General features: G+C 43.1%; 1 protein-coding gene across 1 annotated transcript; it reads right to left on the bottom strand.

Annotated features, from left to right (window-relative positions):
• Positions 1 to 13,857: 13,857 nt before the first annotated feature.
• On the bottom strand, positions 13,858 to 64,863 carry CACUL1 (CDK2 associated cullin domain 1). The gene is made up of 9 exons (XM_054382345.1): positions 64,560 to 64,863; positions 57,908 to 58,034; positions 53,388 to 53,490; positions 42,033 to 42,128; positions 36,041 to 36,143; positions 22,764 to 22,853; positions 20,415 to 20,553; positions 16,412 to 16,455; positions 13,858 to 14,347 (listed from the first exon to the last, which is right to left on the bottom strand). Exons 1-9 carry the CDS (start codon positions 64,861 to 64,863, stop codon positions 14,307 to 14,309), a joined length of 1,047 nt encoding a protein of 348 aa, XP_054238320.1. The 3' UTR covers positions 13,858 to 14,306.
• Between the last annotated feature and the right edge of the window lie 7,226 nt (positions 64,864 to 72,089).

The following is a 72,089-nucleotide window of genomic DNA, read 5'->3' as shown; positions in this document are numbered from 1 at the left end:
AAACCCCACCTGGATGAATTCCTGTGCAGACTACCCTACGTGATCCTGCTCTGGCAGGGGGGTTAAGACTTGATCGCTGGAGGTCCCTTCCAACCTCTAATCTACTGTGATACTGTGACTGCTCCTCTGAAGGGAACCTACACCTCAGCACCAAAAGCCCCATTTCTAGAGACCAAGCAGCACCAGCCACAATTGTACCTGCTGCAGTATTCAGAAAGCATCATCTCCATCCAAATCCTGCTGTTCTCTGGGGAATGCACAGACTGAATCAGACAGTGAGATGGATGGGCATCAAAATCTGAGAGAGACTTCCTCAAGCTTCTAAATTATTTAATGAAGCAAGAAGAAGCTGCATTGGTAGTCTGTGCAGAGTCATCTATGGGGAAGCAGTGCTGGTAGGAAGAGGGACAGCTACTCTGCTCCACGAATGATCCAAAGCCAAGATGAGGAAGAGCAATTATGTCTTCCCCTTGGGTGAGGAACAGAGGCTTAGCATGACTAAAAGGCATCTTGTAAAAAAGTTAAGTACCCCTGGATATCTGAAAAAGCATCTAGAGTACAAGGTATGAGACAGGGTATAAGACATAAGTGGGCTAAAAACTGTCTGACACTGAGCTCTCCTGATTTCAGCAGCATTTCCATAGCAGCTGAAGTGGACAGTGAAGTGACTAGGTATGGCTGAGGTGCAGCAAGAAGGGAAATGCAAGTTTTCAAAGTTCCTGTCATCCCCCCTATCACCCTGCCTTACCCTGCTGACATTTCTCTCCACAGACTGTGCAGATTCCACAGTGTGGGGCATGGGGAGCTCTCATACCCTGAGGCTCCCCCCAGCAGCCAAAGAGATGGAGAAGGGGCAGCAGAGAAAGAGCAAGTCAAGAGACTGCAAAGCATAACTACCACTGAACTACAACTACCTGAAGGGAGGTTGCAGCCAGGTGGGGGTTGGTCTCTTCTCTCAGGCAGCCGGAGGAGGGGACACAGTCTCAAGCTGTGCCAGGGGAGGTATAGGCTGGAGATTAGGAGGAAGTTCTTCACAGAGAGATTTGCCATTGGGTTGGGCTGCCCAGGGAGGTGCTGGAGTCGCTGTCCCTGGAGATGTTCAGGAGAAGCCTGGCTGAGGCACTTAGTGCCATGGTCTGGTTGATTGGATAGGGCTGGGTGATAGGTTGGACTGGAGGATCTTGGAGGTCTCTTCCAACCTGGTTGATTCTATGATTCTATAAAGCAGTGTCCAGATAACAAGGATGGCCCAAAGCAAAGCCACCCAGCAGATGACAGTGGGGGCTGCAAAAAGCAGCACTGGGGTTTACAGCCTCCCTGGGTTCAGCTCTCAGAAGCAGTCCAGACTTTCACTCAGGAAACACAGGGCAGACAAATGCCAGTGCACAGCAGCTGGGAAGTGAGCAGAGCCTGAGCCTCCTCCTGATCCAAGTACTCCTCCTATGCTTTGAGTAGTCCTGGTCACTTCCCAGCACTTAAGCTAACCAGGCAGAACCAGGACTTTCCTCTTTACCTTATTTCATGAGGTTTTGTGTAATTGACCAAGGAACATAAAGTGAGGGAAAGCAGAGTTAGATTTTTTTTTTTTTTTTTTTTTTTTTTTTTTTGTTTAACTAATAAATTCAGTCCTAAATATCAGTGCTGGTATGTCCATGTTAAGGGCAAGAGTAAGAAGCCTTAAGTAAAACTCAATGTTGCCATCACTCTACAAAGCTTTTCCAAATAGCACTGAGCTCTCTTCTCCAGGCCCACATCATCTCCTTTCCCATTTCTGGGGAAAGGGAATGATCTGCCATGAACTCTCCAAGGTCAGAGGCCCCAGCAGATTCTAACACCTTGCCTAATTCATTGCTCCTGTATGTCTGGACCTCTCATTTCAGCCTCAGCTAACACAGCATCCCTCTTTGGTTTGTGCATAATTCAAATTGTGCAGAATAAAAGGAAGAGCTGAATGCAGTTTCCCTCCTTGCCCAAGAGTGAATGAAGCCACACAACTGAGCACTGCTGCACAGACATCCCAGGCCACAGCCTCAGCATCTAGCACCCTGCAGGGAAACCCCTGCTGAGTTCAGCAGAACACAGCTTCAATCTGTGTGACACCACCATCTCATTTCAGTTTTCCTTACCACCACTGCTTCATTTTGTGGCCCAAGTTTTGGGTTGTTTGGTTTGGGTGTTTTTGCTTTGGGTGTTTTTGCTTTGGTGTTTTTTTGGTGTGGTTTTTTTTTTTTTTCCAAACTCTATGATTTAAAGAAAGTTAAAGTATATGTTCTTATTAAAACATGGAGAAGAAAACTGCTACTCTGTGGTGAGACAAACCTCTGATATACTGAATTAACAGCCAGCACTGCTTGATATCTAGACACATTTAACACTTCTCTGAGCATGCAGATGTCCCCAAGGAGTCATAGAATCATAGAATCAGTCAGGGTTGTAAGGGACCACAAGGATCAGCCAGTTCCAACCCCCCTGCCATGGGCAGGGACACCTCACACTACAGCAGGCTGGCCAGAGCCTCATCCAGCCTGGCTGCAAACACCTCCAGGGCTGGAGCCTCAACCACCTCCCTGGACAACCCATTCCAGGCTCTCACCACTCTCATGGGGAAGAACTTCTTCCTCACATCAGGCCTGAATCTCCCCACTTCCAGCTTTATTCCATTCCCCCTAGTCCTGTCACTACCTGATAGCCTAAAAAGTCCCTCCCCAGCTTTCTTGTAGCCCCCTTCAGATCCTGGAAGGCCACAAGAAGGTCACCTCGGAGCCTTCTCTTCTCCAGACTGAACAGCCCCAACTCTTTCAGTCTGTCCTCATAGGAGAGGAGCTCCAGCCCTCTGATCATCCTGGTGGCCCTTCTCTGGACACCTTCCAGCATGTCCAGAGCCCTCTTGTAATAGAGGCTCCAGAACTGGATGCAGTACTCCAGGTGGGGTCTCAGCAGAGCTGAGCAGAGGGGGAGAATCACCTCCCTTGCCCTGCTGGTCACACTTCTCCTGATGCAGCCCAGGCTCTGGTTGGCTTTCAGGGCTGCAAGTGCACATTGACAGCTCCTGTTGAGCTTCTCATCCACCAGCACCCCCAAGTCCCTCTCCTCAGGGCTGCTTTCCTGCCAGTCCCTGCCCAGCCTGGATTTGTGCTTGGGATTGCCTCCACCCAGCTGCAGGACCCTGCACTTGGTCTTGTTGAACCTCCTGAGGTTGGCTTGTGCCCACCTCTGCAGCCTGTCCAGGTCCCTCTGGATGGATCCCTTCCCTCCAGCCTGTCTGCTGCACCACACAGCTTGGTGTCATCAGCAAACCTGCTGAGGGTGCACTCAATGCCTCTGTCCATGGCACCAACAAAGATGTTGAACAAGACTGGTCCCAGGACTGAGCCCTGAGGGACTCCACTTGTCCCTGGCCTCCACTGGGACATGGAGCCATTGACAGCCACTCTTTGGGTGCTGCCATCAAGCCAGTTCTTTATCCATTAGTGGTCACCCATCAAACCCATGTGTCACCAGGTTGGAGAGCAGGAGGTGGTGTGGGACAGTGTGGAAGGCTTTGCTCAGGTCCAGGTCAATGACATCAGTTGCTCACCCCTCATCTATTGATGTTGTGACCTGTTCATAGAAGGCCACCAGGTTTGTCTGGCAGGATTTGCCCTCGGTGAATACCTCTTTGTATCCTTCAGTAATCAGGCAGATTACTGTAACCTGAGGGGTTTTCATTTCTTCACCTTCCAGGAATTTTCCACCAAGTAAGAACGAGCCTCTCTGACAGCTCTGACTCAGTGAGAGGCAGAGTTAGTGACAGGTCTGGATGGCTGGAGAATAAAACCAGAGAGAACACACCTGCACATGACAGATATCAACTGCATACATATTGAGCTGACTACCAAAAAAAAAAAGTGACAGCAGACAAATAAAAAGAAACCATACAACACAGGAACCCACACAGCAGGAGCATCTGAGTGACAGCACAGCAACACCTAGAGAATAACAGCCTCAAATTGCTGGTAGAATACTTCAAGGTATTTAAATTAATTCCCCCATTCCCAAGAAAGTAATTATGTTGGTGCTGGAAGCACCCAAGATGTGTTTTGAAACATCAAGCTGCCAATATTGTATTTTTCTTCTGTACCAGAAGCATTAAGGAGAATTAAACTGTAACAGCACTGAATGATTGCCAGTACATCAGCCACACCAGAGAGGGACCAAAGCTGCTGTGAGAACTGCAGCCTCACCCAGCTCCAGCAGAACACTGCTTCTGATAGAAAGGCAGCACTCAAGGAGAGCAGCTCAGAAGAGAAAGGTTATGGACAGCTCAACACAGTCTAAAGGCTCTTCAGAGTGCACCTGGACAGCCAGAAGCAGGGATTGATGAGTGCTTAAGATGAGGTTACTACACCCAGGGGAATTCAGGTCAGGCTATGTGTCTTTAGGAAGTGACAAGGATCTCCTACCTGCATTGTCACCCTTCCTTAACTGACTAGGCTTGTCCTAGCCCTTCTCCTCACAGCATCTGCTCATAGAGATGCACAGAGCAGCCTAAAAACCATGCCCTAGAGCTGGGAGGGAAGAAGTTTAGCATCTCCATGTCAGAATCATAGAATCATTTGGCTGGAAAAGACCTTCAAGATCATCCAGTCCAACCATTCTCCAGCTCCACCAAGGCCACTGCTAAACCATGTCCCTCAGCACCACTTCTGTGCCTCTTTGAAACCCCTCCAGGGATGAGGATTCAACCACCTCCCTGGGCAGCCTCTGCCAGTGTCTGAGAACCCTTTCAGTGAAGAAGTTTCTTCTAATGTCCAACCCAAACCTCCCCAAACCACTGCTCCATGACACTGGATAGCCAAAATAGAGACAATGTTTGACAACCACACAGAAAAACTCCAGATTTCAGGCAAAATTCAGGCAGTGCATTGGAGGCACACCCAAGTTTTGCACAGTCTTGGTATGTGATCACAGACAAGCACTTCCAAGGGGTGAAGTGCTCCCTCCCCTCTCCCCCTGGGAGTTTTTAGCTCTTCCTGGTTCTGAACATTCTGAGATTCTCAGAGATTATTGCCTAGGGCTGAGCCAGTTGTGTTCTGAAATTTATCTAACCAAAAGAGGTATTTCTTTAATACAAATATCACTCTTTTGCTTTAAATTCAGTTTCTCAGCTGTAATTTGATGGATATAAAAGTGAAGTCACAATGGCTCAGTTAAAAGCAGACAGATATATTGGTGGTTTGGTTTTTTTTTTCTGTGCATATGCAGCCCATGGAAGAAATAATGAGAATAATTTAATAATGGTCAAAGCATTTGTTTGTATTCAACACAAGAGGAATTCCTCAGACTAAAGTAAGCTTGAACTAAATCACTCTCAGGATGCAGACCAAAGGAAAGCTAAATCAGCTCCACTGGGAAATAACTTCACATGCAGGACACTCTTAAAAAGCCAATAAAGCTCTTGAAGTGCTTTAAATAGAACCACAGAACAGCTGCAAAGTAGCTAAATCAGTTTAAGAAGGGAGGTTTGCTCTGCCCTGGGAATTGCTAAATGGTAAGACAAGTAGCATTCCGTGGTACAAACTGCAACACCCTCCCCAGCCCAGCACACTCCCAAGCCAGGCAGGGTGGCTTAGCAGCCCTCCCACCACAGTGCCTGCCTGTACTGACACCTGGAGTGTTGTGTCCAGTTCTGGGCACCTCAAACCAAGAGAGATGTGGAGGTGCTGGAGCCAGGGCAGAGGAGGGCAAGGAAGCTGTGAAGGGCCTGGAGAATAAATCTGATGAGGAGAGACTGAAGGAGCTGGGGGTGGTTAGTTTGGAAAAGAGGAGGCTGAGGGGAGACCTCATTGCTGTTTACAACTACCTGAAAGGAGGTTGTGGAGAGGTTGGTGCTGGTCTCTTCTCACAGGTAATTAGTGATAGAACAAGAGGGAATGGTCTCAAGCTGCCACTGGGTAGGTTTAGACTGGACATTAGGAAGAAATTTTTCCCAGCAGGGAGTGGTCAGGGATTGGAATGTGCTGCCCAGGGAGGTGGTGGAGTCCCCAAGCCTGGCTGTGTTTAAAGGTGGTTTGGATGTGGTGCTTGGGGCTGTGGTTTAGGGGTGAGCCTTGTAGGGTAGGGTTCTGGGTTGGACTTGGTGATCCTGAGGGTCTTCTCCAACCTGAACTGGGATTCTAACAGATAGCCCTAAGAAGTGTTGGCAGTATTAAGGAAAGGCAAACTCAAGCAGATGAGAATGAGCCAGCAGTGTGCCCAGGTGGCCAAGAGGGCAAACAGCATCCTGGCCTGTATCAGAAATAGTGTGGCCAGCAGGAGCAGGGAGGTGATCATCCCTCTGTACTCAGCATCAGGGAGCCTGCACCTTGAGTAATTTCAACTCACCACAGAAGGACATGAGGACAGTGGAGGAGGGTCAGAGAAGGATGAGTGAGCTGGTGAGGGGCTTGGAGAACAAGGCTGTGAGGAAAGGCTGAGGGAGCTGGGGCTGTTTAGTCTACAGAGGAGGAGACTGAGGGGACAGAGATCTTATTGCCCTCTACAATTACCTGAAAGGAGTTGTAGAGAGGTAGGCATTGGTCTCTTCTCACAGGTGACTAATGATAGAATGAGAGGGAATGGCCTCAAGCTGTGCCAGGAGAGGTTTAGGCTGCACAGCAGGAAAAATGTTTTCATGGAAAGAATTGTCAGGAACTAGAATGGGCTGCCCAGGGAGGGGGTTGAGTTGCCATCCCTGAAGATGTTTAAAAGCCATCTAGATCTGGTGCTTGGGGACATGGTGGAATGAGAGGCTTGGAGGAGTGGCAAAATGGCTGGGCTGGATGATCCAGGAGGTCCTCTCTGGCCTGGATGACTCTTTGATTCAGTGCTGGAAATTACTAGAAAGAACAAAATGTTACTATGGCAAACCAGGAATGAGGTGAAGGAGTGTGTGTGCAGTCCAATTCAGAACACATCCCTGCAGGGACACATGAAATGGGAACAGGCATGGAGGACTCCATTTCACTCCAGGGGTCTCTCTCTCCTGTGTATCTGTGCTCAGTACCTCTGACATTCTCTCAAGTAGAAGATTGGAGCCCTAACTGGAGAGCAGATTATCACCTGAGTATGCTTTCAGAAGCTGCAACTGAGGGACCAAAGAGGCTAATGAGATCACTTAGATCACAAGTAGATAATCACCAGGTATGATGCACCTCTGTAATTCAAGAGAAAAGCTCAGATGAAATTCTGCCTCAGCTTCATCCCAACAAGCTGAAACTCTGAGCAGCTCAGGCTATCCAGGCAACTGGGAGCAGCAGGTGCTTGCTCAATAAAGACATGATACAAAAAGTCTATCACAAAACTGAACACAGCCCTCTGTTCCCCCTGCTCTTGTCCAGGTCCTGGCTGCCTAGCTCTGCTTCCAGCTCCTTTGATGAGATGGCTTCAAGTACCAGCAGGCCATGGCTACTAACAGAGACCCAATGCAGTATATCCATTTAGTGTTTTCTCTGACCTGCTGGGAAGATCTTTTGCTTCAGATTGAGCACACAGGGACTTGCAGTTAGGCACCTTCACAAAAAGGTGATTTGAAGATTCCACTGCAAATGTGAGTTGTATAGAATCATAGAATCATAGAATCAAGAAGGTTGGAAGAGACCTCAAAGATCATCGAGTCCAACCTGTCACCCTAAACCTCATGATTAGTCACTGCTCAGCAACTCCTGCCATGGGAACAGGTTCCTGTTGCATGAATCTGCAATCCATCACGTGGCAAGAGACTGCAGAGCCCTTTGGGATGTGTGCTCACAGCACCATTCACTTCCTGATCACTCTGTGCCCCCACAGGACAGCAGCAGGACCGTAACCAGATGGACCACCCCAGCTCTTCAGCAGCACTTTCAGACCTCTGCCCATCTCACCCTCTGACCAAGCTGCTCTGACAACACACCTCATGCACATGGCAACATCTCCTGACCGTCCTGGGACAGCCATTTATGAACTCCTCCCTGCTCAAATCATTCCCTTTGCTGACAGGTGCCAAATGGTGCTAGCAATAAATGCCCTCTAACAGAAACCAGTGGAGACCCAGGTCCTCTCAGAAACTGCAGCAGGATTTCTTACAGGAACCATTAATTGGAAAGCAATAACAAAGGCAATGAGGGGTATTATCAAATTCATCCTGTTGTCATCATTAGGGGAGTCAACTTTCCTGTTCGGTGCTAATTACATTAATTAGAGGCTCAGAAAAAGGAACATTAACCAAAGTGTATCAGGAGCATCCAAGGGACAGATGGAGACAGTCAGAATTATTGAGGCTGGAGGAGACTTCTGAGATCATCAAGTCCAGCCTATGACCTAACACCACCACATCCACCAGACCATGGCACCAAGTGCCACATCCAGCCTTTCCTTAAACACCTCCAGGGATGGGACTCTACCACCTCCCTGGGCAGTCCATCCCAGTGCCTAATTCCCCTTTCCATGAGGAAGTGCTTCCTAACATCCAACCTAAAACCTCCCCTGGCAGAGTTTCAGGCCATGACCTCTCCTCTTGTCACAAGTTGCCTTGGGAACAGAGCCTGACCCCCACTTTACACAAATTCCCTGTAGGTAATTGTAGAGAGTGCTAAGGTCCCCCCTGAGTCTCCTCCAGGCTGAACACCCCCAGCTCCCTCAGCCTCTCCTCATCAGACTTTCCCTCCAGTCCCTTCCCCAGTCTGGTTGCTCTCCTCTGGACCTGCTCCAGCACCTCAAGATCTTTCTTGCAGTGAGGGTCCCAGACCTGCACACAGTGCTCAAGGTGAAGCCTCACCAGTGGTACAGGGCAGAATTCCATCCCTAGTCCTGCTGGCCACACCATTCCTGATATAAGCCAAGATGCCCCCGGTCTTCTGTGCCCCCTGGGCACGCTGCTGTCTGACTTTCAGCTGATATTTTGGAATCCCTTTAAAGCAGTCCTTCAAGTTAGGCCAAGACAAACAGGTTGAATCCTTTTGCTCCCTCTAGCAAGGCACAAAGCACTTTGTCCAGGAGCTTGCCACTGAGGCCAAACCAGCAAATTTGTCCTGTTCTGCTACTGCAGCAATGCTGATCTTTTGCAGCTCCTGGCAGAAGGCAAGGCTCACATTGTTCTGCTGCCCATCCAAAGCCAGGATACTCAGTGCTGGTGAAGATGAAATATAGATTCTCTGACCTTGTTTTGTTAGCAGGTGCTATAGGTATAAATACATCTTGTTAAGTCAGGATCATACCAATTCATGCTACAATAAGCAATGTCCTCTGGCACAAAATAGCTTCCCCTGGCCTGTAATTACTAGAATGACACCTGCCAGAGTAAGTCCTGCCCTGGCTGATGCCTTCCATGATTACCAACACCAGATATTTGCAAGCCTACCAAAAAGGTCTTTGTTTTTCCTGGAGTAAAATCCAGAATTCAAGGCTTGCAGTGCTGCAAGCACAGTGCACTCAATATGATTGACTGCCTTGCACCACGTTGCCTTGGAGACCAGCAGACAGAAAAATGAAAGACAAATGACCCACAGTCCTTTTCCTTGGAGGAAAGATCCCCCTCCTCTACCAGCCAGAATATTTTCCAAGCAAGCTCCAGAAGGAAAGATCAGACTCTACCTGCAAATCTTGCTCTGTCTTACCTAGAAATAAAAGATTGATAGGACTGAGACCTCCATTTCCTTTCACAAGCGTCACAACAGCTATGGACTGAGACCAGACTGCACCCAGAAGGTGCATGATGGGACACCCTTACATGCTGCAGTGCTGACATGCACCATCCACCCAGCAAACCAACTGCACCACAGGGCTCTAACTCTCCCCTGCTCCCACTGAGCCAAAAGAACAGCACAGAGAAGGCTGCACCCTGCACCAGCAAGGCATATGTGTGACCACAGACCCCCAGCTCAGAGAAAGGGGGACACCAAGCCTGACCATATCTATTTTTCCTGCTATGGCACAATACTGGGAGCACAGCTTGAAGCTCAGTATTACACCACAAACACCACAAAGATGCAGCAATCTTTAACATGCATTTAAAGGCTTCTAGTAGAGGTGCTCTAGGAGGGTTCTATTCCATAGTTCTACAGAGGGTTGTCACAATACACATGGAAAGAAAATCTGGTCATTCAGGACATGGCCTTCGTGGTTGGGTTCAATGTTTTGCTTTTTTCTTTTAAACCCAGAGAAAGCAACAATACCATGAGGAAAAAAATAAAAAGGGATGAACCTGGCTGATCATATTTCTACCAATCAGGAATCAGAAGCTTTTGCTTCAAAGCATTCAGCCACAAACACTTTGTCAACAACTGCAGAAAGGCATCAAGGAGATCCAGCTGTCAAAGAACACTTACCTGGCTAGACTCCTTCCTTCACCACTCATCAGGACCACACATCAATTACCTGCTGTTACAGTAGCCAGCAGGATGTTACCAAGCCAGTCAGCTTCCCAAGTCAAGAAATGAAATTGATCTAAAAATATTTTAATGTAGCAAGTTTGGCTGCAGAACCAGTGCAACATTAAGAGGACACCCACCGGATAACCAATTTTACTGCTTGATCTTAACAGAGTCGAGCTACAGAGGCAACAGATCTACCACGAGGTCGTTGGGTTAAGTTGAATACTGCAGTTAGGATGATCATGCTGTCGGCAGTCGTGGCTTTTACAGTACCAATGTCCAAGTTGGCTGAGTTAGTTTTGCTGTCAAAAGTAGAATGCAAGTTTACGGAGGAACAAAATCATTTAGCATAGGATGCTGTATTCTGCTTCATGCTCAGGCGCAACGCTAACGTCTTCAGCAGAGGAACAATAGTTCAGCATTATGTCCATGATGCCTGAACAGAATAATAATGCCTAAACAGAACAGGAATTTTAATGCCAGGTTTACAAGGTAACACAGTGCTCAACAAACAGATTTCTCTGCTATGGTGGCAGAGTGAGAATGCTACACAGGACCCAGAAGCATCCCAAGCACTGCTCAGTGCGCACCAAGCAAACCACGCCGACAGGAATGTTTTACCTGCTGATGGAATTATTGTCCTAAGAAGTTTGTGTCCCAAATATAGTGCAATGTAAAGAAGGAGGTTGGATCCTTGCCTCAAATGTGAAGCAAAAGCCCTGCATGTTATTTACAAACTTGAACCAGCAAAACCACTTTAAGAACAGAAGACAAATCGTGGCTTGACAACTTGTGAGCCGACAAAGACGACACAGCTTGGTTCCTGTATTCATGTGAACCAGGGTAGTAAGGAAGTTGTAAACAAACTTGAACCAAATTAGGTTAATGCATCTATTCTTCACTCAAGAATATTTCAGCAAACAGTGATTTTTAAAGCTAAGGACACTATCAGAGGTTTTATTTTTGTTTAAAGCCAAACCTGATAAAAATACAGAAGCCAGCAAATCGTCTCTGTTCCTTAATAGCTTTCATGAACTTCGCTGCACACTTCAGCAACACCTCCACAACCTCTGGTTTGATCTAATTCTGCTGCAACTTAAGCAGCTGGTGACAAAGTTGAAGCAAATGCCACCTGAAAAATCCCTACTTGGAGTGGTTTGATTTTCCACTGCTGGGGATGTGCTAGACTGCTGGCTACACAGAAAATACCACACTAAAGCATTCATCCTTAATTTCACGAGAAGAACTTCCTCAAAATTAAAGAGGCTTCGCAAATAGGAAAAGAAATACATCCAGGCAAATCAGATTCCAATCTGTCAATCACAGCAGTGTCCTTCTCCTTTTCCCTCCCTCCAATACTCCAAACTGACAGCATTGCCATAGTGGCTGATGTGAAACTGGTAACACTGAATTAACTTACAGAGTCTGGCTCTAAAAACAACAACAACAAAGAAGCTTTGTCCCTGCCACATCCTTTTTTCTTTATTTTTCCCCCCCCTCTATTTTTTAACCTTTCTCCTGCATTTTGTGACAAACTCATACAAACATCAAGGGGGCTGTGCTGGTTTCTTCTGCTTTTTTTGTTTTTTGTTTTTTTTTAAACAGGCTAAGAGTTGTGCAAGACAAAACTGAACAAACCTTTGTTTCACTTCAGGAAGATTTTATGTTACCAAATCATTTCATTAACTAAAAGGTGATAAAAAATAAATTCAGAGCAACACAAAAAAAACAAAGCCTCAACCCTGTAGTTAAACTGCTTTTTCAAGTATGTTTCTCCCCTCATGAAAGAGCTGCATTAGCCATAGCACTGATTAAAGCCCATCTCACAATCACTAGTATTTAGACCAGAGGTCCAGGGTTCCTGGAGTTGGCCTCAGCTGGATCTCCAGCTGAGCTGACACCAGGCTGGAAGCAGGAAGCTGAAGTGTCCACAGGTACAGTGCATTACACTCCTCAACTCCTTGATTCTGACTACAGCCTGCTGCCAGGCTTCCACCACATCCTCAGAACAGGAGAAATGGTACAGGAGCCACAAAGTGACCTTGGACAAGTACTATTGTTCACTGATGGCCCAACCAGGTGCAAACCTGGTTTGTGCTGACAGAGATGCACTTTGCAGATCACCTAGACAGGAGAATCTTGCCAACAATGTTTCTATGCTGTGCACAGCATAAAATCCACCTCAGTATTTCAATCAGTCTGGAATTCACATCTTGATCTATTGCAGTTATGGAAGCCAATTAAAAGTCAATGAGAGGTGTTCCACAAGAGTTGGTCCCAGCATTAAACACTAATACATATGAAAAATAAAAGGGGACAGACTTCCAAGTCACTATTAGCGAAGGTGAAAGGATAAACTTTTCTTCCTTCCTCCCTCCTTAAATTCACCTCCCATTAACGCAAGAGAAAAGTGCAGCTTTGCAGCATGGTTTGTTCACATCAAGTTTCTCCTCAAGAACACGTTTTGCAGTTAACCAAACATGGTCTGTAAAGTTGCAAAGTGCACAAGCTGAAGGCACAGAGTACAAAACATGTAGGAAAACAGATTTCAAAAGACCAAGTAATAAAAAAAAGAAAAAGGGAAGGAAAAGAGGGAAGGAAGGAGAAAAAGAGGGAAGGAAGGAGAAAAAGAGGGAAGGAAGGAGAAAAAGAGGGAAGGAAGGAGAAAAAGAGGGAAGGAAGGAGAAAAAGAGGGAAGGAAGGAGAAAAAGAGGGAAGGAAGGAGAAAAAGAGGGAAGGAAGGAGAAAAAGAGGGAAGGAAGGAGAAAAAGAGGGAAGGAAGGAGAAAAAGAGGGAAGGAAGGAGAAAAAGAGGGAAGGAAGGAGAAAAAGAGGGAAGGAAGGAGAAAAAGAGGGAAGGAAGGAGAAAAAGAGGGAAGGAAGGAGAAAAAGAGGGAAGGAAGGAGAAAAAGAGGGAAGGAAGGAGAAAAAGAGGGAAGGAAGGAGAAAAAGAGGGAAGGAAGGAGAAAAAGAGGGAAGGAAGGAGAAAAAGAGGGAAGGAAGGAGAAAAAGAGGGAAGGAAGGAGAAAAAGAGGGAAGGAAGGAGAAAAAGAGGGAAGGAAGGAGAAAAAGAGGGAAGGAAGGAGAAAAAGAGGGAAGGAAGGAGAAAAAGAGGGAAGGAAGGAGAAAAAGAGGGAAGGAAGGAGAAAAAGAGGGAAGGAAGGAGAAAAAGAGGGAAGGAAGGAGAAAAAGAGGGAAGGAAGGAGAAAAAGAGGGAAGGAAGGAGAAAAAGAGGGAAGGAAGGAGAAAAAGAGGGAAGGAAGGAGAAAAAGAGCAAGAGGAAGAGGAAGAGGAAAAAATAGAAAAGAGAAAAAAGAAGCAAACCCCAAAAAAAGAAGAAAGAAAAAAACCTCAACAACCGGAATTGAAAACTCCCTGACAGAAGATACATTTCTATGGGACCAACTCTTAAGAGGTGACCATTTTTCAACTAACAAAGAAAATACTGCAAAATAATGAGAAACTTTATTCTTTTAAAGTAAAGGCTCCAGAAAATACCTCGAAGTTTCAAAACTAATACACCGCCGTGTTAACTAGTTTTAAGAATGTCCTTAATTTTAAGAAAAAAAGAGTGCAAAAAGGATTCTTCCATTCTAATGCTTTTGGAAGCTGCTGATTTGGGCTGCCCTGTTCTTCCCACTTTGAAAGGATTTGTTTGTTTGCTTTTCAAGGTGCATTCCTCACACACACAAATAAAATAAAACAAATCAAAGAGCGTTTAACTTGATAGGTTAGACCAAGGAATCATTGTCTTTCAAAGTCACCCCAACTGTAGCAGCAACTGACATTATAGAAAAGAAGAAAAGTCCAAAACTCTTCTTTGAGGCAGAGTTCGTGTCAGAGCTTCAGTATCAGCTGTTGCCAAAGGAGGCTCCGGATACTGCCTGTGCTCCTCCAGTGTCTGTTCTGGCTAGAAATAGAAGCTGATGCAGTGTGTTCACTATCTGTAACCCCTGGAGCTTGCACAAGCTGATGAGCCATCTGAAATCACAGAAAAAAAAACTTCACCAAAATTCTCTCACATTAAACTTCCACCTTTGCCCCCCCACCCCCCTTCTCCCAAGCACCCTGTGGTAGTTTTAGGCTGTGCCTAGAAAAATTTTTCCCAGATCTTGAACAGAAAGTGGTAGAATGCAAATAAATCACTATTGGATGTAAAAGGGAAAATAAAGATAAGGTCTAAATAATCCCTTTGGCCTGGGATCTTACATGGAGTTAGCTGTGTGCACTAACTTTCTCTCTTTTCAGCTCCTTCACTCTGACAGATACTAGCTGGCTTTTGCATAGCTGTTGCTGACCTTGCTTTGGATAAGTACTAACAAACCACTCTCTGCTCTTTCTCTTGTCCTGTGTGCAGGGGGAAGGAAGTGAACAGGGAGAGGGAAGCTGTTGGTAGTCCCCTGGTTTAGTGCAGGGGGTGGTCTTGTGTTTATAAATTGTACATATATGTAAATATTGTGTGTTTTGTACATATTCATTGCATTTCATGTTTTAGATTGTAGTTTTGCTTGTAAATAGAGCTTCATTTGCTTTCCAACTGGGGGGGCAATTTTTTGTTGGGGGGAATTTGAACCAACCCACCACACACCCAAACCCCAGCACTGCCCGCAGGAGCTGATACACCATGGAAGTGTCCATCCCTTCACCTCAAGGTGTTCACCATAAAACAGGAGGACAGTTTATGGCAGCAAATAAAGCAGGCAAGCTTTAAAGTGGAAAGAAGAGGAGGGAATTTGGTGGAAAGAATGCAATAGGATGAACTGAAGTTAATAACAGAACCAGGACAGATACTATTCCCCAGTCACTGAAGCTATTTGATGGCAATCAGGACCTTGCACCTCTATCCTAACCTAGAACGCATAGAACTAGATTATCTCCCAGCCAAGTAACCATTCAGCACAGAAGATGGGACCTTGGAGTGAGTGCACCTGAAGCAGAGCAACCAACTGAGAACAGAGATATCATTCCTCCAGCTTTCCCTATTAGATACTGGGGGAAATGATGGGAGTAAAGAATCTCACACTTCAACATGCAGCAAAAGACTTCATCCCTAAATGAAGAGAACTCCCCTGCTGCATGACTCACAGTTGTAGACAAGTACTGCCTTTAGTATCTCCACACAGGTGGATCCCAGGTTCTACTAGGGAGGTAACTGCAGGTTCCAAGCTGAAAAGCAAGTCCCCTTCAAACTCTCCATTCTGTCAACAGACAGAAACATGCATCACCAGCAGGTGATTTGTATCAGAGGTGGACTGGGTCATCATTTCACTGCCTCTTACAGGCAGTAAGAAAGATCTGGACATGCTGGAATGTGTCCAAAGAAGGGCCATGAGGACGGTCAGAGGGCTGGAGCTGGAAACACACTGAGAGAGTTAGGGTTGTTCAGTCTGGAGAGGAGAAGGCTCCAAGGAAACCTTCTTGTGGCATTCCAGTATCTGAAGTGGGGGCTACAAGAAAGCTGGGGAGGGACTTTTTAGGGTGTCAGGGAGTGACAGGACTGGGAGAAATGGAGCAAAACTAGAAATGGGTAGATTCAGATTGGATGTTAGGAAGAAATTCTTCATCATGAGGGTGGTGAGACACTGGAACAGGTTGCCCAGGAAGGCGGTGGAAGCCTCATCCCTGGATGTTTTTAAGGCCAGGTTGGATGTGGCTCTGAGCAACCTGATGTAGTGTGAGGTGTCCCTGCCCATGGCAGGGGGAGTTGGAACTGGCTGATCCTTGAGGTCCCTTCCAGCCCTAACAATTCTATGATTCTGTAATATTGACCAAGCAGCAACTTGGGACAACTACATTCTTTTTTCTGAAGACCTTAGCTTCCACTTAGATGAAGGGAAAGTATCCTGCCCTCAGTAGCTGGGATATGTTACTGTCTTACAGTTAGCCAGGCTCTAGATGCAGTTCACTATTTCTTTGAATGGTAAAGGCTACACTGGCAGACAGCTAGCTATGTGTGGAGATGCAGCCTCTGACACCTCAGCATCCCTGAGAAGCCAGAAGCCCACCTAACTCCCCAAGGATGGGATGGGTTAGATGCATACTTACTGTATGTTAACTCTTCTCCAGCTCTCTTGCGTGACTGGTCACCTCTAGAGGAGAAAAAGAAAAAAGGAGAAAGAAAGATATTTTATGATTCTCTGAACTAATTTAAGATGCTCCTGCTCATTGTAGGAGGGTTGGACTGGATGAGTTTTAAAGATCCCTTCCAACCCAAAACATTCTATGACTTTTTTTCTGTAAATGAAAAGCAATAGTGAAATATCATAGCACAGGCATCAACTTTCACAGAGTTCAGAAACCAAATGCAAGCATGCTAGCAAGAACATGATTGCAGGATTCTTCATTTAATAAAGTAGAGATGGAAGCTGTATTATATAGATTGAATTAGCTCATCCTTTTGTCAAACACACCAGCTTTTATCTTACAGGATCCTTTTTACACAAAATTAAGATGAGAAAAACTCTTCATGTGCAGTGTGGTCTTCAGTCATGCATAAAATTGTTTGCTTTAATCCAAGCTCCTCAATCAAAGTTTAGATCAATAGATGCAGTTCCATAACAAGGTATTTCTCATTACATGGTAAAACAGGCTCCAAGCAAGTTTGAGCTGACAGAACTCCCTCCAGATTTAAATAGCTGAAGTTCTATGAACACTAGTTGGCATCACTGATCCTGAAAACTCAAATTCCCATCTATTTGCATCCTTCCCCCCCCAGCTCCCTTTTATTCCTGTGCACACAAACCCTTAAATCTGGAGAATGTGGCTGCTTCACACGTTTCTGGTGATGACAGGTGTCCTGGGTAGAGGTAGAACAGAACTAATCCTGTTCAGTGATTGTAAGTTTTCAGCTCAGTCTCTGCTGTGTGACAGCATTTTCTGAAGTCAACAGGATGCTCTCACTGGCAGCATCTGCTTCCAGCAGCACCAATGCTGCTGTGCATGGTTACTGCAAAGGGCTGGGCTGCAGAAAGGCTCCTGCTTGTATCTGCTGCTATGGAGACCTAGGTCACTGCTAAATCTTGTGTGTCACCTCTGGGTTGCAGAAAGTAAAAGGCCACACCTGGAGGGAGAAGGGGACAGGAAAAGGGACACTAAACTGGCCAACAAGGGATTCCATCTCCTGGACATCATATTCAGTATGAAGCTGAGGGATTGTGAGGGTCAAGCCTCTGTTTCATTGGCCAGTGTCTGAGGAAGACTGTCAATTCTGCCTTCAATCCCAATCCATCCATTCCTGAAGAATCCAGTTCCAGAATCCAGCTCTTGAATCTACTTCCCACCTGCTGCAGAGTTCAGTCTGGGACTGCCCCAGTGCCTGTCCACAGCAACAGTGGTGAGAGGGACATCACTGCCATGAGGGGGGTTGGGTTGGAGGTTGGTTTTGTATCTGTTTGTCTGTATTGCATTGTATTAGTAATCTCATTAGAAGTGTTCTAGCTTTCTTTTCCAGCACAGGTCTCTTGCTTCCTCCCTTGCTCTTCCCCTGTGTGAAGGGAGAGGGGTTAATGGAGAGCAGCTGTCATTTGTCTAGTGGCCAGCCCAGCCCTGACCCTTGATGCTATGCTATTCATGCTGTTAGATAAGGAAGAGAGATTGCAATATGTTGTCAGCACAGTAGGTGTAATTTCACATTTATCTGCTGGAAGGTGGTAGAAATTGAAGGGTTTTTTCCTATTCATATGAAGTGTTCCTCCCTGAAACCACTCTTCAGGTGATGGACCTGCTGTGTATGCCTTGATTAAGGTCTTTCACAAGTGAAATAGTGCCAGGCAACTGGCTTGTGTTCCCATTTTCTGCAACAACCGTATTTAAGAGTGCTGATAAGCTGACTATTTTCAACTAGAATCTGTCATGTCATTAATGCACCTCACTGTGCTATGTTCCTCATGGCTGCTGTTGTAGGAAATGCAGCAGCTGAGCCCTCACCATTTTCTGGCACAATTAGAGAACTTCATACTAACCCAGAAGAGAACAGAACACTGCTTGGTAAAAGAGAAAAACAACCCTCTTGTACATATAAATATACACATCTGTGTGCAGGAATATACCTCAGAACAATCCTGAACACTTACCAATAAATATAAGCTATGCTCATGGCACAGGAAGAAGCATATTAGATCTTGAAATACATTTCCAGGCAGCATGCATTGCAAGTACCCACTGTGAAATGCCACACAGCAAATACATTACCTACACTTCAGTCTTCTTTTACCTGTGTCCTTTTAAACAGTGACAGACTTCACACTTTATATAACCTCCATGCTTACCAGCCTGCACTCACCCCCCAACAGCACAGCCATATAAAATATACTGTGCAAAACACATTCATCAGACACTAAATGACAACAATCAGTTGCTCCACTGCAAAGTTTTGCTCAGTGTTTTTATTTAGGGAATTGAAGGAAAGCTAAACAAGAAACAGCAGCTGCACAAAAGCACAGGCTAAGGTGGACCTGTTTTCCAAAGCCACAAGGCATACAAACATTCCTCAGATGTCCAGAGGATCCCATCCTATAGAAAGCCAAAAGGAAGAGGAACTCGTAGAAATTAGACTCCGCAAACAGTACATGACACTGAAACCTTTTACTTGGGTCTTCCTTGTAGGACTCTCCTCAACCTCTACATCTTTTGTCTTCACACAGAACAGAAAATTTCCCATGGATTTGCATTTTTCCAGTGCTAGAGAATTTCTTTTCTGCATAAGACAGGAGTTTGAGCATCTCACCAAGTGCTGCTAACAAGAGAGCACCACAGAACCATCCAGCCTCAGCATGAGTCAGTATCCTTCCTACTACCCTTCCTAGCCTTCTACACAGTTTCCTTCTCAGAGTACCAGCCAAACCCTTTCTTATTTTCAGGTACTTAAGGGAAAACCTTTTTGAAACCAATTGTGTTTGTGGATATGGTCTGTTACTACTTGGAGCTTCATGTTTAATTCTCTATGAAGTGTAAAGCTAGTGAAATGCAGCTGTAAGCAGACCTATTATAAGCCCCCCACAGAACTGGTAGGATTGGAAGTTAGGCAAAATTAAAATGTTCCTTTTTTGTTGTTGTTGTTGATTTTTTCTGTGCCCTTGACAGCATTATAGACCTACTCAGTTTGAAAGTGAACTGAAAAGAAAAATATCTATTATGGCTTTGTTTTTATTCTCTTCAAACTCATGCAAAATCCTTTTCCTCACAGAAATCCTTACGAGGACTTGTGTGCATTTGGGTCAGTAGTAGAGTTCCACAGCTTGCTAGCTTACCAGGCTTTGAAGAGAGATTACCTTCAAGGAAAACTACTTGAAGAAATCCAGGAACACATCTAACACTGAACATAACACACATCTAGTGAGTGTTCAATCTACAGGACCAGATTCTCATTGTTGCACAGGTAACAAGAAAGTTGAAGACCTAGTCTCTTTCTGTAGAAAGAAATTTCCCAAGATCAGAGCTCAATGGCTTCCCCAGTCTGATCCTGGTTTGTCAGAGTACTGCAAAAGCAGTAGTGCAAGCACCATGCTTCTGTCTAGGTAGTTAAAGAGAAGGGCACAGCCCAGCTTGAGCATTACAAGTTGAGCATTTTCCACTGCCTCTTTTGCTTCTTGTTCCTCCTGCCCCAAACACTCAAAAGGGAAATGCCTATTTTAAAATAAATATCTTGACTGTGTCTGAAAGTGGAATAAGGGGAAGCTCTCAAGTGACACTTTCAAAAGCTTCATGAGAAAGGATCAGCTTATAGACAATAAATGGCCAAACTAAAGGCTGAAAGGCTAAATAAAAGCATGACCCTGCCTTTGAAGTACTATCAAAATAGAGGGAGGCATGTGCCATAATGCAGTTCTGTCATGAAAATATACCAAGATTCTGATCATTGACTTCTTGGTACCATCTGCAGGGCTGGTGATGTGCAAAATGTGCAGAAAATAAGTCCATGTTTCAAGGTACTGAGTTGTGAAGGTGCTTTATTAACTCTCAAATGCTTTCTCCAATATTTTTCAGGTGTATCCATTTTTACCATTTCAGCACTGTCCAGCACAATTACAGCTGAAGACTAAATTATTACCTAGTAAATCCATTCTGCATAAGCTCTCTTTGAAGCTTCTGATCTTGAGCAGCATATTCCTGAAGCTCAGATTCCACAGCAGGGGGTAGAATATTTGGGATGAATTTAGAAAATAAAGCTGGTGCCATCTGTACCCATTCTGTAGGAAAAGGGAAATCAATAATGAAGCACATGGAAGAGATGTTTTGTGAACATTCTACTCCTAGACAAAGGTAACTTTTCTCTATTTTAAATACAATTTAGGATCTTGATTATTTTCCTATTTTTATTTTAAACAATCACCCAAAATAAAATCCCCACAAAACAATCCCCCAAACTCCACAGAAACCAAGTAGGACAAATAATCAAGACTGTTAAAATCAGATGTTTGCAATGTTGATAATGGAATTACTATTTTATTTTGGTCATCAACCTCAACACTGAATTGAAATTCAGTTCTTGCTGCATCTCACAGGGCCTGCTGAGTCTCTGGACACTCTCAGGGACAGGCACTGATGATCAGTAAATTCACCTTGATAATCAGATCGTTCGTAACACTTCAGGAAGCACATTCACAAAAATCTCCACTCCCCTTCCTTCTAGAAAGCCCAGCAGCATCACACCACACAGCCCTGCTTCTCCAGCCCCCATTGTCAAATGAACTGATCCAGTTCTTCCCCTGACCTTCTCAAGCTCTCAGGAACACTCTTTAATGTTCATTATACCATTTTAAGCAGTACTAGTTCAGCTTCAGGATAGAAATGTGATTTAATTTCACTACACAGAACATTGCCTTGCAATGCAATACAGTTTACCTTAAAGCTGCTTTGAGGCTGATTGTAAGAAACAGAAGGCTGAGCAAAGAATGAAAACTGGGTTTATAGCAACTGTGGAAAAAGTTCTGAGAAAAAGAACTACTCCTCAAGCATTTCTGAAGCCAGACTTTCCAAAGGTTGCAGCAGTTACCTTAAACTTCATCTCTGCAGTTGGAAGGAAGGGATGCTTTCAAGTGTATTCAGCACAGCACATCATGAGCTTTGGTCCAGTCCAGACCTGTGGTTGCTTGGCCCATGCTAAGCTCTGACAGTCTTGAATCAGCAAACTCACTACAGAGTCATTACTAGTGGGGAGGTAGTTTAAACAAGTACTTTACTTGTCATAGTCACAGAACCATTTAGGTTGGAAAAGACCTTTAAGATCAGCTCTAACCATAAACCCAACACTGCCTAGTCCATCACTAAAATCATGTCCACATCTACATGTCTTAAATAACTCCAGAGATGGTGGTGACTCCACCACCTCCTTTGGCAGCCTGTTCAAAAGCTTGACAACCCTTTCAGTGAAGAAATTCTTTCCCAGTGTCTACCTCTGGCATGATTCGAGGCCATGTCCTCTTGCCTTTTACCTGGGAGAAGAGACTGACACCTCCCTACAGCCTCCCTTCAGGAGGAATAGTTTAGTGTGGTGGGTTGAAAATTCCCCCCCAACATTAACTTTGCCAGACCAGCTCAACCGGAAGCAAATGGAAGCTCTATTTACAAGCAAAACTACCACATTCAGCTAAGCTCCTCCTTCTGCCTCCAGAGTAGAGGGTAGGGTTGGATTGATTTTTGGAGGTGTTCTTTGGTTGGATTGATTTTTGGATGTGGGTAGGTGGGTTTTTTTGGTTGGTTTCCTTTCTGTTTAGTTTGGGGATTTTTTTCTTTTTTGATTGGTTGGGTTGTGGGTTTTTTTTTTGGAGGGGGAGAGGTGAGGGTTTTTTGGTTGGTTGATTGGGCAGTTTGTTTGGTTTGGGTTTTTGGGGGGTCGGGGGTTTTTTTGTTGTTCGGTTTGTTGAGGGTTTTTTGCTGGGGCTTTTTTTGGGAGGGGGAAAATAAAGAGGTGAGGGATTTTTGGTTGGTGGGGGTTCTGTTTGGCTTGGATTTTTTGGCGGACTGGGGTTTTTTTGGTTTGTTGAGGGGTTTTATTTGGTTGGTGCTTTTTTTTGGGGGGGAAGGTATAGAGGTGAGGGATTTGGGGTTGTTTGGGGGGGTTGTTTGGTTTGAGTTTTTTGGGGGTTGGGGGTTTTGTGTTGTTTGGTTTGTTGAGGTTTTCTTTTTTTTGGTTGGGTTTGAGTTTTGGTTTGGTTTTATGTTTTTGTGGGTTTTTTTTTTTTTTTGCTTGTTTTACTGAATTCGGCATTCAAGTGGTACCTTGTGGAGGCCAGAGAAATGAGCAACAAGAAGAACGAGAACTTCTGCACTGCAGAACTAAACTTTAAGATTTGTTTGCCAAATATGTATTAGAGAGCAAGTGCAGAGGCATTGAGGAGAACTTAATCCCAAGCAGAGCACGAGAGAGCCCTAGAAAGCCTTTTTTTTTCCCCTTTACCTGGTCGTAGTGTATAGAGGCCTTTCACAATATTTGCCATGGTCGAAGGAGTAATTTGAAACGGTGTTGACTGAGCTTCCAAAAGTAAAGCTGGAACAAAATTCAGAGAGTTAGACATTTCTCCAAGAAAGAAATACAGGCTCTGCCACATCTATTTTTGCATCAAGGAAATACAGTAGTTGTGCTTTTTTTCTTGTTGTTATTGGTTATTTGAAGTCCTCATAAAGGAAACAGCCAGTTATTGGATTGCAACTTAATTCACAAGAAGAATAAAACTTCACCTTTAAATAGAAGTATTCTGCTCAAATTATGAATAATGAAAAGGTGAAATAACTTGCTTTTCAGGCATTTTCAGAGTGGTACAGGAGCTCTAAGGAAAAGAAAAATAATCAAGCAAGCAATGGCTCTATGGACTCAGATGCAGAGCTGAAGAAAATTTATTTCTAGAACCACTCTCACACTATGCACAACATCTGGAGATGGAATCACAGAATGGTCTGGGTTGGAACGGACCTCCAAAGCTCACCTAGTCCAACCTCCTCTGCAGCCAGCAGGGACATCCTCAACTAGATCAGGTTGCCCAGAGCCCTGTTGAGCCTCACCTTGAATATTTCCAGGGAAGGGGCCTCAACCCTGGGCAACCTGTTCCAGTGGTCCACTACCCTCATGGTGCAGATCTTGTTCATGATATCCAATCCAAAGCTACCCTTCTCTAATTTGAAGCCACTGCCCCTTGTCCTGTCACTACAGGTCTTTGCAAACAGTCTTCTCTGCAGCCTTCTTGTAGCCCCCTTCAGGTACTGGCAGGCTGCTGTTAGGTCTCCCTGGAGCCTCCTCTTCTCAAGGCTGAACACCCTCAGCTCCCTCAGCCTGTCCTTGTAGCAGAAGCGCTCCAACCCCCTGATCATTTTCATGGCCTCCTCTGGCAATGCTCCATCAGGTCCTGTAGCATGCTGCCCATAAAACTAACACCAGTTCTAAAGTCTATGGATTAAGTACAAGTAGTGTAAAAAAAAAAAAAAAAAACCAAACAAATAAAGTAAACATCAAATAAAAGTTGTTTGTTCTTTTAAACACAAGTGAGTAGCTCTATGTCATTTTTGGTCTCTCCCATGATAAACATTGCAATGACTGCATCTTCCTCTTGTGGAAAAACCTGGCAACAGCAGATTTACTGCTGATATTACAACAGCCAGGCCCTTAGCCTGCCTTGCACTTACCTGGGGTTTGTACAGCCACCTGAACAACAGAAACAAGCAAACAGAAAACATCAGGAAGCTTTAAACCAACTGCTGCTTTTCAGTTTTTATGCCTCTACAAAGGAGTTGAGCAATACACACACACACACTCTCCTTTCTGCACCCACTATGTAGAGGAGACAAGCCTACCTACAGGGTGTATCTCCTGTGCTTGCATTTTAGAGGCTCTGGGTTTTAAACTTCCAAGCTTCTCCAGTTCTGCCTTCTGCATCTGCCACTTTAGGACTGACCATAGGATGAAAACATCTTTAGTTGCATGTTCTTCTCTTTATGGAACTGTTTAAGGGGCTCATATAATAGGCAGATTAAAAAGGACAGTATTTTTCCTAAGCTTTGTGTAATCAAAGAGGTTGCATTTAACTGTTACAGATTAACTTCTTTTAAGGTTGGTTTTTTTTTTTTTTTGAGAAAAGTGCTCACTCCTTTCAGCTGAAGCCCTGAATGGGTGAGAGTCTGATTTGTTTTGTAATGACATATTCACAGCCTCTTTCCTAACGATTTTTTTTCAAATAGACTTTTAGCAGCCAGGAAAGCTGCAAATGGTAGAAAGGGAATAATGCTTTACAATGGAAGATGTGCAGACAGTAAAGCACAATCCATCCAATGTGTGAATTAGAATCATAGAATTGTCAGGGGTTGGAAGGGACCTCAAGGATCAGCCAGTTCCAACCCCCCTGCCATGGCCAGGGACACCTCACACTACAGCAGGTTGCTCACAGCCACATCCAGCCTGGCTGCAAAAACCTCCAAGGATGAGGCTTCCACCACCTCCATGGGCAACCTCTTCCAGTGTCTCACCACCCTTGTGAGGAAGAATTTCTTCCTAACATCCAATCTGAATCTACTCATTTCTTGGTTTGCTCCATTGCCCCAGGCCTATCACTCCTTGACACCCTAAAAAGTCCCTCCCCAGCTTTCTTGTAGCCCCCTTCAGATACTGGAAGGCCACAAGAAGGTCTCCTCAGAGCCTTCTCTTCTCCAGACTGCACAACCCCAACTCTCTCAGTCTGTCTCCATAGCAGAGCAGCTCCAGTCCTCTGCTCATCCTCATGGCCCTTCTCTGGACACCTTCCAGCACATCCAGATCCTTCCTGTAACAGAGACTCCAGGACTGGATGCAGTACTCCAGGTGGTGTCTCCCAGAGTGGAGCACAGTTTAGATTGCAGCTACTTCAGCATAGCCTTCACCAAGAGATTTGTAGTGTCCAGAGAATTCTACATTTGTTCCTTATACAGAGACACCAAATTATATTCCAGAGCTATGTATAACAAATTATTTAAACCAGAACAAGCCTAAAAATTAATACTGCCTTAAAGACCATGAAGCCAGGAGCTAAAAACCACCTGGACATTTTAATGGATGTTAAGTGTTTCAAATTAACAAGTTAAGAAGTATTTCAAATAAATTAGCATCTTGATTTTATTCCTGGTAAACTGAAAACTGTGTTATCCAGTAGTACCCAAGTTACAACTAGCAAAAGCAATTGAAAAATATCTCAGAAGCTACTTCATGTAATGCAATAAGGCAAATGAGCAGCCACTTGTTTCTGGGGATTATTAACCATCATTGGAAGAAGATTGAGTAAAGTCAGTGGAAGAATTCACCTAGAGATCAATCTTACAGAAAGATCTTGACTTCATCACTTGATTGTAGCTTCAGAAAGTGTATTTATTACCTTACCTTTGTTTCTGCAACTGTCTACACCACATGCTATAATGCAAACTTACATCAGCCCTGACTGACAGTCAGCAAAAGAATAATGTCCAGAGAAGGGCAAAGAGGCTCATGAAGGGCCTGGAGCACATGCCCTCCAAGGAGCAGCTGAGGGAGCTGGGGGTGGTCAGTCTGGAGGAGGCTGCTCTCTACAAGTACCTGAAGAGAGGTTGGAGAGAGAAGGGGCCCAGCCTCTTCTCCTTGATGACAAGCAACAGGACCAGGGGAAATGGTTACAAGCTGCACCAGGGGAAATTCAGGCCAGATATTAGGAAATATTTCTTCACTGAAAGGGTTCTCAAACGTTGGAATGGTCTGCCCAGGGCAGTGGTGGAGTCACATCCTCCCTGAGGGTGTTTAGGCAGCATGTGGGGCTGGTGCTTAGGGATATGGTTTAGTGTTGAACCTTCAGTGCTGGATCAAAGGCTGGACTGGATGAGCTTGGAGGTCTCTGCCAACCAGATATATTCTGTGATTCTTTGTTAAATCATACTGCATGAACTAATCCAGTCTACAGCTTTTCCAAAAGCTAGATATTGGTACCTGAAGAACAAACAGTACTGCTGTAAGAGATGGAGATTGATTTTCAGAATGCTTTCTCTAAAAATGAACAAAGCTCTTTGGATAGATCCAGAAGAAACTCAATGCAGGTTTACAAAGATATCAACACAGATGATGTAGAACTTCACACAAATTTATCTTCAGGTTTGCAATGAAACCTACTACTTAAGAGTTATTTAAGAAACAGAAGTATCTGCCAGACACGTTGAAGTTACTGCTGTTGTCATGTTACAATCTTACAAAAGGCCTCTAAATATTAAGGCTCTGACTCCTCCATTATTAGCTTAATTAATGAGACACAACAACACAGATGTTGCACAGGCTCCTAACTACTGCCAGAAGCTCCACCTGTGGCATTTTCAAAGACAGAGCAGGGTGAGGCAGAACAAAACTAACTCTCAGATGAATGACACAGGGGTAATGACAACTATGATACTATCTGACCACCTCCACAGTGTTTATGAACTAATATTGCCTTTTACAGACTAAGTAACCAATATGCAAAGAGGTTAATTTAACCTGAAAATAGTCTTGAAAATAACTCAGAGCAGAATCAAAGAGCTGTGTGGGTTCCTAGGATTAAATGCTTTAATTGCAGGGAAAGGCAAAATGCTTTGAAATATTGTTGGACCAAGGTAAAACACAATACCCAAAATAGCCTCAGGATTTTTCTGAGGAGAAGGGGATGAAGAACCACCTTGGAGCAAGTGAGGCAGGAACCTGCAGCACATCAGGTAACTGAGTTCCATTACTACACAGTAACACAGTCCCTCAGTGAAGGTTTAAGCTACTTCTTAACTACAGTGAGTATCACAGAATCACAGAATGTTAGGGGCTGGAAGGGACCTCGAGAGCTCATCCAGTCCAACCCCCCTGCCAGAGCAGGATCACCTAGAGCAGGGCACACAGGAACACAGCCAGGCAGGTCCTGAGTATCTCCAGAAAAGGAGACTCCACAACCCCCCTGGGCAGCCTGTTCCAGGGTTCTGTCACCCTCACAGTGAAATAATCTCTTCTCCTGTTTCCATGGAACTTCCTATGCCTCAGCTTCCACCACTGCCCCTTGTGCTGTCATTGGGCATCACCCAGCAGAGCCTGGCTCCAGCCTCTTGGCACTCACCCTGCACATCTTTATCAACAGCAATGAGGTCACCTCTCAGGCTCCTCCTCTCCAAGCTACAGAGCCTCAGCTCCCTCAGTCTCTCCTCATAAGGAAGATGTTCCACTCCCCTAATTATTTTTGTGGCTCTGCACTGGACTCTTTCAAGCAGTTCCCTGAGGTCCTTCTTGAACTGAGGGCCCCAGAACTGGACACAATATTCCAGATGATGTCTCACCAGGGCAGAATAGAGAGGGAGGAGAACCTCTCTCCACCTACTAACCACAGCCCTTCTCATCCACCCCAGGATGCCATTGGCCTTCTTGGCCACAAGAGCACATTGCTGGCTCATGGTCACCCTCCCATCCACCAGGACCCCCAGGTCCTTTTCCCCTTCACTGCTCTCCAGCAGTCCCCAACCTATGCTGACCCATGGGGCTTTTCTTTCCCAGGGGCAAGGAGCAAGTACTTGGGGCAGTTGATAACTTATAAGTTCAAACTCATTCATAACTTGAGATTCACTTGCAAAAAAAGAAGAGCTAGCTATTCTAAAGATTTTTTTTTTAATTTGTTTTCCTATCCTTCAACATCCCTCTCAAAATAGATTTCTTTTGCTTGGCAAAGATGTCATTTCTCTGGCAGAAGAGTGAAACACAAGTGTGTTACCACAAAAGATTGTTTCCTCCCTTTGAAGTAATTTAACAGAATAAGCCATTTTAACAAATCATCCATAAGTATGGCTTAGGCAGATGTATTCACAGCTGTAATTTTTCAATGTACTTACAAAATTAAAGGGTATTCACATTAAAAGCAACTCCAAGAGTTTCTACAACTAAGGTGTTAGTCAGCTTTTGCTCTCCAGTCTTCATCAGTAGCAGAACTGATGCTCACTTAGTGAAACTACAAAGCAAACCAAATGTATTCTGGAGATCTTTATCCCATTGTATAAACTCTGCTCTTTGGTAGTCAGCTCTGATATGTGTGCACCATTGATTTTATTTAGCAGACTAACAGCTTTGAAAAGAGAACTTGATTGCTTTCCCAACTGGGAGAGAGAGGGATGGCACAGCAGTAAGGATGGAGCTACCACCAGTGCATGGCCCAAACAAGCTTCAACAGCACCAGCTCATCCAGCAGTTCTGCCCCTCAGGAATATCATCAGTTCTCATGCAGTCAAACCTGTTCTGTAATAAATTACCTTTCTCTCAGCTCAATTGTATCAGCTCCATCTGACCACACACAGAATTGTCAGGGTTGGAAGGGACCTCAAAGATCATCTAGTTCCAACCCCCCTGCCATGGGCAGGAACACTCTCTACTAGACCAGGCTTGCCCAGGGCCACATCCAACCTGGCCTTAAAAACCTCCAGGGATGAGGCTTCCACCACGTCCCTGGGCAACCTGCTCCAGTGTCTCACCACCCTCATGCTGAAGAGTTTCTTCCTAATGTCTAATCTTAATCTCCCCTCCTCTAGCTTGGATCCATTCCCCCCAGTCCTATCACTCCCTGACACCCTAAGAAGTCCCTCCCCAGCCTTCTCGTAGCCCCCTTCAGATACTGGAAGGCCACAAGAAGATCTCAGAGCCTTCTCCAAACTGAACAACCCCAACTCCCTCAGTCTGACTTCATAGGAGAGGTGCTCCAGCCCTCTGCTCATCCTCATGGCCCTTGTCTGGACATGTTCCAGCATGGCCAGATCTTTCTGCTTCACTGTGATAACACCAGATTCATCTTGAACATGGTTCCTGTATAACCTCCTTATTTCCAAATGCAGTCCAGTGCAAAGCATTTGGCTGAATCCTACAAGCCAACTGCAACTAAAGGAGGGAACTGCCACAGGTGGTGTCCCCAAGATGTGGCTGTAGGATTTGGTGGTTGTTGTTTTAGGATAAGGTTTTTCGGGGGAGGTTTTTTGTTTGTTGTGTTTGGTATATTTGTTTTATTTTCTTTCTTTGTTTTCTTAAGGGTTTTGTTGTTTTTTTTTTCCTTCCTTTTTTTTTTTTCCACTTTCCTTTTTTACCTGATGTCTATTTCATTGTTAAATTGACTGATGAAGTTTGGTCATATTTTAATTTTGTCAGCACTTTAACCCAGGTACAATTTGTACAAGTTCACTACTGATCTTGAACTTCAAAAGCCTTTTGCATCAAAGCCCAATTTCCCTCTGGCTTAACTCCCACATTTTACAGTTACATCAAACTCTTTGTGACTCTGCATTTATTTTCTTTTAAACAGAACTCAAATTCCTAGCAAGTAAAAGTCCTCAAAAGTTTGATAAATTCAAGTGTAGGTTAAAAAAAAAAAAACAACAAAACACACAACACATTTTAAGTCATGCTTATTACTAAGCATTTGCCACTAGGCAATGAAGCTACAGACTGCTTCTGAAATATCCATTACACAGCCCAAAAGCTTTATTAAGTATCTAATAAAAATGCTACAAAATAATTCCAAGCCTTAATGACATGGAAAATATTCAGTGTTGTAAGAAGCATAAATACAAAAACCAAAGCTATAAATAGAGACATAACAGACTTTTGGACCTCTGTAACTGGAAAAATCAGATGATCTTTTCATATTTATGATGGTTTATTGAAATGGGAATATTATTCCTATTTCTTTGTCAAGGAGTCAGATTAAACAGGACAGTCATTATTTGAGACTGTTTTCCAGTTAGAAAACCAAACTGCCTCACTTCAAGGTGCTGCAACAATCAACATGGAACAAGAAAGATAAGAAACATTCCTGCAACTTTTTAATACAACTCAGCTCATGGATGAGAAGTTCAGTTCAGGGACAAAACCTGTCTGTAGATTAAACGTTATTTAAAGATTGAGTTCATTCTGCAACAGGTGGGAGCAGTACTGTTCCCAGGATGGGTACAAGGCAATTACTTAGCCCTGTTAAATCACAGCTACCACTTCAATATTAGCAGTATCACCTCTGCCTGGTGAGTGTGCCTGGAAATTCCTGGTTACTCCAGCAGACCTGCAGAACACACAGGGTGTAGGAAAGATGAACACCTATAAAATCTATCCCGTACAGCCCTTGAGAGGTTAGCAGCACTTACTGAGGTCTAAGAACAGGCACAGAATCACAGAATGGTTTGGGTTAGAAGGGACCTTTAAAAGTCATCTAGTCCAATACCCCTGTAATAAGAATGGACAAGAGAGATCTGGACATGCTGGAAGGTATCCAGAGAAGGGCCATGAGGATGATCAGAGGACTGGAGCTCCTCTGCTATGGAGACAGACTGAGAGAGTTGGGGCTGTTCAGTGTGGAGAAGAGAAGGCTCCAAGGAGACCTTCTTGTGGCCTCCCAGTATCTGAAGGGGGCTACAAGAAAGCTGGGGAGGGACTTTTTAGGATGTCAAGGAGTGATAGGACTGGGGGGAATGGAGCAAAAATAGAAATAAGTAGATTCAGATTGGATGTTAAGAAGAAATTCTTCACCATGAAGGGGGTGAGACACTGGAACACGCTGCCCAAGGAGCTGGTAGAAGTCTCATCCCTGGAGGTGTTTAAGGCCAGGCTGGATGAGGCTCTGGCCAGCCTGATGTAGTGTGAGGTGTCCCTGCCCATGACAGGGGGGTTGGAACTGGATGATCCTTGTGGTCCCTTCCAACCCTGACAATTCTATAATCTTTAACTCCATCAGGCTGCTCAAAGCCTCATTCAACCTAAGCTTGAGTTTTTCCAAGGATGGGGCAGCTACCACCTCTCTGGGCAACCTGTAACAGTATTTTACCACCCTCATTATAAAAAAAAAATTCTTCCTTCTACCTAGTCTAAATCTCCCCTCTTTCAGTTTAAAACCATTTAAAAAAATAACAACAAAAAAAAAAAAATCCCTGCAAAGCTGGATCTGACCCAGCTCCATAGAGAGCCAGTTCTGGAGCAGAAAAGATGCAACCCCAAAGGGAAGGGTTTGGTGCCCCAGGGCTGACGGTGGTGTTACCACATCAACATGTCAGTTCAGGAACTTGAAGGAGGAGGATTATCCTGCAACAGCAGAGGCCCAGCACGCTCCCCACATGATGGACAAGAAATGGAACATACTGCTGTTGCTTTTCACTATCAGCTATTTCTGTCTACACACTTGCAATGGACACAGGGAAGAAGGAAAAAGCTTTTTTTAAATGTTTAGAATGGGAATTTGAAGAGCAGGTAATAGGATTAAACTAATTTTCCTATGCAGAACAAGCTAGGAATTGATTAAACACTGAACAGATTCATGATTTTGTGGATGCACAAGGAAAATATCTTTTAACAAAGGACTTGATAATAAATGCATTCCTTCCCCATATCTCAAAAGGGACCCTTTGTGCTATAGACCACTCCTGCCCCCCACAACATTTGCTATCCAAAGTTTGTATTTCAACAGCTTTATAACTGGGGAGCAAAGTAAGTTTTTAAAGAAGACATCTATAACAAAAAAATAAAATCACCCCATTTTAGTCTGGTACAAACACACTGGAATCAATCAGTATTTTCCCCTAGTGCTCTGCTACTTTGCTTCATTTTTACCGCCCTCAAGAAAGAATCTTCTAATTTCATTTGACCTATGCAGACATGTAGGCTGATGCTGAAGATAGAGTATGGTCACACCCACAGGCAAGTAATTTAGTGGTCTTCTGGTTTGTGAAGTGAGAAACAACCTGCACAGCTTTACTCTGTCATCTTCATAAAGTTTTCTCATATGGCACTCTCTAAGGAAAGAAAGTAAACCAAGCAACATCCAATAAATCACAGAAGAAAATGGCCTTAGGAATCAAATGAGACAATTTACCAACACTGCTTCTGCTATCAGAGTGGTGATGAGGAAAGGGAAGAACAAAGGACAGTGATTCCAAATGCCATATTAATGCTTTAGTTGAGGTTAGAAATGTGCTTTTGAAGCAGATTCACTGATCATCCCCACTTACTGCTCCTTGGTCCATGTGACAGAGCTGCCTCAGAGCACATTAACTTCATTCCTTCAGGGCAAGATTAAACCAGATGTGCTCAAGCTACCAAGGGGCATTATGTCCACAGGGCAGAGGGCTGGAACACTTCTGCTACAAGGACAGGCTCAGGGAGCTGGGGTTGCTCAGCCTGGAGAAGAGAAGGCTCCAGGGAGACCTAATACCAGCTTGAAGGGAGCCTACAAGAAGGCTGGAGTGGCACTGCTTACAAAGGCCTGCAATGGCAGGATGAGGGGCAATGGTTTGAAATTAGAGAAGAGGAGATTTAGAGTGGATGTTAGGAACAAGTTCTTTACCATGAGGTGGCAGAACACTGGAACAGGTTGCCCTGGGAGGAAAGTTGAGGCCTCATCCCCAGAGATATTCAAGGTCCCAGGCCCAACAAGGCTATGGGCAACCTGATCTAGTGGAGGATGTCCCTGCTCACTCCAGGGGGGTTGGACTGGATGACCTTTGGATGCTCCTTCCAACCCAAACCATTCTATGATTCTGTATAACCATTTTCAGTTCTTGTTGCTTTTTTTCACAGTACTGAGTTGTGGAGAACATCATCAACCCTCCCAGAGAAGGACTCCAGCCTAGCATTCACCTTCCTTTCTTTAGTTTCTGGAAAGAGAAGGGGGATAATTGCAAAGTCTTGCAGCTGGAAACAAAGTGGTCTGTCCAGCAAGTAGAAACAACAGTAGGCTGTTAAAAAAAACAGTAGGCTGTTAACAGCTTTTCTCTTTTGTTGGATTCAAAAGCAAGCTTGTTTTGGGCACTAAACTGCCAATATCCAGAGAAAGAAGAGCAAACTTAATTGCATTACCATTGAAGTTTGCCTACTGCAATTACCACAAGGAGAGTGTTTCAGAAGCTGCTATTCACTTTCAGCACTGAAGACAGTGAAAATTTGCAGTAATTGCCATTCTCCTAGACACAGGAACAAACAGGCAAGATGTTTCCAGGGCACTGAGACTACAGTCCAGGAAACCCAATTCTAACCAACTAGAAAGGATAGTGGCTGCCTAAGAAGGGAAAATCCATAGTGCTGAATTTTACTGCTTAAAGTTGTCTCATGCAGGACTCCAGCAGGAACAAAGGCAACATTCTCCACCATTCCCTCCCTACTCACAAGAGAGTATTATTTGCATTCTCCCTCCCCCCCCCACTTCTGAAGCTTCTTGTAAATAAGATGCTGTATCTCTGCTTGTTACATTCAGTTAAGTAGCTCAGCACACAGCATCTTCTCCCAAGCCATTTCATACAGCTCTCTTATCAGCCAGAGACAGATTTGGCTTTGAAAAGAGAAAAAGAGAAATCAGGTTCTATTTACTTAGTTCAAATGTATCCACTGTAAGTTGAAGAACATTGACTTGAAAAACATGTGAGTGTAAAAGTGTTTCACAAACACAACTGCCTTCATGGACCTGTGTATTACAGGATTTTTTTCAGGTATTTAACTGTTCCAAAGTGCTCTAGATAGCAGAGCTTTTGTTTTAAAATAATTTTGTCTATAAAAAAAGAAAAAAACAACCAAATTGGTGATTGTGCAAAACTTATCCAAGTAAAGTTCAGCTGGGTGATGAATTCACAGCTTAATCATGACTTTCTGCAATGCCATTTACCAGGGGTTCATTTTGCATCCCCCTGCCTTCAACCATAGCACCAGGGACTAAGGCCAAGTCAACCAGTGGGAGGTTGAGCTAGATCAAACACTAACACAGATATGTCTTTTCTAACTGTTTTTTTTTCCCCTTGCCTTTTGATATGGAGAAGGAATTTTCTTAAATCAAATGAATCCGAAACACTTACAGTCCTTCCTGAACCCAACTTCAAATAGAACTGCCAGCTTCCAGGCCCTGATGGAACGACAAGATACAACAAACAAAAAGCTCTTCATATGAGAAAACAGAGCAACAAATTTCAAGAGCAAAACCAGATGCTATTCTTGTCCTCTGTATCTAGATCCCAAACTGATTAGACTGGATTTGTTTTAGAGGGAAGACATCCTTCTTCTCACTGAAATGGCAGCTGCAGCATCTCTAAACCAACAGCCTCAAGATTCCATTTCTCTACAGAAACCACAACCTCACTCATTTCCTAAGCATGCTGACTCAAAACCTTATTTCCCCCCGCTTTGCTGGAAAGAAAAGGGCATCACTACCCAAATAAGAGCCAAGAGGGAAATATACTCAACTCCAACCACCCATTACTTGGTTTCCATTGAAGCAATCACTGTCTGTATGCTAAGAGAAAGAGGAGAGGAGCAGCTGAATGAAAACAGAAATACTACACCAGGTCTGAGTCACAGAAAGTAGTACATCAGGCTAGACACTGACCTGACCATGGGGTACAGGAACTACCCAGTTGCACAAAACACTTCCATTTCCAGTTCTCTCAGCATGCTGGTCAAGTATTCACTACACAGCAAACTTTTCCAGTTTGAACTCCAAGTCTAGTTATCTCTGCCTTTGCTAGCTGCCTTCTAAAGGCCAGAAGCAAACACACTCTGATGGTGGCAGGTTGCAAGCAAACTCAGTGGTTCACCACAAGAGTCTAACCCACCACAGCACTAAATAGGAGGCACATCACTTGAAGTATACTCTATTTGCATTAAATCCAGCAGCTTAACAGAGAAACTGCTGTCAGCATCATGCAGTTCACTAACTAGCAGGGAATACTTGAGTACATCATGAAATTAAAGAATGTCAGTGTAAGCACAGGACAGTAAAACATTCATTAGCTCATGAACACAAGTCAAAAGGAAATTACAGAATGTTAGAGGTTGGAAGGGACCTCCAGAGATCATCCAGTCCAATGCCCCTGCCAAAGCACGATCACCTAGGATAGTCCACACAGGAATGCATCCAGGTGGGGTTTGAAAGTCTCCAGAGAAGGAGACTCCACAACCCCCCTGGGCAGCCTGTTCCAGGGCTCTGTCATCCTCACTGTAAAGAAGTTTCTCCTCATGTTGAGGTGAAACCCTCTATGTTCAAGTTTGTATCCACTGTTCCTTGACTTATTACTGCACACCACTGAAAAGATCTTGGCCCCCTCCACTTGACATCCACCGCTCAGCTATTGATAGACATTGATCAGATCCCCTCTCAGTCTTCTCTTCTCCAGACTAAACAGCCCCAGGGCTCTCAGTCTCTCTTCACAGGGAGATGCTCAAGTCCCCTAAGCATCCTCCTGGCTCTCTGTTGGATTCTCTCCAGCAGGTCTCTGTCTCTCTTGAATTGGGGAGCCCCAAACTGGACACAGGATTGCAGGTGTGCTCTCACCAGGGCACAGTAGAGGAGGCAAAGAACCTCCCTAGACCTGCTGGACACATTTTTCTTGATGCACCCCAGCATCCCATTGCCTCTCTTGGCCACAAAGGCACATTGCTGTCCCGTGCAGAACTTGCTGTCCACCAGGACTCCAAGGTCTTTCTCCATGGAGCTGCTCTGCAGCAGGGCAGCCTCTAACACACACCAGTTCCCCTAGCTTCTCAGGACTACCACGACTTCATCCAAAGTTGTATTTCTGACAAAAGTAAGTTGAAGTGTGTCACATTCACTCATATGGATGCCTTAAAAAGGAATCTGTGTTTAAGCTCACTAATCATTTGCCACTTTCTGCCTGCTTGCTGTGGATTTTTGCAACCTCTGACCGCCCTGCTCCCATTGCCAGAATAATTCCGGAGGTTTTACTTACGCATTAGGTTGTAAATGTGCTTTTCTGCAACATGTTCCGTAAACAGCTTTATAAGGTCATCTTTTAAGTCTCTGTTTAGCTTGGTTTCTATGTAAAATTTATTCTGGAAAATAAGACAGAAGTTTCAGTTTGTTTCCCACAACAGCAAATAAAGAATACATCTTCTCTTTTTTTTTTCCTGGATAAAAACAGTATGAAACGTAAAAGCTGTAGACTACCTGACCTGTAAATTACTTCCTTGGTGACTCTATGTATAGTAAATAGAACATTCCTGTACAACAACAGCAAAAAAAGTATTTAAAATTAAGAATTAATTTAGCACTATTGGTAACAAAGATCCTCATATGCAGACATGTTGTTTGGGGATTTTTTTCTTACTGTCTTTACAGCTACATCTCCATTCTGATCCAGACTGGGGAGTTTGTAGAAAAGAAAAGAAAACACACTTCACTTGAGAACTTTATAAATGCTCCAACACCAAAGTAAGACTGGACATCATAATTAAAGCAACAAAAACATTTCCCCAATGTTTAAAACTGATTAAGCCACTAAAATAGGTATTTTACAAGAGTAATTGATCAATACAGCAATCCACATCTGTGGCTCATCGATAATCTCAGAGGGTAACTCCCCAGAATTAATCAATTGTGGATGTGCTATACACCTATCTATACAAACCTGAACTACAGGAACATTTTTAGGATTCAATTGTCTTGACCCACTCAGCATTAACAATAAAATCACCTCTTTAGTCCTCAAAGGAAATTCTACTTATGAGTTCCTTAAGGGCCTCTATACCTGATATAGTATTCAGTGTTATTTCTTAATTCACAGCCTGCAGTTAATAGTAAGATTTCTTGTCAGTATTTTATTTATAGGTGGGTTTTAAATGCTGGGGGAAAACACAACAGAACAGAAAAAGCAATAATTGTCTCAAAATAAATCTCTTGTTGTTACAACACTAATATGGGAATGGAACCATCTGGACAACTTGTGTAGAAGACTTAAACAGATGCTGTAACAGAAAATGCATTTAATCAAAAATAACAAACTGGAACACTCATCTGAGAGACTTACTACAGGAAGGGATAACTTAAGGGATATGTTCCACACTTTAAATCAAGTTGTTCTCCTGTATGTTAAAGCATTTAACATATGGAACAAACCCTCAGAACATTATTAGAGAAATCATTAAGGTTTTTTTGTGAAACCCATTCTCTTAGCCATTACCAAAACTATACAAATAGCATACTGAACTGGCCATGCAGAAACCATCTCAATTTTCAAGACAAGCATTCAGCAGCAACTATTTATCTTCAATGAAAACTGAACCTGTTAGGATGCAATCTGAACACATGCCCCTGTTAAAACCTGGCTTCACTGAAGTTAACTTCCTACACCTGGCTGCCTCCCTGGAGCTTCCCAATCTGTGGAAGTTTTATCAAGGACTACTACTCAGTTGTTTAGTTGTTTCCCCCCCTCACCTGAGCCTGTTCTTCCAACAGAGACTGAGGGCAAGGCTCTGCGACAGAATCTGTCTTGTAAGAAGCAGGTTAACTTCATCTGTAGTATTTGGGTGAATTGCCCTTGCATGAGAAATTCACAACAACTACAGACAAAGCTTTCAGGATGCATTGAGCTACAGAGCATACTACAGCCTTTCATCAGACCTAACTTCCTAAACCATTTCAACCTTGGTGCTCCTGACCAGGTACTAGCACATACCTACAGGAGCAACAGGCAGAAGTGGCCAGAGTATCTCAGCATAAATCTACCGCCCTGAATCAAACCTGACAAAGTCAAATTACTGATTCTTATGAGCTCATAGCTGAGATGCACCCATCTAAGGAAACAACTTATTCTGCTCCTTTCTTATCCTCCAGGCTTTTACATGAAGACCAGCTGGAAACAGCATGTACAAACTGTGATGCTTTCTTCTGGCATCAGAGTTTGTTGTTTGAAAGCCTATGCATTGAGTTCCATCAACAGAAAACCAAACAAGTAACCCCAGTGGTTTCAAGAAGAAGAGTTACAGTAAGTGCTTATACACAGAACAAAATCCTCTACACTTGCTCACTTGGAAACACCTTTCCAAAAAAAAAAAAAACAAACACAACAAACCAACAAAAAAAAGAAAGCTCACTGCCTATTTAAATCCATGGAAATGGAAAAATCACCTAACAAGCACTTTATTTCCAATCCACAGTGCTGAAAGCAGAAGAGCTCTTACTTTCCTTGTTCTTAGTGGGAAACCAGAAAGATTTTCTATATAAGATGTCACTACCTAGGCTGTACCAGTATGTCAAGTCACCTGAAGGTCTAACTGTCAGGTAAAAAGCTATGCAGACACCAACAACTGAGAAAGGCAGGTATGATACAAACATTTTATGATATGGCACTTTGTAGAAGAAATCTGGCAAATGTTAAGACACATAATGGTGTTAATCTTCAGAGGACAGTAATAAATACTTGAAAGAGAAAAAAATAGTATGTGAAAGTATTTATCATCTCATCCACATGTATATACTCATATATATATTTGTGTATACAAAACACTCATAAAATGCCCTGTAGCTGATAAGCCAAGTGCAGTATTACCACCTAGGAAGAACAGAAATATTTAGAGGCAGTCCTAAATTAGCAGTGCTCAAAAATGTTAGACTCATCTCATGCCACAAGATAAAGATATGGCTGATAACATCTTAAGTATCATTAACAGTAGAGCACCTATTCAAAAGAAAAATTATATAATCTAAATGCTTATCTTAATTTTTCTTGAAGTGAAACTATGATTTTTAGTAATTCATGGTTGCACAATACTGTGATTACTACAACCTGTAAGCACCCAGAAGAACCTCGTTTAGATTTATGAAGCAAACAATTATTCACAAAGAATTACTCTTAGAAATAAAGCACTGTGTGCTAAGCTGCCTTCCAGTTTAATTCACCCATTTGCATTTACATCCTGGAACTTTTGAGGGAGCTTAACTCCACAAAAGTGCTTTGGGTATCTATGTTTTCTTGAAAAGACTGAAAAAAAAAATCCATCACCACATGAAGAAGAAAACCAGCAGTGCTCACAGCAAAAGAAGGAAAAAGAAAAACTCCCCCCAATTGCAGTCAGCCCTCTCAACCATCACCCAAGAGAAGCTCTGAAACACATCTTAGCCACTGTATACAAGAAGGTTAAGACAACATATTCCCTCCACTTGCACATAAGAATATGGCCTGAGACATATCAGGAGAAGGAAGAAAAGTGCTGCTGTTGACACCAAAACACACAAGACTATGCCTTTTATGGCCACTGAGGGAAAAATACACGTTCCAGTTGTGTAAAAACTCCTGAAGTTTTCCTTGGCTTCATAGATATTTAAGTATTAGAAGTCTTCCTAAGCAGTAATATCAGAACAAAGTTTACCAGTGCAACTCAAAGCTTTGAAGACTCCTAATTAAAGCAATCACATTACTAGCAAAGCAGGAAAGCTTTGCTATCTCTGATAAAGGCAGAATTCAGCAACTTACTCCTCTGCACTTAAAAATACATTAGAAATATCTACTGAAGTAACTGCAGAGCTCTAATTTGTACTGTGGAGTAATTCAGGTTTCACCTCTTGTAATTGTTTTTTAATTGCATTTTCTTCTTTAAATAAAGGAAACTGCTGCTGCTGTACAAGAGTAAACTGGATTAGAAGCTACAATGTCAAATTACAGGAGTGGCTCTATGTAAAAGTACTTCCAAACGCATACAGAACAAAACTAAGAGAAAACATTTCTCATCCTGACTTCTCTGGAGGTATTTTCTACAGCATGCACAGCACTGATGAACAAATTATTGCAGAAGAAAGTATGAGACTTAATTTGGCATTAGCCTTCAAATCCAGCCAGATAGCTGAGCCAAATCAGCATTGTGTTTGGCAGCAAGGGGAACTAACACAAGCCACTAACTCTCAGGCCTAACTTGAATTAAGTCACTTAGATGAGAAAGTTTTTGCAGGAGCAGTTTTGCTGCCTGTACACTAGTCATTTATTCACTAGTCATTCTGTGAAAAACAAAAAAAAGCTGTTTCTTTATAGAAGTATGGAGTACTATTACTTTTCTTTGTTCTCCAAAAGAAACCAAAAAACCCCAAACAAACAAACAACAACAAAAAAAACCCCACCAAACGAAAAGACCTGCCAAAAAACCTTAAACAAAAAAACATAAAATGAAACCAAACACCACCAACATCAACCCACCTATATAACTAGATATTTTGCAGGTCTGTTTATTGCTCATTAACCACTTCTAACCATGTTCAAAGAAGAGCTAGACTCCAACTCTAAACAGAGATGATGGGATCCAGAGCACTGCACTCTTCATTACAGCTGTGTACAAAAAAAATACTGTAATCTATTCAACAATTATACTTTGTCTGGTCAAGTGGACAAAGCTTAGCTTACCATTATAATACCTCTCTGGTTTTATGTATATCAAGAACATTTTTTCCATGTTAGTTACTGCAGTCTTAATTCTTAAGGCTAGATTTAGACCCCTGTAAGAACTTCAGTGACAGAACTGAGCATTCTACAGAAGTGCACACCTGAGCAGCTTATCTCCATTTGTAAATGGCTATTCAATTATAAGATTGCTTTAAACACCTGCCTGCAATAAACAAGTTAAGCACACATAGGTGAAAAGCTGGCTGCTATCTAAAAATGTCTCAATGCAATAGGAGGGTAAAAAAAAGTCTCTTCCTAGTTCTTCCCCAGAATTTTGCAACAACTAGGAGAGAAATACAGAAATCAGCAACAGGAGTGCAACCCTTAGCTCACAAGTGAAGGTGTTGCAACTGAGTTTCATTCTGTATTAACTACATGAAAGAACAGATTAGAAGACACCCAGTTCAAAGGCAAATTCCACTTACAATGAAACCTATCTGTAAGATAACAGTATGCCAAAAAACTGTAGCAAGTGACCTGGTCTGACACAGAACGGTAGGGGTTGGAAGGGAACCTCTATAGAGAGCATCTAGTCCAACCTCCCTGCTAAAGTAGGAAAGAATGGCACAGATGTGATTATTGAAACTAAGAGATCCCCTCAAAAGATACTTCTTCCCAAACTCTGGGGAGTTACTAGTGAAAATAATTTTAAATGGTTTGAGATTTGTTTAATCTAAATCAATTTAAATATTTTTTTCCTGTACAAAAACCAACAAGTTTCTTTCCCAACGAATTATTTTTTTTTAAATTATTTCTAAATTATGCCAATGCAAGGCCAGTTTCTGGGAGAAAGGCAAATTTCAAGCTTAAGGTATTCATTATTATAAAAAAAAAAACCACCAAAACAATGAAAGTCTTGGCACTTTGACAAAAACAATGTAAATTATAAACTTCTTCAGAAGTGTGGAAAACATCAGAAATTACAAAATCAGCACAACGCTTACATCCAATGGTTTCTGAACCTCTGCAAATATGCCTGACAATGCTAAGAACATAGTTTGTCTTCACCTACTCAACGCTCTAAATTGCTTTATCAAAAGGCACAGACATTTCCAAGGGACACTTCTGTCTTGTCCAAATCTGTGCCATTGAAAAGCAAGACACAATCATCTTTGCAGCCTGCTCAAACTACCAAGTCAAAGTATAACAAGTCAATAAGCTATCTCTGTTCAGAGAGATATAAATAAGCTCCTAATCATTTGGGAAGGCTTTCTTATAATCAAAGAGCAAAAAAAAAAAAAAAAAAAAAACAACAAACAACCTCAAACCATTCCCCCCACTCCCAGGAACAAAATATTAAGGGCAGAAACCAATTGCAGAACTCTGCATTTAACACTACAGATTTCCCTTCCCCTTCCCACACAGTCTTGTTATGCAGGCAGCAAAACCAGGCAGCAATCTTAAATTCTACAAGTTAAAAATCATAGCTGAATTTATTTATTTTTTTCTTTTCTCTTTGTCAGCATCTCCTGCATGGATATACTTTATTTGAAAAGAGTTTTCTAAAACTTACCATATATATGAAAAGAGGCACAATGCTCTGCAATGCTCCCATATACTGTCCAAGAGCTACGTTAAATCTTTCAATATAGAGATCTGGAGGGCTGGCCTGCAAGAAACCGTAAAAGTCAGGTTGGAATTTGAACAAGAGAAAGATCTGGAACAGCATGGGCTATGCTTTCATAGCAAGCTCAGAAAACTACAAAGGATTTGGTACACTAAATCCACACAAAGCAAAAGCCCCACATCATTCCAGAGTTTCTGCTCTAACTCCCTCCAGCAAAAAAAAGTTTCCTTGAGCAACTGGTTTGTGCCTAGGACTGTATGTCAGTGACCAGCAAAATTCAGTACAGTGTGCCTGTAACAAACTAGCATTTAGTATGTGCAAATAAAAGCTCAAGAGACCAGACCTTTGTTCTGAAAGAGCTATCTGTCATGCCTAGAATCCACCACCAAATTTCAGCAAGTGCTATGTGCTCCAACCCCCCTGTAGGCTTTTATTCCAAGACAGCAGGGTGGCACAAAGCTGTTTGCTTTGCATCCCAGCTAGCAAGCTCCACATCCTCCAGCTCCAGGAGCATTGTCCTTCACAGAAACATTTTGCTGGGTCACCCAAGGTAAGCAAAGTATTTAGAGTGTGGAGCTGGAGGGACTGTGAAGCAATGTCTTCAGACAGGGTGTCCTGCACTCCAGATCAGGCTCACAAAAAAAGCTACTGCAGTGCTCCAACATGCAGCATCACTCTACAGCCCCAAGCAAACCTTTGCTATGGAAAACCTGAATATGCCAATTTTGTGACAGGCTCGGAGCCCACAGTGACATCACTTCTGTCTGTGTACATCTTATTTCCCAAAGAAGGAAACAAGGAAGCTAAAAATACCTGTTCTACTGCAAGCTAAGTTAAATTGAAAAGGAAGGCAGGAGGAAAAAAAAAGAATAACTAACCACCATTTATTTTATATATTTATTTAGAGGGATGCAGGGGAGCTGTATTAGAGCATTCAGGAGTTACACACCATGGGATGGAAGTAGAGCTGGACTGACATGTTCCTCCACTATTCCCCTCTCCATCCCAATCCACTCACAAGGCTCTGTGTCCAGCCCAACTCCTCCTGGTTTTCCTGCTATGGTCTTTCCAGAGGAGGGTGGGTAGCTGCCTTGCATTTCTACTGTTCAGATACATACACGTATCCATACACACCTAAGGACAAAGTGTTGCTTGCCACTGAAGCAAAACTTTTCTTCCCTTGCATAATTTTCCTCTCTCACAGCACCAAGACAGAAGAGGATGGAGACTGCAGCAATGACAGGGACCTTGCAAGAAAACAAACTCAAACATTTTTCTAAAGCCTAAGAAACACTCAAGGCTATCTGCACCTCGACCACCTTATCAGAACTTGAAGCTCTTATCTTTACCAAGCACATTTTTCAACCAGGGCATTCACCAGGTACCCTAAGAGAACAGAGTTTATGCTGACTTTTTCTAAATTTAGAATAGTTGACAGAGCAAAAGGGGGGGCCTTTCCTTTAAGCTATCTTCTTTTGCCTCCCTCCTTAATATTCTTAATGGACACATGGGTCATTTTCACAGCAAAACCCAATACAGAGCAGAAGTTTCAGAAAGGAAAGCAAAGCTGGCAAAGGAATAAAGAAGTGTTACACTCCATATGCTGTTGCCAAAGGTTATATTTGGTTATTCCTCATTTTGATCACGAGTTTTTAATCTTAAAGACACAGTTCTCAAGGGTAGCCAAACGAATTTTAGTTCAAAATGCCAACAGCATATAAAAGTGGCTATGAATGCCAAGGAGTCCCTTTCATATATAGCTACATGTATAATTTGTATTAAATGAAATCTGCATTTCTAAGCAGGATCTATTCCTGCTTCACTCCTTTTTAACCTCAGCTTTAAATATGGGCATAATCTCCGATTTGTAAAGACTTAGTGTACAGCCTCTAAGATTAAAGAAAGAAGACAATTCTACTTCAAAGAACATGTCAGACAAAAGGAGACCACAGCCTGACACAGGGCACCACTACTCACACACAGCTTGCACTCTTCACTATAAAAAAACCAAACAATCAGAAAAAAAAAACCAAAACAAAACCCCAAACTGAGACAGAAGTTGTCTGAACAGTGAGAGATTGAATCCCATGAACAGACTCTAGGCACTGGTATACAGCCAGTCTGCCACCCTTTTTACAGGGGACCTTACAGACTGATACCCTTTTCCTTCACTGAAGGTGAAAACCCTGCTGGCTCACCTCACAAAGCTTAAGTCATATTAGGAGAGAGATTTTAAGAGGGAACAACTGCATACCCAGTTGCCTCCTGAGCACAACCTCAAGAGTCTTCTAATAGAAGGAATGATACCTGTTGATCACCACCAGCCTGCAACCAAGTGGAAAACAACTGCTCTGAGAGTCCTGACAGCTTCAAAGGAAGCACTCACTAGTGTCAGGCAAGTATCAGGTCTGGTCTTGACCTCTGGGATGCAAAATCATGGTGTTAACTGCTTTATCAGCATGAGATCATAGCATGGTTAGGGTTGGAAGTGACCTTAAAGGTCATCTAGTTCCAACCCCCCTGCCATGTGCAAGGGACACCTTCCACTACACCAGGTTGCTCAAGGCCTCATCCAACCTGGCCTTGAAGACCTCCAAGAAGGAGGGTGTCCACAACCTCCCTAGGCATCCCCTTCCAGTCTTCTTCACAGTGAGGGTGCTGATTTCTTCCTAATACACAGTCTAAATCTACCCTTCTCAGGCTTCAATCCATTTCCTCTCATCCTATCACTCCAAGCCCTTGTAGAAAATCCCTTTCCAGCTTTCTTGTAGGCCCCCTTCAGGTACTGGAAGTCTCCTCCAGGCTGAAGAGCCTCAACTCTCTCAGCCTGTCCCCATAAGGGAGGTGCTCCAGCCCTCTGACCATCTTCATGGACCTCCTCTGGACCGACTTCAGCAGCTCAATATCCTTTGTTTCATCCTCCTGATGTGTTTCACATCTGACCTGAATATAAGACACTAACAGGAAAGCACACGCTACCCAAGTCTGCTTGGCTCCAAAGAAAACTCTCCTCAATTAATGCTTGACTTGTAAACTAACAAAAAAAAAAAAAAAAACAAGCCAACAAGTCAGTTACAGCATTTTCACAGCTAACCTATAAATTATTGTAATCTGTGTCAGGAAAACAGAAAAGTCTGGTTTCTGTTCATTAAGGCATTACTATACAGCTGCACAAAACTCCTAGACTGAACTTGATTTCTTGTTTGAGCATTGGAACTTTCTTCACACCTCTACAATCACATTAACAAGACAGAAAGTCCAGTGGGACTAGCTGTGCATAAATCACACGAGTTTTGTAAAGTAAAAAGGCAGTGCTTGGCATCAAATTCCCAGGTAAACAGATGTGGCTAAGATATTTCTGTTCAATGGGTATCACTGGAGTAGAACTTGCATTTAATAAAACAAAATCTGCATTTACTCAGCTCAAGCTATCATTAAAATAAAAATAAAGAAACTGCTTAGGCTGGCATTTTTCACTCAGTCCTAATCCAGAGAAGATAACATATACATTTAGTTGGTTTAATTATGGGGCAAGGAGTGGAATTAAGCATGACATTTCCTTCTTACAAGTAAATATTGAAAGAAAATACTAAGTCCTTAAATCCACTCCTGTCTTACCTGAGAGATGCATTACAGATGCTGTTCAAAAATGTATATTGCTAGCCTAAGGTTTTCCAGGAGAGAAGAGGATCCTTTATTCCTTCACTCTCCCATCCTGAATCCTACAAAACTGTCAATGCAGTTTGGTTTTGGGAGACAGTAAATCCTGTCCTACATTTTCTCTCATCTTCCACCCAGAGTTAACAACAGCTTTCCAGTAGGAACTATACAGCTTGCCTGTTCACAGCAGCACTGAACATTCAGCCAGTTTGCTCAAATTGTGATGCAGCTGCCTTTGCATAACATCTTCAGCTTACTTTTGAGCCAAATACTTCTTAGCATAAAATACTATGGCTGCTATTAAAAGCTGATGCTAAAGACATCGTTCGATCTCCTTCCATGTCATAGTGGACGTATCAGCACCAAGAGAAACAAGAAGTGAGTCATAGGTTGGACTGGATGATCTTGGAGGTCTCTTCCAACCTGGTTGATTCTATGAAATGCCTCTATGAAGTAAAAAGGAAACACATCTGAGAGAGAATGATGTGCAGGACAGATAGCTTCAAGCAAAACAATCATTCAGAGACCCACTGTACTAAATTACCCTTCCCTTATTTGAAATCTAGTACCCAGGCATTTCAATGAACTTGTGGGCAAGAAACTGAAAGCATGAAAGATGTGGGTTTGGTTGGTTAGTTCTTTGGTTGGTTTTTTTAAGTTTGGAAACTAGTTTGAATATCCTTAACTGAACACAAATGAAACCTTGAAGACATGCTGCTGGCTCAAGACAACTCAGAAATGGCTCACAAGAAAGTAACAGTGTCAAGAGTCCTTTGCTTGAGGAACACAAAGTTAATCTGTTTATGAACAGTTGTCTGGCACAATCAGCAATACATGTGGTAAAGCTTACATTCCTATGTTGAATGGGCAGCTCCATTCCTCCTGGGAATATGCTCCCTGCCAAAATGCCAGCACACATGCTGCAGCATCCCTCCCACGCCTGCCAAGTGAAAAGGGAGAACGGCTATGACTACACAAACTAACCTGCTATTCATGCAAGAGAACAAAAACTGGCTTAAAAGATACAGATCCTTCAAAAGAAAAAAAGAAAAAGTAATTTGTTTACTTTGCCTTGCAGACAATTTACATGATGTCCAGGTCTACCTCACTAGACAAAGGTACTATTAAAACATTTGACAAAAGACAGACACCGAGCCAAAGTGCAATTCATTCTAAGACTTCCTGCTCCTGTCTGCTCTCAAAAACCATTCAAAGCTGTACAGCTTCGTGACACACTCATATAATTGTCTTAAAGCAGGGTAGCAGATGCAGTCATGTTTCCATTTCCATTCTACATGGTTGTGAAACAAAACGGTATTGGTCATATCCAAAGACCATGAAACACTTTGCTTCAGAGTGAGAAATCTTCAGAACTTCTTCCATCTAGTAAATACATATTCATTTGTGCTGCATTTATCTTGCTGCAATTACAGCAGGGTCTGCAGCATCCAGTGTTGTGTGGCAAGGTCAGGACTGCAGGCATCCAGCTGCAGGCAAGGATGCTTTTCTCAGGTTAGCTTGCCCAGGACAATGGCATCTTTAATGGAAGTTTTGGCAATATGGTGACCCCTAACCCTACTCCAACTCTAAAGCCGCACATGAAGATACACATTTCTAACACTATGGGTTTCTGCCATCTGAGTTCTAACACTGATCATTCATTTGATTCTGTGTGATTCGCAGCACTAAAAGCTTGTTTCACACACAATTAAGCAATGTTACCCTAGCAAAACTGATGGATACATACCTATGGCACTGGGTGTTTGATAGGGTTTTTTTCCTTCTAAATACTCTGAACCAGATAAATGACTAGTCTGAGTCTCCTCTTTTTTAAACAGACTGTCAATAGTCACAAATCATGCAGCTGACCCAAATGAACTTGACTAGTGATTTAACACGAAAGGAGTTAGGATATACTAGTTCTCAGTTTCCATTTTCCACTTCTGTTTATGATCTTTTCAATAGACAGAACACATAAGAGGCAGATTTATTTTCTATATGTTTTGAGAAACTACTGCAACTATGGAAATTATTCCAGGGAATCAACTGATTTCAAATTAAAAAGCTAATTTGAGAGTTCTTTCTATGCTACAAGAGACAATTTGGTTAGCAAGTCAGACACTGCCCACTAAGTGTAATGTGGATGGAGCATATAACCTGGCCTCCTACATGTACATTAAAGTCTAATCATGACTTCAGTAACAGACTGAGAGTTGGGGTTGTTCAGTTTGGAGAAGTGAAGCCTCCAAGGAGACCTTCTTGTGGCCTTCCAGTATCTGAAGGGGACCTACAGGAAAGCTGGTGAGGGACTTTTTAGGATGCCAAGTAGTGCTAGAATGGGAGAATGGATCCAAGCTAGGAGAGTAGGCTTAGATCAGATGTTAGGAAGAAGTTCTTTCACCATGAGGATGGTGAGACACTGGAACAGGTTGCCCATAGAGGTGGTGGAAGCCTCATCCCTGGAAGTTTTTCAGGCCAGGCTGGATATGGCTCTGGGCAACTTGATCCAGTGGAAAATGTCCCAGCCCATGGCAGGGAGGTTGGAACTAGATGATCCTTGAGGTTCCTTCCAACCCTAACAATTCTATGATTCCCTACATGCACACAAAACCCAGGCACAGATAATGTTGTCAAAATTTCTATTTTACAGACTGGCACAACTGTTCAATTACATCATTGTACTATATAAAGCTCATGTGATCATCAGTGTACCTCAGAAAGCAAGCAAAATATACTTAGGAAAAAAAACTATTTAGGGTAAAATTACCTTAAAGTATAAATATCAAGAACTTCTATGAGGTGGTACTGTGCACAGAAGCCTGCCCACAGTCAGAAGTTCATTTTCACCAGTCCCTCAAAGCGTGACTTGGATGAATTTTTAAACCTGTCTACATGCGAAGCTTGCAATGTAAGCATGACAAGCTTCATGCTTTTACTTCTGTCAACATGAGAAATACTGAAGTTACACAACTGACTCCAAAAGACAAATAAGGAAGTTCAGAACCTTGGAGCAATCAGATTAATTAATTAATCAGATTAATATTTCAGTCAGAGTTGGGGCAGGAAGTGACAAGCTCCTCACTGCTGGATGGCCAAATCCTGTGTAATCACGGGACACAAGGCCAAGCTACACATGAGACAGAAAAGAAGAAAGGAAAAGGCAAGGAAGAAACAGGTTCTCCACAGCATATTGCTGACATTTTTATGAACAGATGGCAACCAACTGTGATGCAATACAAGGCACTCAGTTCCCAGAGATTTGGCAGTCCTTAAAATAGCAGAATACCTTCTCCAGTGTCTCCAAAGCATATTCTTGCAAAGAAACAGCAGGTAAGAAGATTTTCATACACTGTACTGACTGGTTTGAGGGCTGACAAGACAGAAGACTGAGGAGTTGAAAGGATTAATATGAAGTAGGAAAGATTCCTGGCATTGCACAGCAAAAGCCCTTAGTCTGCAGGTTCTGGGGACCATGCAGCAGCCATGCTAATTACCTACCGATGCTAATTAACTGCTCACTTCAGTCATGTCCATTATAAAATATATATGCATTGACCATAGTTTAAAAAAAAATAAATATACATTCATGCATATCTCCAGACAGAGGAGAAAAACTCCAAACTCTCTAGAGCGTTCAAAAGCCAAAAAGGATGCTATCAGCCATGGGCTCCGAATTTAATCCAATGCCTTTGAGGCAGAAGAAATTTAAAGAAGAAATTGCAGTGGTTTAGCTCTACCACTTCTGCTTGAGATAAAATAGAAACAACACAAGTAAGACAGTTTTTATTTACTCAGAGAAAGAGTCATTCTCATTTAACTTCAAACAAACAAGTGAATTCAAGTGCTTCTGGACAAGAAAAAAAAAAACAAACCAGAAAACAACAGATCCTTTTCTCTTTACTCTGAAGAGGATGCAACATCACAAAGATCTGTTTTTCAGCCCTCAGTCACTTCCTAAATCAATTATTGAGGCAACTAAAATATTAAGTAAAACTAAAATATTCCACTGTATTTTTGTCATGGGGCAGCTCAATGGCCCAGTGCATTTTGATTGTCAGTACTTAAATGAGTTTCCAGTGCCTTGTGCTGAAGGGATGCATAACAGGCAGAGCACTTGATTTTAAATTGCCTTATCAGAGAGCATAAGAATAAGGAAGGCAGAAGAAACACTAGTGCTCAAATGCAACTGTAGTTGTATTCACTTGGAAAAAGAGCTATTTAATTTGAAAGCATATGCCTGTGGATCCACTCTGCAACCACTCTCTCACACATCTGAGTGACTCAGCACTTAGCCACCAAACCAGCTGTCATTATTTTCAGCCACAACATAATGGGCTGTGGCCATTACCAATGAAATGTTTCCAAATAAAGCACCTTGGAAAAATCCTTTGTACACTGCAGGCTTTACAGACCTCAAGACAACAGGAAACATGTTCGTCTGTGTTTCACTTTGGTTTGGTTGTTTTGGTTTTGGCTTTTTTTGTTTGTTTTTTTTGGGGGGGGGAGTCATTTGGGTTTGGTTTCTTTGTTGTTGGTTTTGGTTTGGGCTTTTTTAAGCACAAAAAAAATTTCCAAAATTCTGATCAACCCCATAATTAGGGAAATTTAATTCTCAATTACTGGAAGCTCTACATGGCAAAGCTCCACCTTACTAATGCAGAGAAACTGGTCAGACATCAGTTGCAAGAAAGGAAGGCAATCTTTCTTCTAGTCTCTCCATAACTCAAACAGCCTTAAGAGACAAACATTTTACTTACACACAGTCAGGAGTGAGTTAGAAATGTCTTGGGATATAGGAGGCCCCGAACCAAATTGCTAATGGTGTGATAAGAAGCAATTAAAGTCATCTAAGTGAACCACTACTCAGCAGGCAACATGCACTGCTTTTCACCCAATGTCTAACACGCAGAGAACAAACACATCAAACCACCCACATTTTCACAATGCCTTTGCCACCACTGAAATTCAGTATTTTCAGATGGAAAAAAAAAGAAGTCTCTGATGCTGACCTTCAGGCAGGCATGTGGCAACCAACACCACACAAGGGGTCTTGCAGTCTGGAAGATCAAAAGTCACACAGAGGATGTCCAGGGAGCATGTGTACGTCCCTGTGTGACCATGAGGCCCCACTGGAGGTATGTGGGACACCCAAGCACCACTCTGCTGACTTCAGCTGAAGCCAGCTGGTCAGGCTAGAAGGCGGCTAAGCATGGGGGCAAGGAGGTGCAGTAACATAGGAAGTTTCTGCAGTGGATGTCACACAAAAACCCTCCAATCAGGCTAGGGCCATGCAGGGGTACATCTGACCCATCCTTTATGATGCTCCCACTTCTGCTACTTGGTACCTGACAGTTTTACTGCTTTTGATGCTGCTGAGTGGTTCCTGTAGAAAACAGCTTGCCCTGGCTTGTTGGATACATGCAGATTTTCTGCAAAGCACTCACCATTAAACTGTTGCACTTCTATGCAAAGAAGTTGCTTGGCTTGTCCAGAATAAGACACTGCATTTGCCTGCCATTTCACTTTTCATGATCATCTGCTTTTTCTCACAAAAATCAACATCCTTGCTTATACTGGGCTATATTTGCATCTCTGCATGTAGAAACAAAACCAAACACCCACAAAACAAAACTATCTTGCATCTAGTCACACTTTGCCAATTAAACAGAACTGTGCATTAGATAAATATCATTGGCAGGTGGAATGAGTTTGTCAGAGAAAGCAAAACACCATATATAGTGCATTAAAAGGATTTGCACATATATGGGGGTGTTTTATTGTTTGCCTGTGTGAACAAGAAGCTTCCAAGTGACTAACAGTTGCAAAGTAGTTGGCTGTTGTTGCTAGGGTAAAGATCTAGCACCACATTTTCCATATAAAACTTTAGTGACTGTCATCAAAACACATTAAGATCAAATAAGCATGAGTATAATCAAATCTACAGCAATGAAGTAATTTCCAAGAGTAAATTTTACAACTCACAGTTAGAACAGTTTCTTTTAAAGGACAGTTTTCTAGGGCACATAAGCTTCACTTTAAGCAGCTCAAGAAAATGGCTTTACCATCCAAAGATAAAGTCATGCTCGTGTCAGACCCAATTCATGCAATACATTCAAAGATGGTATCATGTTGTATTACAAAGCTCTTGCCACCTGGCCACAAGGTGTGTCTAGCCTATGTAAAGAAGCTTTTGCAAGGCAAAGATTGCAACAACTGACGTTCAGAAGGCAGATTTTAGACAGAAGCGTTAGACACACATGCTAAAGCAAGCTTTAAAAGCAGCTGCCTCGGTTTGGAAACTTTAGAGGAAAGAATCAAAGACTACCACAGAGTAAATAATTGGGGGTATTCCCAAATTCAAAGCATAGTAAACTACCATGGGATGTATCAGCAGAACTGGCCAAACCTGTCCAGCTGCAACAATTCATAGTTCTCACAAGCAGCAGAAAAAACTCCAGGCTGCACCAGCTCAGCAGCACCAAGAGAAGGTTTTATTTTAAATACCATGCCCATCTACTCTAATCAATTTTTACAGAACAATGAGGCTGTCATTCCACAAGGAATAAAGAAATGGTAAAAAAGGAAAAGAAGCAAAAGAACCTAGCTCAAGACAACCTAGATATTTTATAGTCAAACACTGCTCCAAAGACTAAGCCCATTAAATGCAAGGTGGTGATTTTTCTCTGTAAGGAAAGCAACCTGAGGATGAAGAGCAAAGCAAAAAGGACATTAGAGTGATAACACTGCTATATATTTTATGGAAATTCAGACCTAGCCAAAAGTACCTGATTCAGTTAAAAGGAGAAAGACTGCTTCTGACTGATTAAATTAGTTATCAGTTGTTAGAAGCACTGAAAAACTGCTGTAGTTCAGGGTTTCTTTGTATTTGCTATCTCTACCTGAAGCACTGCAAGTCAGTACAGAACTCAAGCATCAGTTGCAGAAGTGGCAAAAGCTGCAGAGAAATAAAAACAGTGCTGCTGTTGCTGCTACAACAGTGACAACTTCAAGAACATGCCTGGAGATTCTAGCCCAAAAGAAATTTTCAACAAGGAACACACATGAAAACAAACATGGATGCACAAATGAGATGCAGAGGATAGGGATCTACAGCCTGGATAGGGACTGCTGTAAACCACTGACATCTAGAGATAGGCAAGAAAAATGCAGAATAAACTGTAGCACAAAACTTTCATATACAGCAATCCCTAATTCACATTTCACAATATTTGAGTTCTTCTCTTTTGTACAGCTTGTGATGCACAAAGACCATGAACGTTTTATATAGATTAACACAGCAATGACAGACATCAGTCGTGAGCTTAGATCATGTTTGACAGAAGCATTTACATCCTAGATTATACTGCAGATTTCCCACTCTAGTCTGATTCTATGTTACATACTGAAATTTAGCCACTGCTCCCCACATGGTTCAGATCTGTAAGGCTAGTCAGTGCCATGCAATTTGGTCTAGTAGTTGGCATTCTGTCTGACAGCCAGTTAGTGTATGAATCAGCCCACAATTTCGTAAGCTAACATCAACCAGCCTCAATGGCAATCCCCTCCATGGGCCATCTACATGCTGCTCTGATATAAAAGCAGATCCCGGGAAAGACAGAATTAGATTGTGCAGCTTCTTACCTGCAGCTCCTTTGAGACTCTCTCTAAGTGGTTAGTTATCTTTTTTATTAGGTCACTATACATCTGTTCCGAATGCTGCTGGCATACACACTTATACACACAACTGCAGAAACAAATATAGGAACAAACAATGAACTTACAACAGTTTGCAATGATGGGTAACAGACTTCAAAATATTTTGTTCAAGTCTCAATTTAAAGGCTAATAGAATCAACTTAATGACTGCTGAACTTTGCAATACAGCCCTAAGCTTGGAATGAGCTCTAGAAGTCTCTGAAGTCTCCCCTGGAGGACTTAGCATGTCCATCCCATTCCCTCTCCCCAGCCTCACTAACTTATAAGTTTCCTCCACAGTGCACTTAACAGCCAAGATAATTCTGTGAAAAGCAGGCTCCTAATTCTGCCTTTTGTCTCTCCCGTGTGAAGTCTCCACTAAAATAATCATATTTAACGATTACATGCATATTCGAGGGCAAAACCCTTTCTAAAAGGGGACAAGCCTGACAAGCAGTCATAGAAGTTGCACCACAACTGTGCTGGCATTTTACAAAGAAACAGCAAAAGTTCTAAAATTACAGACCCAAGGACAGAACACCATCCTTTATCATCTAAATTCTTAGAAACCCCTACATTTTTTAAATCTGTATCTTTGTTTACTGTGAAAAGTAACAAAGCTTTAATTTCTAGATTCCAAGGCTTGGCTGTATTAACTCTGGTCTTCAGTGTTTCTTTTGTGGTTTTAGGAACATTTCATTGCTCTCACACTGCAATATAATACATCTGCAAAAATAAGGCTATGTACTGAAAACAAATTTACCACAGTTGACAACAAATACATTTTTTACTTTCAGCAAGAAGTTACATTAAGATAGTTATTATCATTAGGGCTAATACCAACATAATCTGTGCCAAGCAGCTTGAAGTTCTCTTGAGTGTTTTCATTCATGGGAAGTCAGCAGTATGAAAGCTAGCTGCCAAAATTCAAGAGGCACAAGGAAGACTTTGCAGGTACCTTGGCTATGCCAAATGTCTTCCTCATGTCTCTGTTCTGTTCCCCTCTCGTTCTGCCTCTCTGCACAGAGTACTTGTGACAAGGAACAATTCAGGCCAGAGACTGCTCCCCAGGACATGCACAAAACTATTTCCAGCAAAGTCCAGATCCCAGACTTGAATTCTGCAGGTATCAAATTATGCTGGAAAGCCTAAAGCTATGGCACAGCAACACTGTGTCTCTGTTGGGGAATTATGACATTCCAGTTCTCCTCAGAGAAGGTGGTACAATGACAAACAAACTGCTAAGACAGGATTCAAACACCTCCGACTATAGGCTATTGGAACTTCCTAATGCAAGTGAGAAGCCAGGCACCAACTGCAAGCCTTCAGGGGCCAAGATAGCACTTTCAATAAATTCCACCCTCAAAGTCTTCTGGAAGAAGGTTTTACAGTGAGTTTTAACTAATTTTTTTATAATCTTATATTTACTCCCTTTGGAAACATAAAAAACCTCCAAAACCAAAGTGTCATTTGGCAAACCATGCTATTTCTTAAAAACAAGATGCCCTACAACTCTCCCACTATTATATTGTTTAAATAGTTGAGTATTTGTAGTTTGACATTATTCAAACAACATTCAAAGTCATCCTGTTTCTTTCACATAACATTTACCAACAGCAGACCCAATTTTGGAACAAGCCAAGACATTTTGGTTTGATGCAGTGATAGCAAAAAATATCAATTTGTATCAGAGAGAAAGAAGCTATGACATGAGAAGCCAGACTGATCTTTGTGATGTGTTACAAAGCAGCCTGCTGGGTAACAACAGCAAACAGCCACTTGTTTGTCTGCTCCATAACTCACCACCACACAGCCACTTCCACCAGTTGACCACTTTATCTGCAACGATGTAACTAAGCTGCATTCTACAGCACACCTCTGCTTACTGCTACAGACAACACTGCTACACCTCCTGCTTCAAGACATTCTGTAGTCAAACACCAGCCTTGGAAAGCAGGTGCAGAGTGTGTTTATATTTTATTTGAACACTTCTATTTAGAAGTTCCTTCCCCATTTTCAGATCCTGTTTTCAGTTCCTGACTGTGGGCAGTTTCTGTGAACCATCCTTGCCTTCCTGTTAACTAAAAGAAGACATCAGCTTGTGAGCCCCTCAGCATAACCAAATACCTTAGGAAAAGACCCAATCAGGACACTAGAAGGTCAAGCATTTAGTGAGAGGGATGAGAACCTGAGATCTGGAAGTCGTTTTGAGGAACAGTGATTTAATCACATTGTTCCTGGAGGCAGCTGTAATGTTGCCAGTAGTACAACTTAACATTTGCCTTATCTCACAGCCCTCAGTGAACACATTTAACCTTTTTAATAAGTGACTATGCACAGGCAGGCTTTGGACTTGAAGATGAAAACAGTCACTAATCACACAAGGGACACCTTAAGGGTAAACTGCTCCATAGCAAATACCTGCATACACACCTTTGAAGTCATCTCTCAGCTTTCACTGCTGTGGAGCAGAGACTACAGTTAACCACTGATTGTGTCAAATATGGTAGTTTGGGTACCTAATAATACATTTTGAGTCTGCATTAAGGAAGCCTTCATTCCTTTAGTCAGCAAAAAGAGGATCAAAAAGAACACTAAATTCAGCTCAGGGTTACTGTAACAAAAACATAAAAGATATGTAACTGTTTGAACCACTTCAAAACTCCCAATTTCAGACGGAAAAAAACAGCCCAGGGAAGCAGAGAGGATCTAAACCTCAAATCTGCTACAGACTTCCTGCAGTACCTCCAAGCAAGCATCATCATTAAAACAGAAGAGCAGTTGTCCTTCCATCCTCAATTTATATAATCCAGATTACAAGTCAAAAAGAGGAACGCCCTCTAAAATAAAAGGAGAAACTTTGTTCTGGTTGGAAGGGGCTGTATCAGGGTAATTTACATCCATATGCAGTTTAAAACCTGACACTAGCTTTATCAGTAACACTAAACTAGAGGCATTCTTTTGTCTTCCTAAATACATGCAATAGACTTCTGTGCATCATTACAATGCTGCATCAAGTGTCATACAGTGGTTATCTAAGAGAAACTTCAAATCCACCATTCCTCTGACAAATAAAACTTATCAGGAGTAAAAAGATGGCCAAGATAAACTTCAGTTTATCTGAAAGTTTTAACATCATGTATTAAAGAAGTAATTTTGAACACCTAATTTTACTAGAGATGGTAACAGGGAGTTGTTGGCTTAGCTCTTACTGACAGCTGTTTGCACACTGGGGGATTTCAAGCTATGGAAAGGATTTTAACTACTTACACTAAAGCTGTAAAAAGGTCTCTCAGTTCTAATTTACCATCTCAATTACTGAGCACATGCTGATGTCACAGAGTGCTGACAACAGCAGTTCCACAAGCTTGGAGAGGAAAGAGAATAACATTAATGTTTCAGCTGAAGTTAAGAGACAAAACTGAATGTCTGCTGCTCATGGATCGGTTCCCACTTGCTCTTAGGCACTTTCCCTCCAGTTTGAAACTTTGGATTAGGGAACCAGATCCAGAGGTGAAAACATCTAAAAACTGCAATCAGTGACTGAGCTGCCAGTGTTATTTCACAGAGTGTAACACCAGGGCAAATAAAATCAAGAGAGCAGCACTACCAGCTGTATTGCTGACAAGGGCCAGTAGTTTTAACACTACCTTGGCCAGTACATGCAGCAGCAGTTACTCAGTTTTCATCCTGTTTACCAAAAACCTTGAATACATGTCACTTATGGATTAAATAGAGATTTTTGTTCTATCACTTAAGAAACTGACATGTCTCTAATGCCTATCTCATTTTGGTTTGGAGCAGGAACATGGTTTTGAAGCAAATTCCCCACTGTCACCACTACTGTGCACTACCTTGGTCTGCATGGCAGCACTGGTGTGTGACTCTTAAAGCAAAGTAAGCTGCAGCTCCAAGACAGCTACAAATCAAATGTTCTCTAGACAAGAATGGAGATTTACTCAACCTTGTGTTACTCCTTCAGACAGCCTCTAACTGCACATGCAGCAGGATGGCTTGGCAGTTGGAAAAATTATCAGTCCAAATCTACCTCATACAAAACACACAAATGACAGTTTGGATGGATGGACTTTGGCACCAGTTGCTCATACTTAATTCTGGTCCTTCACTGCACCAAATTTGTTCCTATTAGACATGACAATGAAGCCTTTTGAAGTCTTAACAATGCCAGTCTGATCTTCCCCTTTGAGGCAATGGATATTGAGGCTTTGAAACATTTCTTTATATATTATACTAAGCAACTGTGGTAGAGCTTAGTGTTAATGCTTTCAGCACTTGTACATTTTAATTCTTTACCATTTATCCCTGTTAACATGGGATATCTATTACTCACTCATTCCAACCACTTAACATAGTACTTCTCACTTTCCTCCTCACAAATACAGCGTATGACACATGCACAGGCTGCAAGAGCAAACAAGCTTGAAAGAAAAAGTAATGTTCCTTACCTGTATATTTGTTCATAGGAGATAGGGATGTAGTCACCAGGACTCTGAGTCAAAAGTTGATCTATGGCACTGTCCAGCTTTGGCCAATATGTGCTCTTATAGTCTTCAATTGTTATAACATTCATTACTACAAGAAAAAAAAAAACCAAAACCCTATTCAGTAACTTCAGCTAAAAGCTTAGAAGTAATTGAACATTCCACAATTTCAGATCACACCAATAAGCTGCCCAAAAAAAAAAAAACAACAAAAAATCAACGGTTGACTTCTGCTAAGATAACTTCATCTAAAACTAAAGCCCAGAGTTGAATTTGTATCTTTTTAATTACAGAAAACAAAATAAAAATCAGAAAACCTGCCAATTTCTAAACAGCAGGAAGGAAACCAAACAAAATCCTGGGAGTTCTAGCATGACAATATAATAATTAAAATATTATCAATTAGCATTTATTATAATTATTAGTAGTAAATAATACTAAATAAATTCAGTTCAAATTAATAAATTGCACAACTTTGTGGCAGTCCAGAAACAACAAACAGCAGTGGGTTCTCACATGCAGCACAACCATGCTTTGGGCAAGACTGGTAGTTTTTGGACTACTCCTCCCCAGCAGATGTATAATTTTACAGGACTCAGATGGGACCAGCAGCTTCCTTGGCCCTTAAAACTGATGCAACTCCCTGTCTTCAACTGCAGTTAAGCTCCCCAGCAACTTTTTTGGATCATATTACAGATCTCCCCCTAGCACATAGGGGAACCAACACAGGGAAGGATAGGAGGCATTCTAATTAGCACTCTCCATCACTCCCTGATTTTCTGCCTGAGCTTCCCAGCTGCACTCTCTTGCTCAAGCCACTCACAGACCCACAGGAGCTTTAAGCTTGCTTTTTTCAGGGAGGATTTCTGAACTCATCACACCTGGCTTAGTTCCAAGAGCAGCAACCACAGAAGGGTTAGCACCTAATTCACAGGACTCCCTTGGCTGGCTTGTCACACTACCTCAGCTGCACAGTACCCACTTAAAGCCACCAGTACCTAACAGCACAGGCCATACTTCATAGCTAAACTATCCAGTCCAGGAAATCTAAACTCCTTTTGCAAACTCCACATGTCAGTTTGGATTGTACGGGACAGAAACAAAGACAGTTCCCACTCCAAACAACTCAGTTTAGACACTGCACTAAAAAAGAAATATTTTGCATTTTGCATTTGCATAAAAAGAAATAAGGTTGCATTTTAAATACACATGTAAATGTAAAGTCACTGCTGGGTTTGAGGAGCAAGATTTCTGAAATACTGTTTTCAGAAGCATAAAATTGTCAGGGCTGGAAGGGACCTCAGGGATCACCTAGTTCCAACGCCCCTGCCACAGGCAGGGACACCTCAGTTAAAAGGAGATGGGTAAGCCACTTTTGGCAGCATTAAGAAGAACAATTGTAGGGAAACACAGGCAGAATGGCTAACAGTGATCATGAGAAGAGCAAGAGCATAAAGAAAATGAAATCAAGTGTGAGACAAGAGTGTTTGAATGGTCTCCACAAGGGCAGCTGTTATAGATTCCTGTTGTGTGCCTTTTTTTAGGTTATTTCAGCCAGAAACCTTGCTTAGTGAGGACTGAGTGCAGTAGCCTCCTCTTCACCCAACTAGCCCTGTGGGTGTGAATTCACTGCTTTTTATCTGTTACAGAAACAGATCTAGTGAACCTAGTAAGCATCTGATACCTGAACAGGTCACTACTACTATCCTAACACTCCAGCCTGCAATCTGAAAGTGCTATTTGCTAACAAGCTGATAAAGGTTACAAGGTCCAGGTACACAACTGCCAGGACCTAAGATAACATATCCAGCAAGTCAGCCCCAGAATCCGTGGAATAAGGAACAGCAGAGCACCTGCCTGAGAGTAAATTTATCCCTTGTTCATCTGTCTTGTAAGGACTTGCTTGAGTTCCCATCCCTTACAGAGTCCAGGCTCCAAGCAGATACACTCAGGAGCAGCTCCCATCTAGTAGCTTTACTATTTATTCTTAAAGTCAGCAACAAAATTGAAGCATTTTACTTCACTCTGTTACCCACCAAAAAGGTGGGTCTCCACAAAAGCACTCCACAGAAAACATTAAACTAAAAGTCAGCAAAAACATCAGAACAAGCCTTGATTTTGGATTTCAATGTACAACCACACCCACAACTGGTTTAACATATTTAATGAGCTCTAATTCATTTGAAAGAAGAGAGTCAAGAAAGAACCACTGCAAAATAATGCTTTAACAGGCTGTTGAGATGTCAATTTAGGATTTTTCTTTTTCCATATATAATATGGAAAAAGCAAGCAGCAGCAGACAGGAAAAGCTGCCCATTGGAAGTGCTGCACGGGTGAAGGACAAAATGCTTTTAGGAGAGCCCTGGGAGACTTGCACAATAAACACTGATGAGTTCAAAGTAACATTCTAGAATAGCCTCAATTTTATTCAAAAGGCTCTTACAAGTATTATTTAATTTGATTTCCAAACTTCAATTCTGAAACTAAGCCAACCACAATATTTATACAGTTAAGAGTCCAAAGATTACACATTGAAAAATCACTATTTTTATTCATTTCATGAAGAAAACAAATTACTTTAAAATTGTAATAAGGTCCTTTTTGTCTGGCAGCACTTGCACACACCAAAAAAAAGCAAAGGACAACTCAAAGCAGCACCCTCCAATTCCAAACTCTGCAAGAACCTCAAGACCAGGAAGGAAAGGAACCACAGCAATCCTTAGAAAGCAAAGACAAATTGCCCTTTTAGAAACTTCTTTAACTTTTTCCTTTTTCATCTTCTTAGGAACTCAAATGTTTATCCCTACATTAAGTACTCAAGATGTTCAACAGGCTCCATTTCCAAATCACAAGGGAAGAGTCATACTAAATGGTAACTTTCATTTCACTGAAATTTATTAAGTTTCTGGAAGCAACACAGATATTCTGTGAAAAAGCATGCTAGAATGTATGACTTTATCCAGCTACAGCAAGTTTAGGGTGGGGCTGGGAGACAAATGAGCCTGATCAGATGGAAAGGAAGCCACTATTTTCCAGTAAATTATTAAATACTTCACAAGTAAAATTTGAGAAGCAACTGCTACTTTTCTATATACAGAAAGGTTGAAAAGAAAAACTGTTTAAAGTCAAATCATAGAATCATAGAATTGTCAGGGTTGGAAGGAACCTCAAGGACCATCCAGTTCCAAGTCCACTGCCATGGGTAGGGACACTTCACACTAGATCAGGTTGCTCAGAGCCACATCCAGCCTGGCCTTAAAAGCTTCCAGGGATGAGGCTTCTACCACCTCCCTGGACAAACTGTTCCAGTTTCTCACCACCCTCATGGGGAAGAATGTCTTCCTAACATCCAATCTGAATCTACCCATTTTTGCTCTATAATGCTCCAAATGCAGCAGTGAAACTACTTCAGTGAAAGAGAACATGCATGAGCTTCATACCGTAACTGAGATACTTCAGCAAAGTAGCCATAATTGAAACAGGGCCTGCTCCAAGCTACCAAATTCTTTGATACCCATTTCAATCAAAAGAAGGCAAAAAAACACTAAGATTTTTTTTTACAACAACAAAACCAAAAAGTCCAAGAGCAGGTATACACCCCCCCAGTTAAAAACAAACAAACAAACCAAACAAAAAAAAACCACAAAACAAAACAAACTATGTGGAATAGCAACAGGCACAATGTGCAGAACAGAATAGTAACTTTTATTAATAAAACCATTGATAACTGTTATTGTTATTTAGATGAGGCAAGTGTTTATAGTGGCTTTTCACATGTTCACATATAAGAAACATCCTTCTTTTTCAGCTATGGCTAAAAAAGCTGGGGACAGAGCAGGACCTACTGCTATGGAAGCAGTCAGACCAATGTCTGACAACAAAAATCAGAGAAAGCAGCTGGGCATCTTTCAGGAACTTTATTTCATCTCACGAAGTGACACATACGAAGCTCTACTGCTCCACTAGCACCCAGCAATCCTAAAATATTTTGTCCTAGTGTACAAACTCTCCAAGCTGATGTCTGAGACTAATGTACAGACTTGTAGCTGTCACTGCGCCGTGGTGCTTTCCTTTCTCAGCATGTTTGCAGCACAGATTTTGCTCTGTCCCCTGCCTGACACATCCAAGCATATATTAGGAACTTGATGAGCCTGCCCCGCAGTTGCTTTTGAGTCTCCTCTGGTTTTATTACATGTTTCTTAGTCTGTGTTAAGACTGTAATGTTGAACTTGTTCCTCCTCAAACAACATGCCTACACAGCAGAGCACACACATGGCACCAGAACACCTTATGAAACAGGGCAGGCAAGAGATTTAATGGCCATGGCAACGCTGGCAGCCACATGCCCATCCTCAATGGCACTGGGATTAAATACATTTATGACCATCCTTGCTTGAAAAGCATGAAACACACAAGAAGGAAAGCTCAAATTTCCACTGCAATCAAGTTATGCTGCAATTACTACTATGGATGAGTTTTGCTTGAAGCATTATTATACCTGATTTTAGTTCTTGCTATCGCCAAATCTCAAGGAAGGAGAACTGGATTTTAGAATCTTCATTTAACCTTTTGTTCTATTGTTCTGCCAGCTAAATCAGACCAAAAAAAAAAAAGGCCAACCAAACAGCTTCAGCCTGCAACTCCCAACGTGAACAAAGCCAACATGCTGCAACTAATTATGTACTGGAACACAGGCACTGGATTTCTTTTTTGTTTTGAGGAAAGAATCAAGAGGGAGAGGCCCATCTGAATGTCAGAGGCACTCTGATTTATCATAAGATCATTGGAAACTGCACGTCACCCACATTTTTAAGGTCACCTGCAGGATAACCTGTCTGAGACTAAGCCTCTGCATCATGAAGTAAGGCAAACATGAGTCCTTGCTGACTCAACTGCAAGTTCTTCATGCAGTCAAGAACAGACAACACTCCTGTAAAGCTCAGGACACAGAATTAATTAGCTTCTCTGCCACTGCAAAGACAGAGCAGGTAGGAGGGGATCTAGCACACACTGTCTTCCCTTTCATTGTACATTAAATGGAAAGTGACCTTTCTCCTCTTTTCTACACATTGAAATTTAATAGGGGAATTAAGAGATTCTCTGCCATAGATGGGAGTAGAATGGGCAGGATCCTAACTCAGTTCCTGGACTTTCTCAGTCCATGCTACCTGACTGTACTTGTTCTGTACCATCAAATACTACCCCACAACACAATGGTGTAGAAAATGTCTAGTAGACTTAACTCAGGGAACTGTGTATTTTACAGGAACGTTAATTTTCTTTAAAACAAGATAGCAAGACAGATAATGTGTTGCGATACCAATGCTGGAGAAGTGAAAACAAGAACTCAAAAACCACACCCTAAGCAAAACCATGCACAGTTTCTCCTTCTGCCCCTCCCACTGAAATTTCCCACTAGCTGCAAAGTCACCTTCCCATTTGGGGAAGATCTAGCTTGAAAATCATTTTACTGCTGAAATAGAATGAGAAACTGAGAGTCTAAATTTCTGGCTTGAGAATTCATAAGCTCAGTTTAGAGCAAGGCCAGAAGACATTTTGTTTCAACTGTCTCAGGTATTTACAAGCCACCTCAAGGCACCTGGAGCCCTGACATGCAAGGCAAGAAGAGAGCCAGAGATCTCATGGAGAGTCTGGGAGCCTCAACTTCAAAGCAGTCAGCCTTGGCAATGTGCCTAGAGCCATGAAACTCATGCTACCTGAGAAGAAGGGAGCTGGACAGGTGAGTTAAACACTGGAGAAAGGAGGGAAAGAAAGCAAAGAAAGATGTGTTTCCCATTAAAGTTTCATCATGGCAGTTAGATGGGTACACTTCCAGGAAAACTTTTAACTAGCCAAATCCATGTTCTCTGACAGCCACTAGAGAAATGGACACATTCTGCCCAGGGGTGTGACTTCTGGGAATAAAAAGCAGAATTGAAGTGAACAGCAAGAAACCTTTCCTCAGCAAAACAACAGAAAAACAAAAACGTACGCATAAAAGTCACATGCAAAAGATGTTCTGGAACAATTTTTTTTTTTAGGGGGGAAAGTCATCTTCATTTGTTCTCACCAGGCCTTTACAGACACATGTTCCTTTCAGGATAGCACACCCCCTCCAGGGGCTCCACACACATTGTGATCACACAATTAGACTTCAGACCTATTTCGGTTTTTCTCAGACATTAAGAAAACCTCTTTAGGAAAATACCACCCGAGCTAAAAGTTTCATGAACAGCAACAATGCCTCTCTATATCTCAAAGTCCTGTGTACACACACTCTCCCAGTGTGTATGGCCAAATCTACCACGTCACCTTGCCGTGACTGCAAAGCAGCAGCAGAAGCTGAGGTCTGTGCACGAATGGTTTCTCTTTTCAAAGGCACCTTAACCCATTTAACTTCGCTTCGAGAAGCCCCATAGGCCCAGACCTACGTAAGGCACCTGTTCTAGGAACGATCACAGGCACAGGAGAAGCAAGCAGGGGGCATAGGAAGCTGGAGGAAGTGCAGGAAGGAACAGCTGTCAGAGCTACGGAGTCGCCCAGGGGCAAAGACCCGGGCGGCAAAGCCCCCCATGTGCCTGAAGCCCCCGAGAAGGAGGACAAGGCGGTCACTCACGGAACTTAGAGGTCGAGGCGTTAATGTTGATGGCGGCGGCGATAGCTCCTGCTCCCCCTTTGCCTGCGGCGCTCCCCGGCTCACACCCTCGCAGCACACCGTTGGCTTCGGGCACCACAGGGAGCTCCGGTTCAGACGAAGGCCCAGCGGCGGGGCTACGCAAGAAACGGTCACCGAGCGGCGCCGCGGCAGGACCCAGCAGGTGCCGCCCGTAGCCGCCGGCACCCCAGTTGTTGTGGTTCTGATCGTCCATCATGGCCTCACAGCCACCGCCGCCCTCCTCCTCCATGCTCTCCTCCTCCATGGCAGCTGTCGGCGCGGCGAGGGAGGCGAGGCGGTGCAGAGCTAGGGATCACCGCCCGCCACCCATGAAGGCCGCTCTCCGCCCGGCGGGGCTCGTCGCGGCACGGCTCCGGGCAACGGCCCGTGGCCGCCAGCCCAAGCTCCGGCGGCACAGCGCGACACTTTGCGACAGGCGGAATACGGCACGCGAGCCCAGGAACCCCTTACCGCGGGGCATGCCGGGGACTGTAGTAGGGCGCGGAAAGCAACGATTGGCCAGACCGCGGGAGAAGAGAGGACCGCGCGCAGGCGGCTCTCCCGCTATGCATTGCGGGCGGCACCTGCGCAGAGTGGGTTGTGGGCTTTACTCTTCCCTTCCGGCCGTGGCCCAGAGGTTCGTTTGGACTTTAGGACTGGATGCTTCAGTGGATTTTGGACTTGGCTGCTCCCCGCGCTGAGGGGAGAGCGGGGGAATTCACCGCTCCCTCCGAGGCTGGGGACCGTGCCGATTTTCGAGCCCTTTGACTACATCCCCCTCTAGTGGGTAAAGGGCCCGAGCGGGCAAACGGGTGCCGTTGACAAGTACTTAAACATGGCTGTATATGGGTTGTTCTGCCCTTCCCACGTTTACTTCGTGATCTGTAAAGTTTCTGCACAATAGTTGCAGTTTTACAGTGTTTCTCCTGTTAATGGAGAAAAAAAATTGCGAAAATGGTGTATAAAATCGTTTATCTTGTCAATAAACAGGGTGCCTAGTTGCCTGCAAATATTCTTACTTGTGTACTCATAGAATTGTTAGGGTTGTAAGGGACCTCAAGAATCATCCAGTTCCAGTCCCCCTGCCATGGGCAGGGACACCTCACACTAGGTCAAGGTTGCTCACAACCACATCCAGCCTGGCCTTAAAAAAACTCCAGGGATGAGGCTTCCACCACCTCCCTTTGTCAGCCTGTTCCAGTGTCTCACCACCCTCAATTTCTTCCTAACATTCAATCTGAATCTACCCATTTCTAGTTTTGTTCCATTTCCCCCAGTCCTATCACTCCCTGACACCCTAAAAAGTCCCTCCCCAGCTTTCTTGTAGCCCCCTTCAGATACTGGAAGGCCACAAGAAGGTCTCGGTTGAAGCCTTCTCCAGACTGAACAGCTCTAACTCTTTCAGCCTGTCCTTAGGAGAGGAGTTTCAGCCCTCTGCTCATCTGTGTGGCCCTTCTCTAGACACCTTACAGCACCTCCAGATCTTGCCTGAACTAGGCGGCTCCAGAACTGGGCACAATGCTCCAGGTGGGGTCTCACCAGAGCAGAGGGGGAGTATCCCCTCCCTGGCCCTGCTGGCCACACTTCTCTTGCTGCAGCCCAGGCTCTGCTTGGCTCTCTGGGCTGCAAGTGCACATTGTCAGCTCATGTTGAGCTTCTCATCCACCAGCACCCCCAAGGCCTTTTCTTCAGGGCTGCTCTCAAGCCAGTCACTGCCCAGCCTGGATTAGTGCCTGGGATTGCCTTGTTATACACCAGCAAGTCAGAGCTGGTCTCAGAGACCAAAAGCTGATTTGGCACATCACACACAGATCTTACATCAAGGATTCAGCACATTCACATGCCTGCTTTGACTGTTGATTTATTTCTATCTACACCTTAGCCACAGCTGGAAACGGGACAGAAAGGATATTTCTGCTCACTTCTGCTGCATCTTTCCATTTACTGAGTGGGATGTGTAATATAATGCAAATAACAGTAACCTCATTTAGAATGGATATTAAACTTGGCAAGCTAAAGCAGCAAGCCATTTTTGGCTTTGGTAAGTGCTGCCATTTGCTGGTAGTCACACACAAAGAAAGGTAAATGAAGTTTGCATATCTTCACTGCTCCCAGAAAGACGTGTTTGTGTTCTCAACCTGCAGAGCCACTCCATCATCCCCTCCCACTCACTTGCTCCCACTGATCTCAGCAGTGGCTCTCAGATTGTTTGCCAGTATTGAAAAACACTGTGACCTGAGGAGAAATCAGGAACTTATCAGCATAGCTTTATCTTTCTCTCATTAGTTTTGAGGTGCTTATGTTAACAGCAGTGGGGAAAATAAGACAAAGCCAGCATTTTTCACTTCTAGGATTTATGGTCTGTTTCATCCTTGTTTGGTTGGGTATTTTGCACTTTTTTTGTAACCATCCCTGTCATTCACTTACCAGATGGGGTCTTTGGGGTTGGTTGGGTTGTTGCTTTTTTTTTTTACCACAATGTTTTAAAAGGTATGTTTCCTTTCTAATCCTTTTCACTATATTCCTTGCACTGTGACTACTCTCACTGCACTTCCTTGTGGCAGAAGTCCAAAAAAGAAAAGCTTCACCGTGGAGATCTGTACAAAGCCTCCTCTGTTGCCTTGTGCAAGAAGCTAGCTCATCTTACAAATCAAACAAGAAGCTCTTTCTTGCTGCTCATAAGGCAAATGACGAGCTGCAGCAGTCATCTGTGGCTCATGCTATTTAAACACATGACTGCATGCTGATAAAAGGGCACTATCAACTCCTTCATCATTAAAGCAGCCCTTGGCTTTTGCATGCACTTCAGAGACTCCTCCACATGGCTTCCATTTTTCCTCATCAGCATGTGAAAGCTTGATCCAGGCTTTAAAAACTTGAAAATCACATTTCGCAATACCACAAGTATATACCCATATGTTTGTATTGTTATTATTAGTTGAGAATACAACATACAAACACAATTCCAACAAGATCCAAGTGTTCTCTTGTCTCCATACGAATCCCTGGAAAGTAGAGACTTGTCTTTGTTGTACCTGGCAGTACTTTTACCACCTAAGTAACGTGTAGATGTCACACTTTCATTTTAGACTCCTGGAGCCCTATTTAATTACCCAGACAAGTATCAGAAGCATTTCTTACATCTTCATAGTATTTATGGGTTTTTTCTTTCTTTTTATCTCTTTTCCTTTTGGCTCAGCACTTTTGATAACTAGGGCACAGCCTCAAGCTTTACTACAAATTAAAAGGAAAGAGCAAGGTTTCCTAACAGTACCCACGGAAAGTGTAAGTCACTAAAAGAAATTTATTCTACACAGAAATCTGTAGAAAGGAAGCTACAGGAGAGCTTTTCCCTCCAGGCTCTGTGGCACTTGCTTCTTCTGGGTGTTTATCTTCTGCATAGTTTAATTTTATGTATTTGTATCAGGCAGGTAAGGGGATTTGCTTTTTCCTCAGATATATGTGTTTAAAAAGCAGAATTATTAGGTACCCCAGGACAGCTATTGCAGCACTCTGTGACACAGCTGGGTGTGTGTAGGTAGCAGTTACAGGATATATGAAGCCTGTTGGGAAAGGCTATGCATAATATGTTTTGGTTTATTTCCTGCTACTGATAATAAACATTATGGCATGGATACAATCTTTATTTTAAAACAGACCATTTTTCTTTATTTCCCAAGTGCTGGTCCCCTGAAATCAATCAGAAAGCTGTCATTGATTTCAGTGGGATTTCAATAAAGCCCTAACACAGCATGTAAAAGGCTTCCCAGATTTACAGCTCTGGTTCTAAAAACCAAGTGAAAAAAAAAAGAAAAGAAAAAAAAGTATTTCTGACAAGAAAGAAATAGGAATGCTAAGCAGAGCCTTAAACAGCAGTCTGTCAGGAGGAGCATGAAAGGCAGCTCTTTCAGTGGCAAACAAGACAGCCCCTTGCAGAGTACTGGTGGAGAGCAGATAAACCAAAAGGGAGGTTTGAGTGCCCATTATTTTTGTGACATATTTTGACAATCTCTCAGAGATGACTTGCTCCAGCTCAAAGAACTGATAGTCCCTCTGCAGGCTGACAATCTGTGTCATACCCCTTCCAACAGCAACTCCCTCTCAGGGCAGGCTGGTTACTGTAAAGTTCTCTTGAAAACATGACAGTTATGTTGTGGAGACCACTCCTGGTGTTTCTTAGCTACACACAGGCTACATACAGCCTGTCTTGTATTAAAATCTTTTAGTTGGTCTCTGCCTGGGAAAAGAAAAACAACCCAAACATCTTATGCAATAAGGCCTTGGGAACTAAAGGCTGTTACCACATTTTATCTGAAGCACTGATTTCTGAGAGTTCAGAAGAAGGAAACGCAGCACACAAATCAGCTGCCTGAGGAGGAGCAATCCCTGCCATCTTCCACAGAAGAAAGGAAAGGAAACAGTGTATTTTGAACACAAGGGAATCCCAACTAGCCCCCACCAAGCCCACCTGGAGGAGCATGCTCACCCTGAGTGCCAGCACAGCTCCTTTGGCGGGGAAGAGCAGCACACGCTGGTCATGCAGCCAGGGAACAGCCGAGCAGATGTGAGCTGCTCATCAAACCCAAGCACAAACACTGCAGGGGTGTTGGTCCTTTCTCCAGTACTGCACTGGACATGCAGCTGCTCTCTCCTTGTGCAGGCCACAACAAAAATGCATAGTCAGATTAGATGCTATTCTGCTGAAAATAACAAAAGAGACAGACCCAGCTCTGCTCTCTCTTACCTCTGGGTGCACATGCAAAACTTCAGCAGGATAATTTGCACTTAGGGTAAATGGGAAACTTTTACATTAGGTTCAAGTGTGTACCTGCTTCTGTCCTTTAGCGAGTAAAGCTGTGTTCCTCCTCTCCAGCCTGGCAAAGAGAACAGAATTCAGACACTGTGTAAAGTTGTTAATAATGAAGATATACATTCAAACAGTTCCCTTTTCTCTGCCTGAATGCCAGCAGCAGCAGGATATTAAGAGCACAGAGACTACAGTGGTATAGCCACTAAACTTTTTCCAGCTTCCCCACTAGTGGTCACTTTCCCTTCATCGTCTGTGCCTGATGTGAGGGCTCTGAGTGCACACACTGGCTAGAATTAGCATGAGCAGCCTCACCTAGGACCCCCACCCAGTAAGCTTCTGCCCTTTTGTCCAGGAGCTCCATTTAAGTTCAGAGCTTGAGGTTCACTCCTTGCCTGTGGTGTGTTGTGTACATCCTACTACCTTTCTTTGACAGGTCCTCACATCTTGCTCATTCCCATGTAAATTGTTAAATAGGGATATTTCAAGGTCAGTGTCACCCTGTTCCTGGGTATGAGAGTAACTCAATATTTGGCCTATGGGAACAGGCAGAAGAAATAACCCTGCACAGCCATGTTCCCTGGGCCAGAGCCTCAGCTGAACACACACTGGATGCTCTTATGTCAGTCAGGCATGCAAAGCCATGTCCTAACCCAAGCCCTGAGGAGAGCAGGATGGGTGGCATGTGTATCTTATAATTTTACAGGACATTTATTTTGCTGATAAGGTCTTTGGGGTTGGTTTTACAGCCCCAGTACAAAGCACAATTCTTTTAGCATAATTACACTACAAGCACTTTTGTGGCACATGATACAGGTTAATCCTTTAACTGTGGGCATGGCCAGGCTCTTCTGTCCCATTAGCCAATATCCAAAGGAACTTGTGTTTAAATAATAAAATTTATTGGCTGGTATTGATTGCTAAACTCCTTTGGGTTGTTTGGGCAGCCAGTCTGGATGACATTGGGCCAGTACAAGCGGAAAGGGCTCTGGAATCAGGGCTTTACCAAACCTCCCACCTGCCTGCAGCACACACTAGATCTGGAGTGTGGTCCATCAGTGCTTGTGCACCACAAAACATGAAGATAACTGAGGACAATTTCTTTCCACCAGCAAAAGCTTCAAGCATCTGAAAGTCCAGGCAGCTAGCCACAGCTCTCCCCTGGGGTGTGCACCACCTTTTGTGTGCAGTTATATAAAAGTTAAGGGTTTGGCCATATCTAAGTACCCTTGTCAGCTAATACCATGCTAGGTGGTCACACATGTTTGGCCACTTCACACCACCACCAAAGACAACACTCCCAGGCAGAGCCATCACCATGGGTCCTGATCCAGCCATGCCCCTCCTAGCAGCTCCTTGGCATCACGTGGAACTCACAGGGATGTGATACCACTTCCATGCAGCTTTCTTCAAACCCATAGCTGTCATCTCTTGTGCTGGGTGTTGGTCATGCAGGTTTTGCTCACACAGGTTCTCCACAGAGAATCCTCACCAAGGCTGGCTCCAGCTCCACATCATTCACACCCAGCAGCTTTACCAGCAGCAGCTCTAAGAACTTAGCCAAAGTTCTGGCTTCCTTCTGGATTTAGGTTCTGCAGGTGAGGTCTGATGCTTCCACACAGTAAAAAGCTGCAGAGGCTGTTTCAGAGGTGCTGTTTTTACAGCCTGTCATTAGATGTCAGCCCATCTCCCTGGTACCATGGGCCTGGGCAGGTCTTTAGCCTCACAGGCACATCCAGGGATGCGTGCTTATTAGGGCAGCGTTTGGAAGTAAACACAAAAGCCTCAGTTTTATTAATGCAAAAGGAAGAAGCGAACCAGCATGTAAATTTTCTGCTGTTTCATCATGTTTTCTCGTTTGACTTGCTCCATTATCTCCTGGTAATCTTGTGCCGAGCTGCCGACTCCGCTGGGGCATGCAGGCTGTTGTGAGCTCTCCAAAAGCAGCCCCATTTATCAAACAACTGCTTCTTGACTAAAAGCAAAGAGGAAGCTCTAGACTTCTCAGAGCAGCTTTTGTTTGTTGTGTCATTCAGGATTTCCTTTCTCTCTCTCTCCAATCTACTCACACAATATGCACAAGGGCATGAAAACTTCAACACGGTTGAAGGTTTGTTGAGGTTCAACAAGAGCAAGTGCAGGATTCTGCACCTGGGTCAGAACAATCCTCCCTGTCAATACAGGCTGGGGGATGAGATGTCAGAAAGCAGCCCTGAGGAAAATGACTTGGGGTTGCTGGTGGGTGAGAAGCTGGCCATGAGCAGGCAGTGTGAGCTTGCAGTGCAGAAGGCAAATCACATCCTGGGCTGCATCAAAAGATGCGTTGCCAGCAGATCCAGAGAGGTGATTCTGCCACTTTGCTCTGGTGAGACCTCCCTGGAGTACTGTGTGCAGGTCTGGAGCCCTCAATATAAGAAGGACATGGACCTGATGGATAGGGTCCAGAGGAGGGCCACGAGATTGATCAAGGGATTGGAGCACCTCTGCTACAAGGATAGGCTGAGGGAGCTGGGGGTGTTTGGCCTGGAAAAGAGGGGGCTCCAGGGAGACCTAACAGCAGCCTGCCAGTACCTGAAGGGGGCTACAAGAAGGATGGAGAAGAGACTATTTACAAAGGCCTGCAGTGACAGGACAAGGGGCAATGGCTTCAAACTAGAGAAGAGCAGATTAGATTGAATGTTAGG

The sequence above is a fragment of the Indicator indicator genome, chromosome 7, assembly GCF_027791375.1.
Source record: "Indicator indicator isolate 239-I01 chromosome 7, UM_Iind_1.1, whole genome shotgun sequence".
Lineage (NCBI taxonomy): Eukaryota > Metazoa > Chordata > Aves > Piciformes > Indicatoridae > Indicator > Indicator indicator.
This window is presented reverse-complemented; position numbering and strand designations above follow the sequence as displayed.

Excerpts from the sequence above, each read along its gene's own strand:
- CACUL1 (XM_054382345.1), bottom strand. The coding sequence starts at position 64,863 with ATGGAGGAGGAGAGCATGGAGGAGGAGGGCGGCGGTGGCTGTGAGGCC. Across the intron at positions 16,456-20,414 it reads ATGCAGAATGGATTTACTAG|AGGTGACCAGTCACGCAAGA; the intron begins GTAATAATTTAG and ends TTTCTCCTCTAG. Across the intron at positions 14,348-16,411 it reads TGGAGAAGAGTTAACATACA|ATGGCTCATCAGCTTGTGCA; the intron begins GTAAGTATGCAT and ends CTGTGATTTCAG.